We start from the raw sequence: 72,089 nt of genomic DNA on the forward strand, positions 1-72,089 counted from the left end.
TCATCTGCCAATTATTCTCTTTTAGTCTTATCATTGTTGTAACACATGGATTATAGGATTTTATGTCTTTTTTCTTCAGATTTTTTGCAAGTTTTTGTTTCTCTCTCTCTCATTTTTGTTTGTGTATGAATAAAAGATACAAGTGGTGATTCTGCCATCCATTTCCAACCACTATGGGCACATCCCAGATGATTTAAAAATTGTTATTCTTATAAATTCAATAAAATATAAAAAGAAGCTAATGTAAGAGATTTATATTGTAGCCTTTTCAAAGGCTACGATATAAATCTCTTACATTCATAATTTTTAATCAGAAATGGTTGTGGCTATCTGTTTTATGTGAGTTTTCAGTTATATAAGGTAGAACTGGTATACATTTCACATAATTAGTGGTTATACTGTATATTTTTAATGCATTTTATCATACAATTGCAAATTATTTGCCTATTAATCCTACTTGCATAAAGAAGAAGCCGCAATTGGAGGAAAGCAACCAAAAGACTGTGCAACTCTTTTAATGGCTATAAAACTAGACAACACATCTTTACCACAACACCGGAGAATAGTAATATAACTCTTTCTAACCTGTTACCAGTGCATCTACTAACTCTTAACGATCCAAAACGAACCAAAACTAACGTTTTCGAACCCCTATAGATACAGGTTAGAAAGAGTTATATTAAAACTAGACAAAGTGATAAGGTCAATGTAACTTGTTATTGGAAAATTCAAACAGTTAATGTATTAAGAATATGAAGAAACTTCCTCTGATTTACAAAGCAAACAGAAAGACCATATCATGGCTGTACCAGTTGATTGTGATAGTCAATTAATGACTCAAGGTCATAAGTAGCCATAATTACTGTCAACTCTCTTAAGCAACCAGACTGATTTTTCTTCCAACTTGACTTTAACTCAACCTACAAATCAAGGAATTATCTGTGATTTCAAATTTTGCTATTGCAAACCACTCACAAGGAAAAAAATCTGTTGTCTCAAAGCTGGCAAGCATCACAGATGTCATGCAATTGCTTAAACAAGCTTGGATATGGTTAATCTGATGCATGATTTGGTTTCTGATCTTGGAAAAACACATTTGAAAATAGCTGTTGTTGCTATAAAATAGATAAATATTTGAAGTGGTGTGTACTGTTGATAGCTGAAATTGTATGTTACTTCTTTATTTAAATTTATTTTTCTTTTCTTCAGAATTAAGGCACCAATATAGCCAGGCATTTGATGGTAGCTATCATTGCAAGGTAGCCTTTTCTATTATATGCATAACTAATTTAAATCTTTATTTCTGCTTTAAAGGCTCTGAGAACAGCAACAGTTAAGATTTCCTACTATAATCTTATATTTGCTATTGTGGCAGTGTCCCTTTATGAGCAGTTAATCGCACTGCATACTGTAGTATTCAGAAAATAAAGTTCAATTGTTATAGAACTGAGCTGTGTTTCTGTGTAATCTTTAGGTTGTGTGTGTTGGGCCAACCTATTGGGCCATGCTAAACCTAAGTTTTGATAGATATCAAAATTCCTTCAGTAAATTAATATTTCAGTACATCAATATCACATATCAATATACAAATATATCAAAATATCAATATTAATATCCTAGATAAATACTAAATACCAATATTGGAAATACAAATCAATTTCAGTTCAATGTATTAGTTATTGACATAGCACTAGAAGGCTTTAAATGCCTTTAAAATTTTTTAAATGTCTTGTAAAATGGCATTGAACATATTCTTGGCCATATTGATATTGTCCGAAATACAACTGAAAAGAAACAAAAAACAAGGATGTCAAAAATAGAACAGTTATGTTATGTCAACAACTGTTTATGTCAATATAAATAATTCAGTCCTGCCAATGTCAAGATAAACAAGCTCTACTGTGTGTGTGTGTGTGTGTGTGCGCACGCACATATGGGGTGTATCAAGATATTACAGTTGAGGAATTAATGGTCTGACCTTACTACACACTTTTACCATATGTTATTATATACCTTATCCACATTTCAGTTTTAGACTAACAAATGTTTAGGGTTGACTAAAACAACAGATATAGGTGTAAACCCAAGGTTGAGCTGAAGCTCTTAAAGTTGACTTATACACTGGCATATTCAGTATAGAATCTATCATCTATACTGATTTAAAAGCATTCAAGAATGTTAAGCCCAAATAACTAACATTCTAGAATGCTTTAAATTTCATTTTGAATTTATTTATACTTTTAGTTATTTGTCGAAACCGTGTCTTCTTTTTCTTGTTTCTTCTGATTCTATGTCACGACTTGGTGCATTTATAGACACTTGGCAAATAATTCCATCACCTACATTTACTTCTTACAGAAACGCGTTTCGGGCTTTCGCCCCTCTTCAGTCTGTTACGTCGATAGTTGTGACTTGTGTGTCCGTACTTCCCGCTCCCTTCCCCTCCCCTCTTTTCCCGACTTGACGGACTCCCCCGCATGCCTCGTAATTTGTAACATTACCCTTCTCCGAGTGTTGCACACAGCCTCGCCTGCGACTGTATAAACATTCTATTTTATTTTAATAATTGAAGCCAGTTTTTATGGATGTCGATGCTAAGGTTCTTGTTAATATTATTTTTGTCTATAGTAATTTCGTAGTTATTTATACTCTCTGAGGAGGAATATAAAAATCCAGAAATATTAACTTGTTTGCAAAGTTGTGTACCACTACCAGCACATTTGTATCTTTTGTTTCAGCAACTATGCTCCACTAATGACAAATTATCACAGTAAAATACAATGCTAGTTAGCTGGACTACATTTTTATATTCAGGATTTATCTTTGTGTAGTCATATATACAGAAATTTACCATTGTATACCACTTTTGGAGCAATATTTCTTTTGGTGATACAAATGATATCTGAAGTTAAGTGTAAAAAGTCATTTACTGTATTTATTTAAACAATCCACATCCTCGAGTAATCCATGCATCAATTTTTTGACATGGTATAGAAAGAAACTCTGCCAATTTAATTTATTACATATTAAATGAAATTTCACAAATTTATAGCATTAACACACTATAGCTGTCTGCAATATAGTAAGGAAGCTGCAGCATTGAGAGTGAATGTGGTACTCATGAATGACTAATTGTCTTCTTGTCTTCATTGTAACTCATATATGAATCAAGGTCTGCATGTATGTTATCTGAGTACAGTTGAAATGCTGTACTTCTGAAAGCTTTTCACGATCCACTTTGATAAAATTCCTGGCAGATCATCTCAGTCTCTGGCTGCTTTATCTTTCCCAAAGATGTGCACAAATGTTCACTATCTACTGAGTGAATTGATCATTCACAACAGTGTTGAATGGCTTATTTATAAAAAAACTATCGAGAACCGGCATATGCTGTTTGCATCTACATTACTCCATATCAATTTTCCCACATTTGCAAAATCAAATCCAGAATTAGAGAATTGTCCATGCAACACTTCTCTTGGGCTTCAATAACTATTCTGGATATTTTAATTTTTGGCATAATTTTACATTTGAAAACAACATATGGTAATTTTCTACTGTTCACCACAATATACAGCATCACAGTGCACCTGTTTCTTACAGTCACTCATTCCTACAACATTTTTTTCCATCTTTCATTTTTTTTTTTGTTGATTGTAATATCTTGAAGCATTTCAAAATGCATGGGTATTTGATCCTCAATTTAAGACAAAGTACACTTACTCTTTGTACACATCATCCCTGCATAGTAGTTGTTTGTCTGTGCATGGATAATGAATTTCTTTTAAACAGTGCATTAAACCCCTCCATCTAGCCTTGAAATATTCAATGAAAACTTCTTTTATGATTCCTACAACTTTCAGTTGACACATTTTAGTTAAAATCAAAAAGTCATACTCCTTCTACTTATTGATGTATTTGAAAAGTTTCTCTTCTATTTGTAGAAACTGCTTCTTTTGTTTTTTGCACAAAATTCTTGCTGACATCATACTTACAACAGTCCTATTTCCATTTTCTTCGATCTCAGCTATTTTCTTCCACTTTTCACTCACTGTATACAAAAGTTGTAACATACTCATAATAATTTATAAAAAGCAACAATCTTCAAGAAACTAGGTACATTTTACTTACTGGTTTACACATTACTACAGCAAGTGATGTCATTTCATGCACACACATATACATAAACATGATGAATAATGAAATGGAAAGGGATATCATAAAAACAGAGTAATTTTGATTGCTCGTCTGCAAAGTAAGCAGATCATCTAATTGGTCAATACGAATGGAAATGATGTCATTGCAGACTTCACTCACTATTTTGTAGCATTCAGTCTGACAGCATCCAGTTAAAAATCCATATGATATTAAGAGAGACAAATATCCCAAGAAAGTAAATTATTTGTTTATTCTAAGATACATTATTATATTTCATAATGAATTAACTTACTAATTAAATGAAAGATTTGTTTATGTTGTTTAATTCAAACTGAAGGTGAAAACTAGGTACGAAGATTATGTACTGTCAGTATATTTAATTTATCAACTCTTAAATACCTCGTAACTATCAACTATAGGTGGCATTTCAAAGTCATCCAGCTGATAAGCAAAATTTATCACTAGTAAAGTAAGCAAAGTGCTCAATAACTGGAAACAGCCCGAGCTTTGCTGGTTGCATCACTAAATTTGCTTTAAATAAACTGTGTACCAACTTTTTGTCATAATTTTCTTTAATACTAGATACTGCTGTATTCCTATTTCCTATTGGTCTTGACATATATCATCCATGTGTTTACAATGCTTACCAAGAACAAGTTCAAAAAAATGTTTTTAGAGCAAATCACAGGTAGTACAGAAGTAAAATTTAAAGGATATTATAAATCATGAACCATCTGTGGACACACAAAAAAGTAAACATTACAAACTAATTCACCATAAATAATGTCCTAATATTCTAAAATCAATTTTAAATGCATCAAATCTAACAGAAGATATAAATTTTAGGAAGAAAAATAAAGAAACTATGTTCTGAACATGTTTTAACCATTTTAATTCCATTACAGTAGTACTTTATACTTTAACTGTGTTTATATCATTAACAATATCCAATTACAAAATGTAATTGGACATTATATAAATCAAAATAACAACTAAAAATAAAGTATTATAACAAAAATATAAAAAAACAAAACTGAATAAAGATTTAATAATTATAAATAATTCTAATTTACTGTTAAGCATTACAGAATGATTGTGGTATTAGCATGATACAAATGTAAAAAGTTAAATAATGGATATTTATAATCTTACAAATATATCACTACATTACAATTGACCCTAATAATTTATTAAAAATAAAATAACCTTTTTTGATAAATTCAGAGAAACAAAACAAAGTTTTACTGTATGGCAGGATTAAAAATAAACTGAACTTAATATAACTTATTAATACTACAAGTATTTACAGAAGAGCATCTTTAAAATAATCACCTTCTGCAGCAATACCTGCCAATGTTTGTACCTTACTAAACAGTCTTATGGCCCGTTCTGTTACCTCAAGTGCAACTGCCAAATCATCACAGTATTTATCTCTTCTCCAGCTAATTTAAATTAGCAACCCTTCAGTAGAACTTTCATTTTGTGAAGACAAGAAAGTCTGGTGAATAATGGAAGTTATAGAGGTACATGTATCCTGTGTTTTGCCATTCACTAATTAGGAGAGTGCAATATACCAAGTTATTGTCGTGATTAAAAACCCAGTTTTTTATTCCCAAGAGATAAAACTATTTTTGTCTTATTGTATCGAAAAGACAACCAAGAATGTCTATGCAGGTAAGGCTCCTTGTTAATGAATCTATGTTGCAAACAAACACGGGTATCAGAAATTTCTTTGAAAAGTGCCAAAAAGTACTGCATCATACTTGGAAATAACACAGAATGGGCTACAAGATAATTAGTAAGTGGTATGAACATTGGTAGAAGTGTGCAGCTAAAAGAGATTCTTATTTTGAACATGATCTATAAATAAATTACTATTAACATAATAAAAGTTATAATAAAAGGAGTTTATTTCTGTATCATGTATTAAACTCAAAATCTTAGCTTATTTTCTGCTTTAAAATAAATAAAACATTCAGATTTTCCATCTGAAAATATGGCAAACACAATATCTATTTCACATTTGTAATATTCATATTGTGCCATGCACAATGACTGTAAATGTGTAAATGAATGGCAGTTATTAAATTAATATAGAAAAGTACCATTTGACAAATATTTACAGTACAGAAATGAACAAATTACATCAACTTTCTATGGCAATATAGATTCCAATATAACTGTAAACCAGTCACGAGCAACCATTGCCTCTAGGCCACAAGCAGCGAATAAGGTCCTAATATACACTCCTGAATGGTTTTGGCATGCAATTTTTTCTCGTCTTTTTTCTGCCTTATGCCATTATGCAACCCTATTACTCCAGCTGATATTCACAATGAAGAACATAAACTTGACCAGTAAAAAGATGAGAATAAACTACATATTAATTTGCATACCATCAGAATGTATTATTTCACTACATAGTGTACTGACAATTATACAGTAAGTTCATACTCAGCAGATTCAAAGACTGAAACTAAAAAATATTGCATATGGCCTATCAGAAGCCTATGTTCACCTGTGGTCTACATCCAGAAAAGGTTGCTCATCACTGCTCTAAACTATACTGTTCAAAATGAATAAATTTTACAATCATTCAGAAAATTCAAGGTTAACACCACTCTCTTTGCAAGGTTGATATATATGTAAAATTAATAATTTATTTGAGATTCGTTACCAAAAATGTTTCAAATTGCTACTATAGTATGCCAATTTTTAATGCTGATCCAGTATGAAATTATTCAAAAATTTTTCATTCTTAATACAGCTAACAGAAAATTCATTGGTGATATTTTAATTATCATTTCTTCATTACTAAGGAAATATCTAATTTTGCAATACAGCAATTCTTCACAGGAATATTTTAAAAACAGTATTTCAGTTTATTTATTATTTAAACACTCAAGAAATTTTTGTAAGCAGCAAAAACAATTTAGTTACATACATTTTTGGTCATTTTTAAGAAAATTCATAAATAAATTGGTTTTTGCTGCTTACAAAGGTTTCTGGAGTGTCTGAACATCAACACTTGCAGTTTATTTAAAAAAACAATATATACAGTTTAAATTTCTACTGAATATTTTAGAATTTCTCAATGTTAGACTTCCTTATACAAATTGTATCAAAATTGTAAGGAACTTATGATAAAGTGTGTGGCACAAATGATTGTTCTTAAAACAGAATGTAATAATTGAAAAACAAAGCAGCTTGTAATGCAACTAGTAAGTGTAATCTCGTAAGTGCATAAATTCAGAAACACATGAACTCTGCAGCTTAGAGATTCATTATTATATTTTAATTTAATAGTTTAAATGCTTACTAATTTTATGAAGACACTGAAATGAATTTTTAACAAAAACTGCAGAAATTTATGTTTGGGTAACACAACAGGAAGCTTCAAACTCATTTTACATAATTATGAAAGACAACAATGAAACTACAACAGATTACAAATTAAGCATTAGTACTAGCAACTAAACATTGAAGGAGCAGACTTATAATAAATAGCTAAGGATATGAATCAAAAGCAACAGGTCCTAGAATAAAATTCAAACTGAAAACATCCATAATTAACTCTCTTTTTATAGAGTCAAACACTATATTAATTTAACTAATCCTCAGCACGTCCCATTCATAGATGTCTACAGAAAATTTTCCAGGAGCAAATTTTCCTTTTGTTAAAATTCAGTTAATTTTAACAAAAGCATTTATTTAACATTATTGGAAAGAACTACTTTGGAATTTCTGAACGTAGCATGCAGCATATATCAAAGTAACTTTTTCCTTGTTCTATTTATCCCTATCAAAAGTTATAAGTGAGAACTGAAATAAGTCAGCTTTTCACGTCATCAAACTTATAAAATATGGAGGTGTAATCAATCTGAAATTCAATTCTTAAAATTTAATACATAAGGATATATATGAAACAAAGTTATATGCAAAAAAAAATTGACAATGACCATAGCAATGTAAGGTGTAAAGGATGTTAATTTTTATAACAGTCAGAAAATCAATAAGTGGTTTTAACAGAGAAATTTAATTGAAAAATCTCTGTTATAAGAATAAGCCTTTCAAACACAATAAATCTATAATTTTGGATCAATGAAAAAGAATAAAATATTTGTTTCATTACTGTCAACTTCAGCTGAGGTAACAATATCTTTATATATATATATATAAATTGATCATGAAGGAATTAGGCAGAAATTCACCAAAATACCTACCCAATTAATAGAGTAACTATAAAAAAAAATAAAGTTATATTCTTGTAATAGTCAAAATTAAAAAATAAAACTTTGCTCTCATGCAAACCAATCACAGAGTTTAATATAATAAAATTATTAATGTAAAGTATCACTTTATCCGAAAATATTATGAATCTGTATTGAAGATAAAAATAAATTACCGTTTTAAAATACAAGGCCACATAATACATATATAAATATAAAATATAGCTAAATAGGATATACAATACAAAAGAGAAGAGACAACAAGATCATCAAAAGATAAAAGGAAGCAAAAAATGACCTAAAAGGAAATGGCCTGATGAAATAAAATATATATAACTAGCAGAAAATGGACGAAAGCACAATTTTTGGCAATTATTCATTCAACAAGAAATCAAAGGTGAAAAATGAAATAGAAATTTAACACTTATGAACACATTAATAACACTCAATAAATGGAATTTATATACAATATTAATATGTATACATTTTCTAAATAAAAAATAAATTACTATATATTTATAAAATTAAAATTAAGTCTTTCATCATAATTTTAATTAATACAAATTTTAAAATTTAACTACTATTTCAATATCAATAATACTATCAAATTATTTTTAATTTAGGAATTCCAATTATTCGAGTACAAAAGTTACAAAATAATTTTATTTACAAGAATTCTTCAAATTCAGTAAATGGATCCATTACAAGATAAAGAATGCAGTGTAAGATGTATAAACTGAATATCAACCTGCAATTCAATAAAAAAAAAAAAGAAGCCCAATTTCAATTACATCACTACCATAAATTATCAGTACATATCATCTAGCAAAGTATAACAAATGAAATAAATGCATCCCATAACAAAATATTGTATAAGCTAAAGCAGTATCTATCACTTCAAGCAAAATTTGATGAAATTAGTGGAATTTTCATACCAATAAAGTATTAATAAGTACATCTGTAATTCTACCTTTATAAATCAACCCACACTCTAATAATGAGAAATGAATCATTAAACAAAATTAAGCCCTGTTATGTAAGGTAAAGCAGAACACATCACCACTCCAATCAAAACTGTTGTATTCGTGTTCACTACACTCAGGTTTTCTTTTAGACCCTTCAGAGGACTACGGCCTTGCAACCTAAAAACTGCACACCAACATCATACATAGAGGGTACCGTAGTCTTAGTTACGCCGTTCGCAGGGATCATACCTTTCTCTACCGTCTATCACCTCCCCCTCCTTCTTCCCCTCTTTTCTGCCGGCTAAACACTTCGCATACAGCCGACGTCTCTCGTATGTATGCATGCATGTATGTATTTCATCCGTTTTCGAACAAATCATCAGATATGTCCTACGGCTCCGAAGCCACCATAACAAAATCGAGCACCGGTGCATAATACGAAGCAAAATACACACCTTAAATTAATAATTAAAAACGGAACGGTTTAAACCCAAATTCGAATGGAAGAATTGTAAAAACGAATTCGACACCCTTTAATTAGTAAAATTAAACAGAAAATAGCATGGAATTAAAAATAAACCGATCGTCTTACACATATTAAACTCGGTTTAACTGTTTTTGTGTTCGTGTAATCTTTATTCTAAGCACGTTTTAAGGGACGGTGTGACGTACCACATTATGCCACTAGCATACACATTTTAATATCAGATCATTCCATAAAGCGTCGGCATTGCGAGCCAGACGATTTTGGTAACTAAGCATGGCATTCTGTGACGTCTACCGACCCGTAATATTACGATTATACGTTAAAATACGACGATCCTTTTAATAAATTACGTCCCCGTCGACGTTTATAACATTTAATCGAAGTCTTATTTAACGTATAAACGGCAATTCTAATCGAAAACAACGATTTTTAAATTTGTCACTTAAGCCTAACCATTGGGTTGTTTAATCGTCTGCCACACAAAAATGGGGTTCGGTTATTTTAATTGATTTACTACGTATTACTCGCTCCTTTAACTTACATTGTAGTCTGGATCTAATGCACTCAATAATTTATCCTTAATGTCGTGAAGAGTGTTCGGCATGAGGAGAATTAACACTCTTTGCCGAGCTTCGCATACGACGCACCACAACTACTATGGCGGACATAGGCTCCCAATGCTCGACGGGTAGACGTGACGTCGAGCAAAAGCACGGTGACGTCATCCGCCGTGACGTTGACCTCTCCAACCTAAATACAAAACTAAAATAAAAAATAAAAAAAAAAAAAAACGAAAGAGAGAGAGAAAAGTTTTTTCTTTTATTTTTAATTTTTTAAAAATTAATAAAAATCTAAGCTTAGTGGAGAATTTTTTTTTTAAATTTAATTTTGAATTTTGTAAAATATTCGACTGGCTTTATATTACTGTATTATATTTCGCAGCGTCGTCTGCTTTAAGTGACGTAATTTAATTGATTTAATAACTAAATAAAAGAATTTTATTGTGTAAATTCGTAAATTTTCTGTATTTTAATATTTTTTTTCACTTTTTGAGAGGGATTTTCGAGTCTTCTACGCTTGAAATAGGAAGTCACCTGTAGTCACGTGACTTCCAATGGTCGCTGAATTTTGTTTTTTAATTTATTTTAATGCTCTTATATCATTTATGACTAATTTCGATTAAAAAATGGAAAACTTTTCTCCATAAACAACCTGCAAAAGCGCATTTATTCTTGGCAGAATTCTTTTATCGATCTGACCAAACTTCCTCTAGACATGTAATTCACATTAGACCTATTTTTTTCCATAAATTCGATAATTATACAAAGAAAAAATAATTTCCGAACTTTTTTAACCATAATCCACATATTTTTCCTTATAAATTAGCCATTTTTTTATTATTTATTTACTAACAGAACTTATAAAAATGGCGCACTGTTCTCAAAGTTTATGGGAAATTAAGCGTGTACGTATCATCAAAAAAATAAATTTGTGGTTAATATTCTCATTTAAACTGTTTCTAATTAATTTTTAAGTCTTAAACGAGATTTAAAAAGGAAAAAACAATACAATTTTTTGACTCAAAATGTCTTCCGCATACTTAAACATTAAACAGTTAGGCCTAGTTAAACTTAGCCGCGCATCGCAATAATTTTAAAAAATGCATATTAAAACACTTTATTACTAAATTGTATAGAAAATTCGGTTTTATAAGCAACTTTACAGCAGTTGTAATAGATTTAAAGCCTCAGATGAGATACAATTTCGAGAGACAAATGGATGTTTATATAGAGCAACTAAGCCTAATTTTGTGGGCCTTCAAAATCTAATTTTAAAATATATATATTTCATAACAGTTTTCTTGAATTCTGTAGAAAAATAAGCTTTTTAAGATGCTTTGTAGCACTTTAAAGTAGTTTTGAACTACGAAAGACACAAAACAATAGCAAAACTTCTCGCTTTAGCCTATGCCAATGACCATAAAAGTGCATACATCATCCATAAACATTTCAGAATGACTAAGTTATAAATGAGTTTATAATAAGCTGTAACCCACCAATAAATAAACAATAAATATTTTGAATATCAATGTACAGTCCCTTATAACACTGTTGATTTTTCCGTTTTATATGAATACCATGTTGTACGAGTCACTTAGATCTTACAAATACGTGAGCCGGGCTGTGAATGGCTCGCGTATTTGTAAAATCTAAGTGACTCGTACAACATGGAATTCATATAAAACGGAATTATCAACAGTGTTGTATTTAGTCTGAATCTTCGGGATCAACTGGCGATCATCTACAGACTGTCTTCTATTGAAGCTCAATGTTTCAGTGGTGAAATTTATAGCATAGTTTCAGTTGAACGAGTTCAAAGTAATCGATGATCGATCGATGAGCTACAAGTAGAAAAAGATCGATAGGTAGAGCAATAAAGAGATTCAATAGATGAGCTTGACTTAAATGAGCTGCAATAGATAAAGATCAACAGATTGCATTGATAAATATTGTATTATTTTGTTTAAATATAGCGATTCTGTATATTATATTTTGAATTTTTCTACTTATTCTTACATTCTTGTGAAATACCGGCTTGATCTTTAGAACACCTAAACTTTATTTACAGTACTTACAACGCTAATTTACACGTGTTTACTTGAAAATCCGGCCTCAATTAATCCGGATTTTTGACGCTTCACTGTGTATATGAAAATTTCTTAAAGGGACCCCTTACAAAGCTCAGATTTGATAGAGTTTATAGATGAGTTTTTAAGTCTGGATCAGTTTTAACGCCTATGGAAATACAGATTAAGTAGTAGATCGAGCATCATATTCCTTACAACAAAGACTATAAAAAGGGGCATAAAACATTATGCAAGAAGCTTCAAACTACGAATCAACTCCTGATCGGCACTCCAACAAGAGCGCCGATCAATTACATGCCGATGCCTTACAATATATTCTTCTTATCCCTTTACATTCTTCAATACCTTTTACAATATATTCCTTATTTATAATAAGGCATAGAAGAATATATTATAAGGGCATGATACACGGAAGATTGGAGAAAGAAAGAAGTGAGAGTAAAATAATTTAGAAGGAAAAAGAGTAGAACATTTTTATATCGCGGAACATGCAAATGTACTTAATTTGAATGCTGGGATGATTGTAGATGCATGCTGGGAACAGCATGGTTTTTACATCGTAGAGAATTTAATTGTAATATAAATAGAAAAAATACAAACATATTGTATAAAATAGAAAATAATTTAGAAGGAAAAATTGTAGAACATTTTTATATCGCGGAACATGCAAATGTACTTAATTTGAATGCTGGGATGANTATAATTGATTTAATACTTAACGATATTTAAGGTTAATTATCTTGTCTAAATAATTTAATTATAATCTACTTTGTTCTTAGTTATAAGAAGATTTTTTGAAGGTCACCACACTCGTATTTAATCTAATTCATCCAATTAGACGAGCCTATTCATTACCCTTCCACTGTATGAAAGAATTATACGTAAAGTAGATATAAATATTAATCATAAATCAATTTTCTATCAATCTTTAAGCCAGAAAATTTACAATACTTTTTATAAATTCATTATTTTCAGAAAATATTATTATTGTACGGCCGAACAAGATTCAGAAATGCTCGATGACGATGGATTCTATTAACTTTGCAAATGGCACCCGTTACTTAATGTCTTATCAATCATGAGAAATTCTGAATATTTAATGAAGCTAAATAATCATTATAAATTGAAAAATCTATATAGAATTTTCATCTGTAATTTGAGAGGAGAGTAAAGAAGAGTTCGTTAGAGTTCATTGTATGATATGAATGGGGAAAGCCTCATAATATGGAAGAGAAGTTGAAAAATATATAAGAGCAATATAAATTTTTTATGATATAAATATGAATGTTTGCCTTATAAAATCTTTGCAATCTTTTTTACGATTACGAGTCTCTAGATCAAGATGTCTGCCATCTAAATAAGGGCCAGTTTTCTTTACGTTTTCTTTAAATAGGACCTATTTTCCCGTAGAAACCCCTCCCGGGAGGCACCCTGTTTGTCAGATCGCCCACGTGTTACATTTCTTCGACCATCAAACCTAATCCTAAAAATAATTTAAATACTTTCGGGAGTATGTTTAAAGCTTAACGTTTCATTTATGGCAAGTTTATTGTGTATAGGGCCCCCTTGTCTTCAAATACCTTTATCTCCACTTGCCTTCCATCTCTTCCTTGAGTCTTCGACCTCTCTCGAGAGGCGGTAGGGCCCACTTTGAAAATCACACAAAGCCTCTATACCGTACCAAAAACAAACGTATATATTTATATTATAAAAATATGTAATATAATCTTTCTAACGTAAAGAATATTGTGTGAAATTTTAATTTCAAACACAATAAACGTTAACACCTTTAACACTTATTGTAGCGGAAAACTGACACGCGGTTCCATAGAGAGGACTCAGATTTTAATCTCATTTGGAGTAAGCTTTACTCTTTGACCTTACTGTAATGTCTTTTACAACTCAAGGATAAGGACGATTACTTTATATTTTCCTTATTAGCCGAATAAGGTAGTTATTGAATGGTACATAATGGTATAAGGTAGCTAAAGAATTTATACAGCTGTAAAAGTTAAGAAAATGGGTTATTCATTAAAGGACAACCAATTTTCTTAGTTTAGAATCTCACTTGGAGAAGGGAATGTCTCTTATACTTACAATCACAAGTTTAAATCCTATCTCTTCTAATTACAACACATTTCACATTATTATTATCACGTACTGTACAGTCCTGTATATAATATCGATTAAAAATATATAATTTGAAACCTAATCTTTGATAATTCCCATAAATTAAATAAAACTACTTGCTATACGAGTCAATTGATTTAATTCGAAAAATAATATTGTATAATTTATTTATTTATGTTAATTAGAAAGAGTTACAAAGTTGTATTACAACTCTTCGAAGGACGATAAGTACAGCTGGATTTCGACTTATTGTGAAGCTATAACGTAAAAGAGGCCCTTCCTCGTAGCCTCTTATACGCACGAAATTCCTCAGTTACGTTTCTCAATTACGATACGTGTAAAATTACGAGGCCCTAAGCCGTAGAGGGCCAAATCTATAGAGTTATAACGCTGGGCCCTAAGCTGCAGCTTGTTTAACTCAGGTGCAAATTCGACCCTAACAATAAGAACTCGTGTTAATTTAATTTAGTTATTAGTCCCTCCCAATACTACTTATATAACACAAGAAAATCGATGTAAATATCCTCCGTAAGCGTCACTACATAAATATAAGACTAGATCAATAATCTGACCACAAAAAAGAAGCACCCGAAACAAAAATTAATTAAGAAAATTCGCAAAATTTCCTCACACAAGAGCAAAGTAAGTGTAACTTAACGCCAAAGGATTTTCAATGACGTGCATTTATAAAAATGCTGCTGAAAAATAACCTTTCTTTCTTATGTTACCAGGTAGATGCGGCTCGTGTTACGCTCTAATCCAATATTTTATTTAATAAATGTTATAATTTTATTTTATTTTATTCCTCTGAAAGTACGTTAAAAAAAAGGTTTTCTTTGTGGGAATAATATGAAGTATCTTCTCCCCATCTTGTCCCATTGATATTTTATCCATTGCACGGTAACCTTGATACTAATGAATAGCAATCAATACTGGCGTGTTTATAGACTATCAAAGGTAAACGGGTGTAGTGTAAACAATAAGCAAGTAGCAATTATTTTAACTGAATGCAGGAAAAAAGAAATCGTTATATTCTCTTGATGAATTATTTTACTTGTTTAGCCTACTTTTATGTAGGAAAGTGGAAACTTGAAAGCATTTCTTGTGGTATTGTTTGTACGGCTTGAGGCATTTTTCTTGTGATTTGCGGCTGTTGTGTAAAACAAAGAGAAAGTATGGCGATCGATCAAAAAACTGACTCCCCAAGATGGACTTTGAAACGTCGAAAAATGCAAAAAAAAAAAAAAAAAAAAAAAAACTTTGGGGGTTTTTCTGTATGTTTGTAAGGGGCACGATTTCGTTTACCCAATTTGAAGCTTAATAACTCCCATGCCTTTTGTCAAAAATTTCTGAAATTTTGCAGGGAGGTTTGTATATTCAGTGGTTTGGTGCTGTTAAATTTTGGTGGTTAAAGGTTAAGCGGGTGAGGAGATAGAGGCGGTCATGTGTCACATCTCGAGTGGGGTAGGACTTAACGTAGATTTTACACGTGATTAGCACTTATAACTTTTCTTTTATGAAAGTCGTCCCTACCCTCAAGATTAAACTTTTTGCCATTTCATAATAATTAATTGGATATAAAGTTTTTAAATAAAATATCGGAATAGATGGCGGGCGCCACACACAGTTTTAAAGGTTTTTGCCGGAAAGTTACGTTACTGTATTTATTACTGTATTATTCAAAGTTTATTATTGCTAAATTACGGGGGAAATTTTTTGTATAAAAGACTAAATACTCTTCATTCTCACTGAAGAGTAAGAGGCCTTTGAAATTGTACCTATTTTGGTCCACCAGTGGCCCTGTGGATAAAACCACTAAACACTGGTTGTGGTTTTTTTTAAGTCTTTTTGTCCTGTGGGCACTAAGAGGGCCTCTTTTAGCAAGCCCATTATGGGTTCGGCCAGGCCCACAATGGGGAGACCGGGTAGTGAGAGACAGCGGCCGACATTGTTATAATAAATAACAATATAACAATGAAAAACTCGTATACTGTAATCAATTTAAAGAGGTTTTAATTTTGACATGTACATCTATCGTTCTTCGGGCTTCTTTCGAAAATAATTTATTTAATAACTTTCAACTAACCTTAAAGTGACATTGTAGTGTGTTATTTTAAACATTGTGAATAAAGTTGGCTGTTCATTGCCTTCAAATTTTATACGTGAACAGTGGGACACACGTTAAGTAGCATTCCTTGCATGCACACAGCCTCTGCAGAAAACATGCCCCTTGCTGAATGAATAAATACATTTTCGTTGATTTTCTTGACACTAAACACTATAAACACAATAAGAGTCCTCCCATAAGAGTCCTCACGGGGATCCTGAAAGGACTCTTATGGGAAACTGGCCTCCATTTAGGTGTTACAAACATAATCCTGTGATCCTGTTAATGCATTGTTTACAGAATTTCTAGTCCGCAATTTATAGAAACTGGTTGTCAAGTTATATATAAAGTAGACCCCTATAACACGGGTTCATATAACACGGATTCGTATAACACGGCGAAAAAATTGCGATCGTGTTTGTATAACTCGCTAAAAGAGACTCGTATAACACGATAAAAGAATGAGACAGATTGTCGTGTCGCGACAGGATTGGTCGAATCTGGACCAATAGCGGACGAACAGCCGAAATACTTTTCGCCGTCCAGAGCCACGCGTATATACGGAGAGTTTAGACGGGAAAGTTGAGTTTACGATCGTCTGTTCAGTATATAAATTAGGTAATGTAAGTCTAATACTGTAATTTTATAATTTTTACGTTATCTAAAATTTTGTCTTTAGTCATCAGAATAACTTACCATAAAACACGTCCGCCGTTCGATGAGCTGCTCCGCGACGGAAACAAGCTTAAGCAATGGTGTCTTCGAACCAGTGCCGGCCCGAGGTAAGTTTTAGGATGGAGCGAGATCCTATTATGGCGCCCCCCCTTGTTGCCCCTAATTTATACCAGTGATGCATGCAAGTAGGGCCGTGCCGTAGATTTCCTCAGTGTGATGCAAGTCTTCGAAATGCCGCCCCTTAAATGTNAAATTTTCTTCTTTTATATCTAAAAGTTTGTTTTTCCCTTTATTCTTTATGAGCGCTGATGTCAAAGTCGGGTATCGCCGATTCGATACTTATATAATTTGCTTTCTTGACGATTTAACTTAACAAACTGTTTTTTTTCTTATATCTTTCCCTTTTGCGGGGGCTATTTCCGGGGCCTCACAGATCGTGCCGACGCTTCGAAGTGGACTCGCCAACTAAAACAGCGGTGCCTGCGGTGCCAACAGAGTTGTCACCGCAGGTGGCACCCCTGCTTGAGGTAGACGGGGTTGGAACCCCGCCCACGCGCGTCTCAACAGATAAGGCCATTCATATACTGGCCACACGCTTGCAATTAAAATATCGAAAAGTGAAAAAAATATTTTTTTCTTTAATTTTCTTTACCACTGAGGCGCCCCCTAGGACTTAGCGCCTGGAGCGGCTGCTCAGTTCGCCCTATGGTAGGGCCGGCTCTGCTTCGAACGGTGCGCACTCGGTAAGTATTCTTACAATTTTTTGTTTATAGCATAATTTATATGGATTATTCCCAAAAAAAAATTATACGTGGTTTGGAAATGTTGAGTCAAATTGGTCTAGAATCGATTCATTTTATGGAAGAAAACCTTTCAAACAGACGTAGCCGCTAACTGCACGAGTGCCGGGCTGTGATTGGCTCATATATTCAAGTGACTCGTACAATACGGAATTCATATAACACGAAAGTTCTGTGTACACTAGACTCCCTATAACGTGTTATAGGGAGTCTAGTGTACACAGAACAGATTAGGGTAGAAATGTCTCCAATCTTTCTCTCGGCCATTTTGATTAGTTGCTTGTAAAGCGATCTCTAATAATTAATTTAACATTACGATTATTTCGTAACATAAACAATATTCTTTTTGTTGATTCGTTTGCCTATTTCGTATGCAAATTTTCTCGGATTGCTTGTCAAGTTGCGGTTCTGGATTCCCCAGAGCGGTAGGATGGCTCCTTAACTGCCTCCGCCTTCCGACCATCCAAGCAATTACGTTATTTAAATTTTCACTGCTTTGGAAGATGAACTAACGTTTTATATTTTGATTTTATTTCTTTATTACGATAGCGTTTGACTTTTTATGTGTTGTGGCTAGGGCAGTATACATATTTAAAAAAGAAAATACAATAAAGATTTACATATAAGAAAATTGGATTGTTTGTGGTACGTTTGATGGAATACGGCAACACAACACGTGTGATATCTGCCAAAGAGGAATGCCCTCCGAGAGGACTTTCTGTGGGAAAATGGTTCTCTCTAACTGTGAGACCAATGAAGAAAACCCACAAAACTCGATACTGCTGGCTTGTTGATCAGACGCGAATCCACGGCCTGTTCAGTGGCGTTATCTGTTCCGCTACTGATGGGTTAAGTAGTGTCTCTTGGCTCACCAGTGGCCAAGTGGATAAAACCGGTGAACACTGGTAGTTGATCATGTGTTCGCGCCAAGCCAAAGAGCTGGCCACGTGGAGTTTTCCGAGTTTTCTTCTTAAAACTCAGAACACATAAATAAGAGCCAGTTTGCCATACAAAATCCTCTTGGGAGGCACCTCTCGGCAGTTCTCCCATGTGTCGCGTTGCCGTATACAAACAAAAGAAAAAGCAAAACAAGTGTCTCTTGCCTGCTCTTCGCTTGTGATTGGTGCCTCTCTTCTAAGAATTTTTTGATATTTCTGCCACTTCAAGAACTCTCTTCAAGATTTCCTTTCGACCTTCTTAAGAGATTTGTTATAATCTTTCAGGGATTTTTAGTAAACCTGCCATTTACCTGCTATCTTAGCTTCCCTAAAATCTTTCTTTTCTACCTTCCTATGCTTTGCAAGTTCCTGTGTCCACCAGAAACAATTACTCCTGTGCTTCCTTGCCAGCAATGGGCAGTTATTATGACATGACTATACTGTCGACCTGTTTTCATTCCAGTGATGATAAATGTATTACAAACGTAAAAAATATAACTGCGAACAATTCAATCTCGGGTTCTCCAGAGCGTTTTTCCTTCCCGATGTGTCGGGCTGCCGTTCCTCACCATCCAACCTCCTCCGCATTTGGCCTGGCCGAATCCATATTGAGCTTGCTAAAAGGCTCTTTTAGTGCAAAAAAAGTTTTCAACAATTTTTAAAACGTTCTACACTCATTTATAATACCACATTTTTTAAAAAATCAATAAAATATTTTCTTTTTTCTTTAAAGTTTACTTCAACAAATCATAGATTAATTACAAAAATGTTGTTCTGATAAACCGAAACCGAAACCACCAGGTGTTCTGATAAAATTTCACAACACCTGGTGGTTCGGTTTCGTTAGGTAGAGGCAAAGTTTCAGTTTTGGTTTAGGTTAATTTGTTATTGGTCGGTTGCTTCCCTTCTCTTCGGCGATTTGCCGAGGGGCAGATGCTTCCTGGAAGAACTTTCTAAGGAAAACTGGCACCTATTTATGTGTTGTAAACATGAAGAAAACCCAGAAACTCCAAGTGACCAGCTCGTTAACCAGACACGAATCCAAGACCAACCCGTGTTCAGTGGTTTAATCCACTGAACATGGGTTGGTCTTGTTGGCCGACAGTAGACAGTTTTAATTTCAATTTTACGCTACTCTTATGCTGTGTATACCACTTATTTTATATATTCTTCATACCCACATTAAAACCAATCCGTTTTATCTCGATCAATTTTACAGAAAGGTAAGTTCTAGACTAGTTTTGCTTTTAATTTTTATACTATTACTTTTGTGTTCCAAAATAAATTTCGTAATAAAAATAACGTGTACCGTACACGCTACAAGGTTAACTTAACAATTTTTTAACCTCTTTCCGCACTAAAGGGGTCTTTTAGCAAGTCCATTATTAGTAATGCAGCCTAACACATCCAGATGGACCACCGTCCGAAAAATTTTCAGACTTCTTTGATTCATCGGGATTCGATCCCGGACCCCTCAGAATGGTAAGCAGCTACCTTAACTACTTTGCCATCGATAAGACCCTGTTATTTTTATAATATAATACAAGTAAAATCACACGAATTATTTCACTGCGTAATTAATTACCGCGAATTTAATGAAAAGTATCGAAAACAATTACGATTTTTACGGTAACATAAATAAAATTTACATCACTAATTTTAAATTTTACATAATTCAAATTAAATTTACGTACTTTAATAATTTAAAATAAATTTATAATATTAATATTTAAAAAAAGTATTTTTATTAATAAGGAAAAATTAATTTCGATTAAATTTTACAATATGTTTTACCACACGTTCGTTTTCTTGTTCGGAACCGTTCCGAATCCGTTTCCCCGGTAATTAAATGCGCAATCAATAAACACGGAGTAAGTTCGGTGCAGGTTTTAGAATGCTATGAAAGTAAATTTGTCAATTTGTATTTACTCAATTTAATCATACCATTTTCTTCGAATCGATAGCAAACGTGATGGATCATGCGAAAGGTATCGTATTTATTGAATATTATACGAATTAATTTATTAAAACGAAGGAAATGATCGAATTTACAACAAATTTCATCAGTGAAGTTAGGCCTAATTATGCCTGCTATATTCTATGACACAATTTTCTAATAGTAATTGCTGTATTTAGAGAATTTCAAGTTTATTGCTTATTTTATGGCCTCTAATTCCATTTATATTCTAAAATATGATGTTTTTAATGTCTTACAGAGTAGATTTTACTTCCAGGTCAATGCGTATACAAGGATCTTCTGAGAAGAATGCTACCATTTTAAATGATTATCTAATAGCATTGCAATGTACATAAAAACATGGTAAATGGTCTGAAGTTTCGCATCTGTCCGTTACGGTTTCTCGATGCGTGCATCACGTGTCTGACCGATACTGGTATTCTTCCCGAGATCGATGTGGCATATCTGTTGCCGCTCCTTCTACGGCTCCTGCAGATTACGACCGTTGCATGATGATAGACTGTAGACGGTGCCTTCGGTGTGGGAAGTTGTCGTTTTCGTTCACGGTTCTTCTTAGAGGTAATATACGATGAGCGGTGGCATGTTATGGCTCTGTGGAGCCTTGCGTACAGACATTTTTCTTCGGGGAAATATTTTCTTATAAAAGATTGGTTTGGGGCACCGGCAATCTCCCGTTTCTTGGTAGGATAACGTGCCAACGAGGATGGGAGGCTAAACGTGGATGGTTAGTCTGTTGATCGGTGTTTGTTTCATACTTCTCGGATAATAACCGATATAATGTAGTTACGGTAATTTAAAATGGTAGCATTCTTTTTTGAAGATGCAGTATTTATATATGAATTATGTAAAAGTAAGTTCTATCTGTTAGTAGCTGTAATCTATATATTTAAAAATATATATAGAAGATATTAAATGCATTTAGTTGCTATTTTCATTCCAAATATAAGTCCTGTTTTGCAATTATTTACTGTTTTCAATAGACTAGATCTAAATTTATTGTTTCACTAATTAAATTTCAAAAATCACACATTAAATGAATAATAACATCATAAAATATATATAGTCTACATATATATCACATATAATGGACATTTAAACATTCTTTTTTGAATTTATTGCATTTATTAGGTCTATATTAGGTCTTTGATGGGCCTCTCAATCTCTTATTATACTGAACTTGTTTATTGAAACTAAAATGATCCGGATAGAGAGAAGAGCAGTAATAATTTTAACAAAGAGAACAAAGAGTTTTACCCAAGTTTTCATAGAAACAGTAGCTTGCGCTTGATAGTTATAATACAAATGTTATATTAGTGACTAAATCTTACACTATTAACCCAGCTTTTTAACTGGACTTGCCTATTTAAATGTCTGGATTACAGCCAACGTGAAATTTGTATTATTGGTCATTGGATTGGTGCTACTTGGTGTAGGTCAGGGGTGTCCAACCTTTTTGTTTCTCTGGGCCACATTGGAAGAAGTCAAAGAATTTCGAGCCAGAAGTATATATAATATATATTTGTGGCCCAATATGCAAGTATATTTAAGGATTAACATGTCTAGATTATAAATATAAGTATTAAATCTTTATCACGAAAAAGGATATTTTAAAAAATTACTTCTTCGGACACTTTCAATTTTTACTTAGAAATAAATAAATTTATTATAGAAATATTATAAGAGAGACAAACGAAAATTTATTTCAAAAACACAAATATTTGTTCTATTTGGGTCTCTAATTAATAAAAAGAGACAAAACACCATTTTAAAGTGCATTTTTATTCAACTAATATATTTATAAATAATATGTAGTCCAAAAAGTAGCCAAAGCAACAAATGATGTTTTTTACGTCAAATTAAAAAATAGTAGGCACATTTGGCGCAATGTAGCCAAATCTTGCAACGCTGGAAGAAATACTAAATAAAGCTGGAGTTATGATTCAAAGGATTATAGACCCAAATGCTGGGAAAAGAGAGAAAGAACAAAAGATAAAGAAGTGAGAAAGGTTGGAAAGTTAAGGGTCAATATTTGCAAAATAAATCTATTTAACCTTTCGTCCTTTTCCTCCTTTTTCCAAATTTGGGTCTATAATCCTTTGAGTCACAACTCCAGCTTTATTTAGTAATCCTTCCTCATTCACACATCTCCAAGTATTTGAAAATATCAATATTTCCTTTCCACTGAAAAATAAAATATAAACAAATATTTACGGCTTTGTGAAACTTCTTTTTTGAGTTTATGCCGTTGAAATAAATAAATAATAAAAAAATTAAAACATTTGTCGGTTTTGTTTACACGTTTATTGGGCCTGCAGGCCATGGGTTGGACACCCCTGATGTAGGTTCAGGTAAAACAGTCATTGTCAAAATAATTATTGTCTCTCTTCCTCTTTTGATTATTTTTAGTTATTGTAAATAAATGCAATGCACAGATAGATTAAAAGGTCCTACTATGAGATGACTTTGCCACATGCACATATACTCAAAAAGAAGACATCGAGACTAGCTGTTGTTAAAGCAAAAACATTAATTTCTGATGTTTTGCACGAATTCCTTGTGAGTGCTAGTTGGATTGGATTAAAAGAATAAGGCAGTGTAACATATCAGAAATCTGCAAGGGGGATGTGCCTCCTCAAAGGACTATTATGGGAAATTGACCTTTGTTTAGGTGTTAGATATTTAGAAATACCAGAAAACTCCACGTGACCAGCTCGTCGGTCAGATGTATTCTGTGATTTTACTCACTTGGCCTGCTAGTTAGAAGTCACCTGTACATTTCCCTATATTTTTTGTGCACGTTTTAATTATTTTTTGTTTTGCTAGGTGTCATATTAACAATTATAAATCATTAAAACAGTCTCCAATAGCTCTTTTTCAGACAACTTTGAGAGATTTTCTCTTCTAATTCTTCAGAGTGAATGGTCATATATTATGTGCTATGAGATATCATTGAATTTACTTCTAATCCATTGTCTGCCAAATTCATTATCAAAATAATTCTATAATTGGGGATCTAGGACATAGTCTCATGCATTTTACAGCCATTTAAATAACACTTTTTTGTACTGAATGATTCTCAATTTAGAATGAATTGCAGACTAATGAATTTTTTACCGGGGACCAGTAAAAATGAAATAAGTCCTTTTATATATATCTTTTATTACATTTAAAATTATTAAGTAAAAGAATTAATTAACCAAAATTAAAAACAGAGCGTAATCCAACCATCAGCCAAATTAATTGGGCAGAAATTATGCTACATATATTAATTAGAAATTACACAATAAGAACAACTTGAGGTAGACATTGGGTGCCATCTCTTAAGAAAAGTAATAATTATAATTTAATTTTAAATTTAGAATAGTCTGTAAGATAAGAAACGGCCCAGAGCGGGGGTCAAACCTGCAACCTCCGCTTATTATGAAGCATGTTTTTTTGCAAATCTCGATGTTTTGAGACCTCTGATCCCAAAAGAGTAAAAATTCCGTCTGTTAATACCTCTATTACCTCTTGTTCAAGTGCTTAGAAAGTCAAGCGAGAGCCCTTGCCGGCTTTTTATACGCTATGTCACAAAAGGATCCGGACACCTATAACATGTAAGAGTTTTTTAGTTATAACTCATTTCTCGTGTGAAATAGGAAAAAAATAACAACAGATCTGAATTCCTCGGACTTTTTTACACTAGAAAAATTATTTAAATACGCATAGAAGTTAATCAAAAAGAGAAATATAATTTTATTTCAGACTGAAAATTTCACATCAAAAAAGTATCCGGACAGAGGAAATAAATAAATGATAGAAAGTGTTCAGTCATTTTCATAAAAATGTGTCTCCAACTATTCTCATCAGCAAGTTAGTTAAAGTATTCATTCGATACTCCTTTTCTCGTTGTAAACAATGGAAATGAAAGAGTTACCCAGTCTTCTTAAAGAACTCATTATTAAGGAGTGGCAAAAGGGAAAAATCTGTACAAAATCTTTTAGAACGGTTCCCCATTCCAAAGTCCACAATACAAGATACAATTACAGAACTCAGAACGACAAACAGTGTAGTAAAAGTATGGAGAAAATCTGGAGAATCTCTGAAAATGAAAAACCTGAATCCTACAGTGAAATATGGAGGCATTTTGCTGCTAGTTTGGGGTTGTATGTCTGAAAATGGTGCTGGAATTCATTAATAGAATACTAAATCAACAAAACAGATGTATAAACAGATTTTAAGTGAAAATGTTCAGAAATTGGTAAGAAAATTAAAGATAGGGCAAGGGTTTGTTTATCAGAGTGACAGTGATTCGAAGAGTACTGCGAAATCTGTCGAAGTGTTTCTTGGTGCATGCCGTATAAAAGTGCTTCCCTGTCCTCCACAATCGCCCGAACTCAACCCAATTGAACATTTATGGAATCACATTGAATAGACTATCAGAACAGAAATAAAACTGATCTTAAAAACATTGTCACCAGAGTTTCAAATTTAAAAGACAAAAGTATTATAAAAAAAACTTGAAGCTTTGTTGAATTAATGCTTAGTTGTTTACAAGCTGTAATTAGGGAAAAAAAAGAGGTCAAACTCATTATTAAAGGTATAAAATTTTGTTTTTTCATTATTTATTTCCTCTGTCTGGATACTTCCGTGATGTAGCGTATTAGGGGGTCCAAATTAGAATATGCAAACCTATATTTACCTCTGTACCACTATGGATGTAGACACTAACTCTATAGATAAAAAGTAAACTTTTAGATACTATATATATAAATGTGTTTGCAATTTATTTGACTTTTTCTAATTGATTTATTTACAAAGGTAACAAGGATAATGGGGCCTAAGCCTGCTAGGTCCTCTTATTATACTATCGTTCATGAGTAGGCTACTTTGATTTGGACATGTTCCCATCCCTCGTCACTTGGCTCTATTGAGAGTATGGCCAAAGCCATAGTGAGGCACGGGACAAACACAGTAAATAACGAAGACCAATCTTAAAGTGGCCCACCAGTGAGCAAGTGGATAAAACCACTGAACACTGGTAGTTTGCCACCTTGCCAATGGGCTGACCACATGGTGTTTTCCAGGTTTATTCACATTTGTAACATCTAAATAGGGACCAGTTTTCGATAAAAGTCCTCCCAGGAGCCATCCTTCCTCTGCAGATCACCCACATGTTGCATTGCTGTAATCAAATAAACTAATTAACTAACATTAAAGTGACACTGTAGTGTTTTTTTCCTCTTTTTATTTTTTGTTTTACTCTTTCTGCCCTAGGGATGTAAGAGAACCTTTTTAATCATACCCATCAAGGGTTCATCTAGGTCCGCAATAGGGGTGGTCAGATGGTGAGGGATAGAGCCTAACATATCTGGGACAGATCACTCCCAGAAAAAATTGCTGGAGTTTTTCGACTGCTCAGATTTGGTCCATTTTCCTGGAGTGGTAGGCCAACATCTTAATTGCCTCAGCCTATGGGTATCAATATATAATTGATAACTTTGATTAAATTGCTTATCTAGAAGTCTTCATGGTATATTTGCATAAGAAAAGTGATCAGAAGGAGCATATTCAGAGCAAAATTTTTGAAGGATAAATTATGTTTGTCTAATGACAGTTTTATTATAAATGAAAACTATTTAAATATGATAAAGATACGTAAAGCATCTTAAATTAATTTTAATAAGAAATAGAATTAAAATATGCATTTGCTTTATTATTTTATTATTATACACTCGATGAACAAAATTTTTATTTCTGTCTTGTTACAGATGATGACGTACTGGAATCTCAGAATAGGTATCTAACGGAACAACTCTCGCAGAAAGTTTCTAAACTCAGAAGTGTAAGTATTGTACTGATTTTATATTTAATAATTACTTTGAAGATATTTAAAAACTTTTTTTTGTTCAGGTTGCATATGACATTGAAGTGGAGACAAAAGAACATAATAAACTTTTAGATTCTATGGTATGTTATTTACGTTACATTTTATCATTTACTTCTGAAATAATAATGTTATAAGTTAATAATTGCTTCCAAAATAAATAAAAGTACAGATGTGCCTTATACTTTGAATTTAAATTGTTTCGTGAGGTCATTTGAACTCTGAATTCCACGATGTCCAAATCAGTTTTCCCTATTAGAACTAATGGAGAGTGAATTAATCCGTTTTCTAGATCTTAAACAATTTTGATAAACTTAAACAGTGAATACACAATTTATTTCAATTAAATATCAGACAGTATTTTTTTTTAAATTTTAAAAATTGAAGAAACTAAGTTGTTTTCAGTTCCATCAAATCCGATCATTAGGTCTTTCTTCACAGAGACTACTTTTTATTAGAGGCTACATCTCTGCAAAATTATGGAAACATAAAATATTTACTGATGACAAGCCAAGATTAATCTAGTTCCGCACCATGACTGTAAACATGGCCATCAGATCTGCCACATGAGAGTACTGCTTTCATGCTTTGCAATAAGTTACTTTTTCGTCTCAATCATTGAACCTTCTTATATTTCATTGCTTTTACACTCTTCTTAGATGCCACAGTTAATAGATAGGAAAAATATATAACCAAACACACCAAAAATAAAGCAAAAAGAGCACCGAAAAGACACGAGTGTAACACAAGACACTTTCAAAGTGTCTTGTGTTACACTCGTGTCTTTTTGGTGCTTTTTTGTTCTTGCTTTGAAAGCAAGAACAAAAGATGAGTTTGATGTACAACAGACGGTGTTTACATGTCAAGTGCAATTTTTTCCCTGCATGCAATTCGAATGTTGAAATGTTGTTCATGTTCTGGATTGAATTATTCTCAAATTCAGCATTCAAATTCTTGAATGTTTGAAGTTATTATCATTCAAAGTATGAGGTATCACTGTATATGTCAAATATGTAATCAAATGTTTAAGCTGATTTAAATCTTGATTCTCTTCAGTTTTTTTCCTCAAAACAGTTCTAAATTACTTAATAAGAGAAATTAATTTTTAAAGTACAAAATGGTAATACTGTCTCTCTGGTCAAAACAGCTTGTAGCTTTATACTAGACCAAATAATCAGACAAGACTTGAAATGGATAAGACTAAAAGGAATGGACTGAATCTTTATTTAGTCCATTTCTTCTTGTCTAAAATTCTTGTCAGATTATCAGAATGGTTATATAATCAGATGTAGACAAGAAGGGATGGAGGAAGTTAATGGGCATTATTTTGTGCAAATCCAGAGTGTCTCCATGGGCTCCCCTCTTTCTGCAATCTTGGTCAATATGGTCGTAGAAAATATTGAATTTAGTCTTCTCTTTCCCCCTTGAAATATGCTATCCCATTTTATATCTTAGATACACAGATGATATCTTAATAGAATTGTTAACATTTGTTAAATTTCTATCTGATGTTTATCTGTCCATCTCATTCTCTCTTGAGAAAGAGCAAGACAGAAAAATTACATTTTTAGACAGCCAGACAGAACTATCACTTGTATATCATATACACTACAAGTTCAATTTATCCCCATATATCATACCAGCTTCTTCCTCCTTCCAGCCATTTGAATACATAAACACAGCTATATCCACACTTATTTGCAGGGCATACTTATATCCATCATCTCCATCTTTGATACAGGATGAACTGCATTTAGCAGCTACCACAATTTGCAATGCTGAGTATACACTCTTCAAGTTTAATTAAATATATCAACAACTTGGTTTGCAGTTCTTCCTTTCCACCTACCATTATCCATTCCAATGACAAAAACAAAAAGCTAATGTTTGGACAATCTCGTATTCCATACTAGGACCTGTTACTTTATGAATCATTTGTGCGTACATAAAAACACAGGGTCATAATTATCATCAAACTTCAGCTGTGGCTCCATAGAATTCTATGTTATGATTGGGACTGTCTTATCCTTTCGGAGAAGTCTGGCATTTACATAATCCTGTTATGGCAACCACAAATGGGAAGAAAGTTCTTTTACATAGATGCCACAACTAAAAAGTTATTAAGCCATTTAAATTAACACCAGGACAATGTTAAAAATAGCACAACCTCTACTGATTTTGCAAAAAATATATTAGAAAATAATTTTATATCACTATGGACCCAAGTTTCCATTTTTAAATGGTGTTTTGATTGCACAACCCTGTATCTGGGTGTCTGTATATATAATCTTTGTTAAAACCTTGCAACTCCTCACTCTCAAACTCTCTAATAGACGGATAAAACTTCATAAAAATTCAGGCGTTAACTTTTTTTATTCTTATTAATTTATTAATTGATATCTTTACCTTTGTTTCAGTTTTATTTTGTTGTTCTTATATCATTTTACTTAACTTTACACTGTATTTTATTTAACCACACTTCATGTATGTTGTGAATATCCTCCATATTTGTTTTAAACTTAAATCAAAACTTTATTGCACACCTTCAAATTCTAGCACTTACTATGCATTTAGGTTTAGAACACTCTCTTAAGTTTGGTCAATGTAAAAAATAACACTTTTTAAAATCACTACTTGAATTTTGTATATTCTTTGTTCGTCTGAGGATGACTTTTTGAAATATTGAATAATTGCATGTATTCAGTTTATCAAGTAAATAAATTTAACACTGAAAGACCTCCGTATCCTATATTTGGCATCGTACATTAGTATATAACTTTTTTTTAATCAGTTAACCCCGCAGAAAACCAGGACCAGTAAGAAGACAAGGAAATGACTAAATAATGCAATATCTTTTAGTGGCTATTTCTTTATAGGCATATACATAGTGGAGGGAAAAATAGACTAAACTTACGGCACGTATTTTATTACATAAAATGTAGGAACTCATACCTCATCACTTTCAAAATATAAGCTTTTACTGTGGCTACACCTTCTGTTTAGATCCATACCACTTGTTAAAGCAATCCCGGAAGCTATTTTTGGTGATATCTTTATGGGCTCTTGTCATTGCAATTTCCTCCTGCTGCTGAATGAATCTATAACCCTTCATCTTTTGATTCATTTTAGAGAACAGATAAAAGTCTGAAATGATAAGATAGAGGTTGAGAAAACATTATATTTTTGTTATATTATTTACCGAGAACAGTCAGTGGAACAGCAGCAACAAAATCCCTTAAAAATAGTAAAAAAAAAAAGGGCTTCCAGAACTATGACAAGCATTATGGATGCTGGCAGAAATGTTTTTTTTTTAATATTTATGATTTAATTTGAGGAAATTGATCTACAAGAAATTGGCATCTTGTAACTAAACCTGTTTAAATATTAAATAATTTTGACTATTAAGATATAGGATTAGATTTCTGTTATTCAACTTGTGCTGATAATTTATAAGTTTTTAAGAAATAATGAATTTAACAAGCGTTATAATTAAACAAACAAGTATAACTTTTCTAAAGTAATTATTGTTTGGCTCGACAGGGATGGTGAACTTATGGCACACTGTCCACAATGGCACATTGGGAGAAATCGTGGCGCTAGACATCATATGATTTCATATTGCAAAAATCAATTTTTTATTACATTTATTCTTATTAAAGCACATTTATTTCATTTCTTTAAATATCATTATTCAAAGTTTAAAACTTTGGTGCGCATAAACGTTTTTAAACATAATTATGTTCACTATGTGGCATGCAGACTTAATAAGCAAGAATTATTATACAATTTTGTACCCATTCTTATGAGTGATTCATAAAGAAATTTAAATACTGCATGTAAGTGGAAGTTAAAAACGAAAGAATTGACGTGATAATATATATTTAAATACGGTAATTTTAACTAAAAAGCAAAAATCAAACAAACAATAGAACACCAATTATTCAAATTGATTTGTTCTGCGGGCAATTCGGATAATTGAAAACTTGGTTCAACGTGTAAAGAATGAAATTATAAGGTAGCGTCGTAGTATCGTACGTGTACTGTATTTATTTATTCATCAATGCGTGAGTAGCATTCTACCAATCATTTGGATCCATCACGGCAAATAAGAATCACTGATCGTGACGTAAGAGTGATGTCAATGGGAGGCAGGAAGGAGAACAGTCGGTGGTTCATATAAATGGATATTTGGATAATTAGAGTTTTACTGTAGTTAAAAATTCATTATTTGAATGTACACTTAATTTATCTTGAGTAGTATACTATAGTGTCATAAATGTATTGAGATTTAGGTGGATAATTCGAACACCCATGAACTGTCTGCAAGTGTACTTAAAACAATACTCTTTCCTTATTGTACTACCCATCATCTACAGCCTGTTTGCATGGTCTCATAGCTTCTAAACTATGCATCAGGGAATGTGGGTTGCACTAAAACATTTCTGCATGATCTATCATGCTGCAGAATTTTGTTACAGAGGTTCTAAATCACCCCATATATTAAATACAATATTCGGTTAAATTTGAAATTTACATTTACATATTTTTTTCTCGTTTAGGGAGACGACTTTGAAGGCACGACGGGCTTCTTGCATGGAAGTTTCGGGAGAGTGCACAAGGTTTTGAATTCCGGGAGAGGAAACAGAAAAATCACTTGCTACATCAGCTTGTTTCTAGTCGGAGCATTCATAATCATGTATTATTTGATATCGAGAGTCACCAGATGATCGTTTGATCCGGATTATTTATGTTAACCTACACATTAATCTTTATATAAGTATATGTATTTAAATTTATTAATGTAATAATTCATATATTCTAAATTTTCAAAGAATTTTGTAATTAGTTTCGTATCGGTATTGTTTTTTCCATGTCGTCATTATAAATAAAAAAAAAGATTGAAATATTTATTTATTTTAAATATAGCTTACAAAATATTCTTTCGGCCAAAATTTAGTTACAAAATACGTATTATTTAATTTGATAATTTTTACAAATCTTTGCTTTTCTAGGAGGAAAACCTTTTTATAAAACTCAAGCACTTTCGAATTATATACCCATCATCAGGAATCAACAAGATAAATTATCTTGTTGATTCCTGATGATGGGAATATGGCTCGAAAGCATTTTTCTAAACAGTTTTTGCTTCTTAAAATATATATGAATTAGATTTATGTTCAAGGGTTCGATTCAACAGATTCGAGACAATCTGTTTATCGGATGGGCATTAATACCTGTTTTTCAAATCTGTAGTAAGATTTCTTATTACAGCTGTTCCCATCAAATTTGATGCTTCCTACATGTTTATGGATAATACGGGGTGTCCCAAAAGTCACAATACATTAAAAATTTAACACTATATTAGAAAAAGGCAACTTTATTTATAAAAACAATCTTTCTGAACACACTAGGATGTCTCTCTTTTTCACTTGTGTTAACACAGGTGTTGTGAGCCTGATTTATGCTTCCAATACAATTTGATCTTTACGTGATCCACATATTGAATATTTCTCTAAACCAGGGATGGCAAACCTCTTTGAGCCTATGTGCCATATAGTAAACATACTTAGCTTTAAACATGTTTATGCTTGCCTATATTTCAAATAATATATTTAAAGAAATTAAACGAATATGCTTTAATCAGAATAAATATAAAAGGATGATTGAAAAACACAGATGATAAATTAAAATCATATGATACTACATGTCACTTTCGGCACACATGCCACAAGTTTGCCGCCCCTACTCTACACCAAATCCTTGAGTGTCCCCACAGATAAAAACCAACAGCTCGATCTTCACAGTGCTTTTTCTTCAACTCTGCCCGTGGACACTAAAAGTACCTATTTTTAGTAAGCTTGTTACAGGTTGTGTCAGACCCATGGTGGGGCAGTTGGGTTGCAAAGGATGGGGCCCAGCATATCCAGGTGTACCAGTCTCCAAAAAAGTTCCCAGAGGTTTATGACCTGTTTAGATTCAATCCTACAAACCATATATCTAACTAGTAGACTGTCACATGAACTGCTTGGCTGTTCAGCTGTCATCTTTACCAAAAAATACACAGTAGTAGGGATCAGTGTATTTACTTAGTGAAGGGAATGGACTGTTGACAAATCTTTGACAAGATCACTGTGTTACCAAAAAAGAGGCTCACAAACATTTTAAAACTTTCAGAGTCCTGAGTAGTACCTTGCATTGCCCGTCAAGATAGATGAAACAATCCATAAGGCCGGGACCACTGGTTACCCCATGGAATGACGACAACCAGTCCTCCAACCCAGAAACTGACAATCCAATTTTTCTATGTATTGTAACTTTGGGACCCCCATAGATCAAATTAATTAAAAAGAATACTTCTTTTATTTCTTTTATTATTTAAAATGCCTCAGTAAGGATTATTGTAAACATAACTGTGCAATGAAGTGAATATTATGTATATATAAAATTTTTAATTGTGTAAAAATTCTTATAAAGGACTTTTTTATATATATAAAAAAAAAATCTGTTTTATTAACTGCTCTATTTGATTTTAGAAAATAAATTTTGTAATTTTTTTTTCAATATTTATGAAGTTTCTGATATTTTTGATAATTTTAGAGTATTTGTAATAGTGTCGCAGCTACCAATATTCAGTAAGTTGTTAGCGTACTGTTGTGGGAATCCGAATTGAAATCCAATGCAGACTCGCAAATTGTCACAGGGGACATTGTTTTCCATCCCTCACCCATGCCAGCTAATACTAGTTTTAGTTGAGATAGGATTGATGGGATAAGACAATGCAATACAAGTGATTTGCAAGGAGTGACGTCTCACGTGAGGACAGTTTATGGGAAACTGGCCCCTATTTAAGTGTTAGGCCTGAGGAAAATCTGTAAAATTCTTTGCAGCCAACCCATTGATCAGTGTGGCTGCAAAGAATTTTTCAGGTTTGGGACACGTGGGCTCCCTATCCCTCGCCATCCAAGCAGCATTCTTAACATGTTACTTGGATGGCGAGGGATAGAACCCTACATATCTGGATGGACCACTCCCTGAAAATTTCCTGGGGCGTTTCTTCCCATCTGAATTTGACTACTTACCAGTGGCCAAGTGGATAAAACCACTGAATACTGAAATTTGGTCATGGATTCATGTGTTGCTAATGGGCTGGCCATGTGGAGTTTGCTATATTTTCTTCACATTTGTACACCTAAATAGTGGCCAGTTTCCCTTAATAAGTCCTCCCAGGAGGCACTGCCATTTGGAAGATGTCCCACATGTATTACCATATAAAAATAAACGTGAATTCAAAATGGTAGGCTGCTCCCTTTGTGAATTGACCATTGGTCATCAAAATATGTTTAATGGTACAGTACAGTACTTACTTATAGGTAGACTCATATACTATTTACGGAGGGTACAAATTTACTTGGTAATAGACCAAGTCTATTACCAAGTAAATTTGCAAGCAAATAACATTGCAAGCAGGCTAAATACTCACTGCACATATTGCAGAGAGTATTTAGCCTGCTTGCAACGTTATATTGATTTGATTGGATTGATGGGATATGGCACCATAATACATGGGTGCCTCATAGGAGGACTTCTGTTGGTAACTGGCCCCCATTTACATGTTACACGCCACGTGGCCAGCCTTTTGGCAAAACATAACACATGACTGACTACTACCACTTGGCTACTGGTGTGCCCACCAGTAGCCAAGTGGTAGTAGTCAGTCATGGCTTTCTTACCGTGGTCACGCCCAGAATAGGGTATCTAGGAGGAGGGATAAGATCGTTATAACAAGGTAATCATATGCTATGCCACAGGTAGTCAGACGATACAAATTTTCCGAGATATTCTGGATGTTGGGCCAGATTATTGCTGAAAATTTTCGATTATTCGATATTAACTCGAACCTGGCCCTCAGAATAGCAGACATCTTAGCAACTTAAGCCATACTTAGCTATTAGTTTGAATGCTTAGTGTTAGGATTATATGCATAAGAAAATTATCAAAGCAGTATGAAATTTATATGCAAGAAAAAACTGATTTATTAGATATTTTTCATGTTAAAAGTTATCATTTTTTCTGTTTATATTCTCCTTGTGGGTTCCTACTCTTCGCGCAGTTATCGCACGGCGCTCTTCAGAGATTTTAACATTAAAATGTTTAAAAAGAAAACTTTCCGCGTTTAAATATAGAAATTATTCATGTCAGTTGTATGAAGCATTAAATGACCTTTAAACATGCTCCTACATATTTACAAAAAAAAAAAAATGATATACGAGTCTCAAGATAACATCTGTAATCTAAAGATCGATATCGATCGTTCATACGCGTCGTATTAAAGAACACTTGTATGGATTTGTCTCGTGTACATATAGCATGCATTTTTTTTTTTAATAGAAAAATTTTATTTTTAGTGGACTTATATTGATGTGGTTGGTTTCTGATTGCGATAATATCAAGGTGTGGAGATAGTAAATCGTTCTAGAAACTTACCCTTTTGAATCTCTAGAACGGTGTAAGCAGACACAATACTAAAACTATACGAAACTATTCTCTAAAAATTGTTTTTAAATAAGATCTTGCGTGCTCAATGAACAAAATAAAACTCAATTTTGGGAGTGCGGGTCGCTATCCGAGTGCTGTTGAGGTGTCAACCTGGTGGACTCGTTCGAATTCCGACGAGTCCAGAAACTCCCGGAATTTTTGTGGTGATTTTTCCGGAAATATCGGGTCTCATCCCTCGCTACCCAGATGTGGGCCTGCCAGGACTCATAACGAGCTTGATAAAATAGCTCTCCTTATTTCCCACAAGGCTGGGAGAGTTTTCGAAAAAGCGATAGATTACCGCTCTGGAAGACACGGAAATCATATCCGGGAAAAAACCCTAGAAATTTTTAATGGGAGAGCTGCCCTAGATACGTCAGATCCCAACCCTCATCGTTCCCCATTGTGGGCCTGGCCGAATCCACGATGGATTGAAAATACCCCTGTTAGTACCCACAGGACGGAGGGTTTTAAGAATTTTAAACGAAAAATGAAATTTATAGCTTTTTTTATTTATGGTCATGTTAAATGGATTGATGCGCAATAAAATTGGCCGCTGATATTAGAGAGTTATTCATGTCCCGGCCCGAACTATTCGTGAAAGGATTTCGAACCCGAATCTTCCCGGCGATAAAGGAAGCCCTTATTGTACAGAAATTCGGTTGGTCGATTTTAAAAAATATCAAGTATTTAACTAAATATTGTACAAATTATATTTATTCGTGACATTTTAACCATTAATTTTGTGTTAATATTTATATAAAAAGAAGGCGGCCGGATGGCCGAACGGTTAAGATGGCAGCTTACGTAAACTCTACTAAAACTCGGGATCGATTCCGGATCGGTCGAAAAAAACCCAGAAATTATTCGGGAGAATTGTTCAACCGAATATGTCAGCCCCGACTCTCAAAACCCAGGAATTTTTCGGGAGTGGTCAGATTGAATAAGTCGGGTCCCGTCCCTCGAAAACCGGCCGTATTGTTGAAAGGTATGATCAAACTCATAATGGGCTTGATAGAAAAAAAAACAAAGCCCTCAGAACGGAAACGGTTAAACAAAAAAATATATACATATATAAAATAAAGGGGGAAAGAAAAGAAGTTTCATCCCGCTTGAGAACTTAAACCCGGTTCCTCTTTATGGAAACACGAACAAATCTCTATACCACCATTTTTAATCCCGAAATATAATAAAATCGCCTTCTGTGAAATTTTTAAAAAATATATTAATAATCGGTAAAAAATAAAAAAATTTTTACAATTAATCAAACTAATTAACTAATCAGATAAAAAAAAATATTACAGTTTTATATTTATTACTTTGGCGACATTTTGGCTATAGCTTGAAGCTCCCCTCTACGGCAGCCGCAAGTACTGTACGCGTTCGTCTGGCAGTTAAGCCGAATCATCGTTTGGAAAAATCGGAAGAGAGGAAAATTTAAAGATAAACGCCGAAAAGTAAAATAAAAAGGTAAAAGACATTCGATAATTGAGAATAAATATAAAGATAAAGGAGTTTATTATACTTTAACAGTAGTCTCGTGCAGTGTTAAAGTATAATATATTGCATAATGTCATAAGTTGGCAGAAGATAATGTAAATTTCTAAGTCATTTAATTCGTTAAAATGTCGGCTGGAACATAAAAAAAAACACGATTGTGTGATGTTTCAACGAGTTTTAAAGGTAATTTCCTGTGTAGAAAGGTAATACATTGACTTAATTAGGCAGAAATCATCAGGAGGTTCGGCCACTTATCCGTATAACAACAGCAAAAGTAGATGTGTGTACAGCGCCATCTTTCGTTAAAGTAAGGCTATTTCACATCTGCATTCTTCTAAGCAGATGTAAAGTGTTAAAAAAGTGCGAGTTAAAATGCCGAAAAGCGTGTTGTTACGCATTAATGTGCGTAAAATGCAGGGCTGTGGAGTCGCGTAAAGATCTACCAACTCCAACTCCACAGCCCTGCCAGGGCTGTAGAGTTGCGTAAAAATCTACCGACTCCGACTCCGACTTTTCCTTACCATCCGACTCCGGCTAAAACACCAAAACTCCACGACTCTGACTCCACAGCCCTGGTAAAATGTGAATGCTAAATCGAGCGATTCCCCCGCTCACCCCAGAATTTAGACCCCCCCATATGAGAGAAAAAGCCAAAGGAGACGTACCCGTATACTGTGAGATATTTGCCACCAGAGGTCTGTTTTTATTTTATCGCGTACTGGTGTACTGCCCGTTCTCCGTGCTCTGCGGGTAGTTGCGCCGATTCTCGATTGCGTGCGATCTGGAAGACGTATCTTGCCGAGGGTCGCGCGGTTTCTTTGACTTTTTTTTGCTCCTACGTGTACGGTCTGCGGCTCTGATGAGGTGCCGACTGTCTCGTTTGGGGGTGTAATTGTGCCTAATAACGTCACTTGTAAAATGGGTATGCCATAAAGAATTGTTTACTAAAGCAAAAATTGCGTCTTTATGCATTTTGTGTGTAAAAGTGAAATAATGTTTGGTTTGATGCTGTTAAGTAATTCTTTTGCTTGGAATGCAGGAAATTTCTTTAAAATTGTCTTTTGGAACCAAATGTTATGAAGTGTTGGTGTTTCCTATACTGACAATTCTCCGAATTATTCAATTTGTGGATTGCTTAAACGTACAAACCACAGATCGTCGGTACTTGCTGTCCACTTCTGTTCTTGTTGGGTGCATGTCGTAATATTTTGTTTATCCTGTAATCTAACGTAAGAGATGTGCGGTGCATAAAAATGTTCACTTCTCTGACTAAACAGCGTAGAATTGCATTTTTGAAGTTGGCTATCTGGCACGTGCTTGTGGATCGTCGGTGGTCCACAGATTATACTTTGAGACCACTGCTCTATGCTATTTGCATTTCTGGTCATCTTGTCCCATTTGGGCATTCAGGAAGCTATAGATTATAAAAGATTGTTCCTGGATGCATTGTACAGAGATGGACTACAATTCTCAAACGATACCTATGGTTTCTTGTAGTGATAAAATAGTACTTTCTCATAAACAGTTGAAGCAAGAATGCCAAGGACATCTGCACTATTATTTTCCATTCATCTTGCCTTTCTTAGTCAAGGCTTTGTTAAGCACTAAGGCTACGATCCAATTTCTTTACACACACTATACAGATACAGAACAAATATATTAGGAATGAACGGTGAGATTAGGCTCCTAAAATGGAGAATTATTGAAATATGTTGCAATATTCTTGAGACACATCTCAAGATGTGATACCGATACATTTGTGTACTGTGTGATACTGTGATACATTTTAATTTTTCTGAACAAATAGCTTGGCATTCTGTAATTTCAAAACAACTTCTTTTTGAAGTAGAGTCACTTTACTGAATTACACTGGTCAACAAGTAAATTACATCTGAGAAAATATTAAAAAATTCTTACTGTTTCTGGTGTGCTAGATGTAAATTTGATATTTAAAATTGTTATTTAGTTAGTTTCTTCGTTAAATGGATAATTTTGGACTTATAATGTGAAAACTTCCGTGTCTTTTGTCATACGTTTTTTCTACTAAAGCTATTATCATGAAACTTTTCCTGTTTTAAACTAGAAACATTCAGCTTATACAACAGTGTTTGTTTTGTGATTTTCTAACAATTTAAAATTCTCCACAAATTTTTAAATGTCGTGAACTTTCATCTTTTTGTTTTTTCATTAATTACAAAAAATTATATAACTTGTATTTTTAAAAAGTCTGATGTAGAAGTATTCCTTTGGAATAATACATACCTCCAACAATTAGTTATCTCTCTTAATTATTTTACAAATGAATTTTATGTCCATCCAACTGATAAAAAGAACTTTACATGAGGCAATTTTGAATTATGTTTCCCAATTTAGTGGATCTAGATTTAGGTCTAGATATGATCTTAGAGGTTTCCATAGGTACTTTGATTTCTAGTCAGCCAGTTTGCCCCATTGTTGACCTGGCTATATCCATGATGACATAAAAAACGATCTCTTAAATTTACAATACAAACAGAATTTTGAAAAATGTTAATATCAGAAACATTAAGAAATAAATTATATATTAAAAAATTTTTGATATTACAAAATGATTTCTACACACACAAAATTTAGTTTTTGCAATCAGCTGAATAATTTCTGTAATGTTGGTTTTCTCTTATAAGAAAACTTTTCCCTCTTGTCTTTCTTTTAAACACATCATATATTTAATCAATAATTTGTAATAAAAGGTTAAAAAATTACGATTAATAAATATTTTATCATTATCATCAATTAGTAGAAGCAAAAATTGCCTATTAATTATTGATAATATACAGATTAAATTATGAATTATCTTGTACTATAAATATAAAATTATCTGTATTTAAATAATACTGACTACCTGTATGTTTGTTTATAATATTTCTTTAAAATTTTCCCCCTAATTATTTACATTAAATAAACAAAATATTTCAGAATTTCACTGTACAAAATACATATAAGCTGATAGTAAATTATGACAAAGGAAATTTTACATCATGCAATTGCTATTGAAGTTTTTCATTTAATAAAAAAGTACAATTAAGTTTCAGTTTGAGTTAGCATATTTGAATGTGTGTTTGTTGATTAAGCTGGTTAATGTTTCTACATATAAGTAATATTTGATGATATTAAAACAATATCAGGTGATCAAACAAGAAGAGAACTTGTGAGAATGTTTGGCAGTGCTGAATCAGACTTGGTGATGCCATGAGAATGTATTGTGTTCACAACATTGCCAAATTCATCATGATATTTCTCACAAGTTCTTTTGTTTGATCACCTGGTACATTTATAATGTTGAGATTTGAAGATCTCATGTGAATTGATTCTATTTATATCCATTAATGTGTATTGAACACTTTTGTGAAAGATTTTTATGTTCGGACAACAAACACATGTTCAGATAATGAACATCTCACAGAACAAACACGAGAAGTGGCGCTGTGTTTAAGATTTATAAAACTATATTTTACTGGCATCTATGAATGGTTTATGGAATAAGACTTTCACAGTTGTATACATAACCTTTTTTGCACTAGTTGATTTCTGTTCTCTGAATTTTTGTAATGTTTTTTCTAGATTTTTTATTTTAAAAAAACTGATTGATAATATGGGGCCTAAAAGAGTTGAATGTTAAGAACTGTGTTCACTATAGAAACTAAGCAAGATATAATAGCCAAGGTAAAGAATGGGTAGATGTGTGATGTTGCTAGGCAGTATGGCTTCAACAGGTCTACAGTAGATACAGTAGACCCCTCTATAATAATTATAATTCCATGTTGTACAAGTCACTTAGATTTTACAAATACATGAGCCATTCACAGCCCAGCATACGTATTTGTAAAATCTGAGTGACTCGTACAACATGGAATTCATATAACACGGAATTATCAACAGTGTTATGGGGGGTCTACTGTACAATCTTACCTAATAATCAAAAAGACTCAAGCAGATAAAGAGTAACAAAAATCACATCTGAGAAACAAAGATGTGCCATCCATGAAAAAATAGAGAGATTGCTTTTAGTTTGTTATTACATGTAAATAAACATAGTAAGAAATTATATAATTTTTTATTTATTTTTGGCGTCTCCACAACAAATTAATTAAATTCCCATAAAAATCTACGATAAATCGATAATCGGTTAATGAACAATTCATTGCCTTTGAACAGATTATGTTCATTAACCAATTATTCACTGTATATATGCCAAAAATATATATGTATGTTTGTTAGGTAAAGAGTTCTTCTATACCGTTCAATGTATCTGCAAAAAATTTGGCATGAATATTCTTCAACGCTGTAGAAAACTACTCTGGGGGGTCCCCAGCCCAATTACCCATAAAGTCCAAGCAAGCATTAACATAGCAGTACAGTTTTATTATTGTAAATGCTCAGATTAATTAATAAATGTACATTTATGTTACTAAGACCTTTATTTTTATCACTCTCTCCTAACCCGATCTCATCAATCCTCCACTCAGTTAATTAAAGCTCGAGCATTATTAGGCACATGCGGCTATTCTTCAACTCCTTAACAAACACTTGTACAAAGTACAGCCAGGGCCCTTAGTCTCGAGTTTTTCGTGTTGTACTCGAACTGACGTCATCGAACTCACTCATGTTACTATGACTCACAATCGGTAGTCTCAAGTTAGACACATCAAGTCGAACTTTTCGAAAAATTTGTTGCCTTCTCAATCGTCTTTCGGCTCTTTCTAACTGTTCAATAGCGATAAGAATTGCGTATTTGTCAACCATTTTCACTTTCACTTAGCGATCTCACATGCTCAACTCAACGTGAGTAGCAACTCGCATGGTGAGATGGGAAAACACGTGAGTTAGAACTCGAGATTACCAATTTGACTTCAGAGTGTGAGATGGTACCACATGACACCATCAACGCATTGGGAGTTGTAACATGAAAAACTTGAGACTAAGGGCCCAGTCCTTATTCGCCTGAAGTCCACCTCCCTTAATTAAAAGCTTGAGAAATGCCAGGCATATGCAGCTAATAATTGATAAAAGTTAACTCTGCCATGTAACTGTTTTGTTTTCAAGGTGTGTGAAAAGGACAAATTATGAAGCCGCCTCTCATATCTTTTTGAGTTTTTCTTCTTCTATACTAGTGAATTTTTGTGTATTTGTCCTGGATATTTTATTAATATACCAATTAATAAAGGTATTTTATCTTTATAATTATATTTGAATCTATGGCTTTGTAAACAAATGTTTAAAAAAATTTTGATATAGTAGCCCTCTAGACTATTTTTTAATTTTAACTTCTGTAACTTAATAAAAATGGCATTTGTGGTTGAATCAATAGATATTTTTAGTAGTTGACAGTAGAATTGTTTTGAAGTATATCCAAAAATATGGCTGTATTTATCTTGTCCTAATTAGATTGAATATGCACTGATTCAAGGATTTTTAATGAAAGAAAATTTAGATGTTTATGCAATAAATGAATGAATAACTTTTGAATGAAATGTTAAACTGTGTTAGAAGCTGCCACGCTAACTACAATTATTGTTAAGTTTTACAGATTTTTAAATAATTTTTTGAAAGATTTCAAGTATTAATTGCGTTGTTTTATTCAATTAAGATAGATCTCTGCTTTTCACGTATTAAGTAAATGCATTATAAAAGAATATATGGTTATAAAATTCAAATATTAGAATTTGGAATTTTAATCTGTTACATATTTTGTTTATTTTTTAGTGAGATTTATTTCATTATAAAATGAAAATTGGTGTATTGAAACTTGATACAAAAGTGTCTGTCGGCAAAAATTTTTTAATGAAAAACAATAACACTTGTTTAACGAGACATTTATATTCTATGCAGTTAACTCAAAGATAAGTGTAGAGTAGTTTTATTGAAAGTTGTTTATGAATTAATTGCTATGTGATAATTTTTACTATGTAAAATTGTCTTGGTTATTCCATCGTATTTTTTATATATTTTATTCATAATCATGTTTAAATGTTTGAATGCATTTTACCTGTTTAACCAGGCATTTACTTCATTTAAAATGTTTTCTGGATGGTGCTATTTTAGCAAAAGTATTCTCTCCATGGCAGGTGGCTAAAGTGGTATCCTAACACGGGGAACCCAGGATCAAATCCGGATGGATTGCAAAACAACGGGAATTTTTTGGGGGTGGTTTATCTGGATATGTTGATTCTTGTCTTTCATCACCCTACTGTCCCGTTGAGGGTCTGGCTAAACTCATAACAGGGCTTGCTATAAAGAGGCCCTCTGTTCACAGGGATTTTTTTAAAGCGATTTCTATAATAATAAAATAATACAGTTAGATTTTAATTGGGCATAATATGATAATTAACTAACCTGATTAAAATCTGACTGTATCATTTGATTGATAATACTTGTTGGGCTAGGTTTTATATGTAGTTATATTTTTATAATTTTCTTCTTCTCCTCCTCTTAATGCACTGATTTTAATTGATATTAATATTAATGTATGAAAGTAATGTTTAGATCAGTTGAGTTTAAGAAAGAATGCTATAAGAGTATTGTTGCATACAAATGAGCATTGAAACAAACAACTTGAACATGAGGAACGATCCTTTGTTAATTGTATTATTTAATGCTGTTACAGAATTTTTATGTGATTAAAATAAGTATAACCATTTTTCTAGCATCACCTATATAATAAATCGTTTTTAATTTTTGTAAGAGGAAATGTCATAGTTGTTTTCGTAAATATGGCCTTACGGACACAATATTCTATTACAGATTTATATGCCATATTTTTGCCACATAATTGCTTTATTAGTCTTTTATCTAAGTATTTCTTTTACTAGTAAATAATTATCTCCAATTCATATTTTAGAGTCTAAAATATGAATTGGATTATTTACTACTTAAAAGAAATTTAAGTAATCTAATTGTACAGTAGTCATAATTTATTTGTAAGCCAGTTAGTAAGCATCCATCAAAGAAGTAATGGATGATTCAAAATCTATTATTTTTGATAATTTATAAATCATCATCAGAATTTATTCGGGTTACAACAGACACATTGGAACATTTTCTGATTTTCGAATATATCTGATCCTGATGATAGTCTATAACAGATGACCAAACCTTGTTGCAGTAGGAGCTGTATATCACTTATCAGAAACACATGAGAGCCTCATCCTGTATTTTAACAATATTTTATACATAATGTACAGTACACCGTTTATATAGGTTATATATCTTACATTTATATTAGGGGTGGGGGTCCAACACATAGAAGCCACAATAAGGATCTAGAAGAGCCACCGTAGGTCTATAAATAGTCCAGAAATGTTAGATTTGGCGTTGCTTGTTTGATGTCAAGTTTTTTTAAGTGCAGAAAAGTGATTGTTTAAACATGATATAAAAATGTATTTTGTAATATTAAAATTATACATGCCTATTATAGAAATGATATTTTGAATCTTATCAAAATTCATTACACTCTCCCATAAAAATTCAGTAATAAATTTAATTCATATTATAATAATAATAATAATGGATAATGTTTGACTTAATGATTACAGTATATTAGTTGATAATACATGCTACTTATGTTAAGGTATCTGCGTGTTTGAAGAGTAGACACCCACCTAGAATACAGTGTTAAATATAGTGGAATGCAAAAGTATGCATACACTTCATTAACATTTAATTATTCATTATTACAAATCAGTTATTACTTGGAATGCAGAATAAATGTTACATTATTGAACTGGTAATGCTAATCCCTTGGGTATTCAAACAACTGAAGCTTTCCACACCAAGATGTACTGCTTTTACTCCATACTACATAATATAGTTATTTATATTTGTTTTAATGCATGCAATTTACATGTAATTGAATAGATTTACTGTAATATTGTCTTTACATGTAAGAGATTTATTACTATAATATTAAGGGAGAAAAAGTCTTGCACTTATAAAGGAAATTATTGAGATAGATAAAGGGGTAAATTTTAACTTAAAATGTTGCATTCAGTCCCAAAGTATTATTTATAAATAAAACAATAATTTTGCTAAAATATTTATCTTGCAAGAAATGTCATACTGCTAGAACTATTAACGACATACGAGAAAAATATTAATAAGCTTTCCAAACTTTAATTAGTGATTATGGTATTCAACAAGTCGTGATATAATTCATATTTACTTGAAGCTAGAATGATGGTTAAATTTTTTATTGGATGCCAACATTCCATTTACAAGTTGAAAATACCAAATTATTTTCCCTTGCACTTAAATCATCTTTTGAATGGAAGCATTGTTTGGCCAGTTTCCAAATTCAGTAATCTGTTACATATTTTGTTTATTTTTTAGTGAGATTTATTTCATTACAATGAACAAAATAAAACTCAATTTTGGGAGTGCGGGTCGCTATCCGAGTGCTGTTGAGGTGTCAGCCTGGTGGACTCGTCCGAATTCCGACGAGTCCAGAAACTCCGGGAATTTTTGTGGTTGTTTTTCCGGAAATATTGGGTCTCGTCCCTCGCTACCCAGATGTGGGCCTGCCAGGGCTCATAACGAGCTTGATAAAATAGGTCTCCTTATTTCCCACGAGGCTGGGAGAGTTTTCGANTTATCATGAAAAAACTAATAAATAAATTTATACATAATTTATTGCGTTTATTGCTACAAATGCTCTGCAGTGCTTAAGTGCGGTGATGCTCTTTGGTTTATCTGAATTACAATTTAGATGCAATTATTGTCATTTAAAAGCAGTGGAATTTTTATCTAATATTGATTTTTTTCCTCACTTAATCAAAGAAAGCTTCTGTGGTTCTTTGGTGGTAAATATAGCAAGAATTATCCGGTAGCCGCGAGTTATAAGATTCCATTTGGAACATTTCCAATTATGCCAGTGAAGATAAACAGAATCGATATTTGGAACGATATTCACTCGGTAGTCATTAATGGAGAAAATATAGTTGGTCGTAACTCTATATACAGTATAAAGTTATTGCTGTTGTGGATTTGTGTCAATGTTTGTTTTTCTATATGAGAGATTAGAAATATTAATATAATCTTATATACATTGATAATATACAGTAATGTACATGGAACTTGTATAACTCATAAAATCATATAAAAATGTGTTTTTTTCTAAATCAAAGTATCATTTTGATTAACTGTAAGAAACTACAAAGACTGCATCATTGAAGACATCATAAGTATAAGGATGTTTTTCACTGGCTGACAAAGTATACTGCAGCAATATTTCCAGTAATTATATCATTTCTTGTTATAAGAATCCATGCAGAGGTGGTGTGTCTTCATAAACAAAATATGAGGCGTCTGAAAAGTGCAATAGTCTTCACATACTAAAGTAGATTTGTTCTTGCTGCTGTTTTTCACATTACTCTGGCTAAAATTAATTGTAGACTGTAGACTAGTTTTGTAGAAGTACTTTTCAACACAGGTAATGTTGAAAAGACTGTGTGTTTTTAGTACATTTGATAACAAGTACAAAGATGATGTAATAGCCATTGTGGTAACCAGGGCTGTGGAGTTGTAAAATTCTACCAACTCCAACTTTGCCTTATCATCTGATTCCAATTCCACCCAGAAGCGGACTTATTACAAAATAGGCCCAGAAATTCTTATGTCATCATGTGACCTCAGAATAAAAGCTTCAATAAATAGAGTTCTAATAACGTTAGAATGTAGAAACTTTTTTATTCCAAAGCTAAAAGACTCCTCTAAAGTAATGACATTCAATATATAAATATGTACTCATATTTGATAATTTTTACTTTCCCAGCTGCTGTATATAACAGAGGGAAAGTTTAGCAATCAGTCAAAAAATACTTTTCCCCAAATATTTACATTTTTGGAATCAGGACACCTTGAAATGTCAAGATATGCAAAAGATTCAAGGTTTTTTTTTCTGTATGTATGTATGCTTATTAACCTCTGTGGTTTTTGAATCGGAGTCAGATGGTTTAACACAAAAGTTATTAAGCTTCAAAGTGGTTGAACTAAATCATGCCCCCACACATGTTCTAACATCTCAGGCGAGAACATCTTAATCAACTTTTATTGTACTGTTATAAAATGACAAAATGATTAATTTTGAGGATATAAACGAGTCTTATAAAAATTGCAAATGCTAATAACAAGTAAAATATTAAGTCCGACCACACTGGAGATATGACACATGACCCCTTCTATATCTCCACCCTGTCAACTTTTAATTAAGAACCAAAATTTAACAGCATTAATGCCCCTTTATACACAAGTTACCATGTCAAATTTTGTTTCTTAAACTTTACCCATTCTGAGATATTATTTAATCTCTCAGTCAGAGAATCAAGAAATTAAATGAATTAGATGCCAACACACACATGAATTTTTCATCTTTATTTGACATTTTGGGGTTCGAGAGGTCTCCAAACATCCAAACATGTAGATTTGCAAATAACCTCTGAGGGTCTAATTTTCATTTTATATACATAAGTTGGGAAAGTAAAAAGGAGTCGGAGTTGTCAAAAATTTGCCGACCAACTAAATCACCAAAACTCTACGACTCTGCAGCCGTGGTGGTAACTTAGCCAATTTACTTAAACACCATTAACCAGTAGCACTATCTTTTGACCATCCAGATCCAGGCCAGGGATGTTGTGCATGTGTCGAAAACATTAGTGCTCTCTTTTTAACACTCCCACTATTAAAGATGGACTAAGTAATTTGGCTGTTAACAAAAATAGACCCAGTAGAGCTTTAAGTGCACAATCTCCTCTCTCCTCACCTCTTTCTTTTAACAAAGAGCAACTGCCGTAAATCATTGGGCTATAATTTGGAAATAATAATTATAAATTACTAATGAATTTGACTCTAGAGGGAGTTGTTAGGCACCATTTTGTATTTTAAATTTAATAATTATAATTTTAATTAAATAATTTTAGATTAAACTGGAAGAAAATTTACGGCAGTTGTTGGCGTGTTATTGCTATGTATCGGGTTTTAGTAAAGTTGTTTATATTTAACATAGTTAATAAGATTTTCTATCTGTAGGCATCGGAATATGCAAGCTTATTTCAAACTGATATGTTAGCTATACACAACGTTTTCAAATTGTCTTTAGAACTTGCACTAGTTATTAATATTTCCTACATTTTTAGAACAGGAAGAATGGAATTTACTCCAATTATTTGAATCGGTAGAGGGAAACTCCTGCTTGGAAGCATTATCAAAATTGTTCACTCGGCAAAGAACTAACTTTTAATAAAAATAACTCTTAATTTCCAGTTAGTGCTGTTACAGTTCTTAGTTTTCTTAAACACGTTCTTCTTTTTTGCGACTATGCTGAAAAACTTCTTTGTCTTCCAATTACAACATTATGCTCTTTTGTCATTTTATTTTTAGGAAGATCCTACACGAGAATTTGGCATTACTGTGGTATTCACAGTGAATTTTTAAGTCTGAGGAAGTTTTAATTTCATTATACATAAATATTTTTCCTCTTAATCAAATCAATTACATGCCTTTTGATCTAAACAGATCTGTTTGTTGTTAGGTAACTGCCAAACAGTAGCTACTTTTATAAACAAACATTTAAAATACTTCTAATAATAAGCTAGTTTGACAATTAAGATGTCATTTTATTAATAATTTGGAACTAAAAGTTATTTTAAATAACATTATATAAAATAAGTACTGTATTTTCTCAATTGAAGCCTATGGGGGTTTATTTTTAAAACATATTTCCGGGTGTTTTTGAGGCTAATGTTTATTATGTTGCAGTGGGAGAAGTATTTTAAAACTTTCTCATCTTTATCTTCTTTATATTTAACCAAGGAATTTTAATTTTTTAAATCAACTTGTGTATAATGCAACTAATTATGTATGACAAACTATTGTTTAGTTTCTTTAATATATCAATTATTACAGGGAGGAATGCACTAGCAAGAATATTTTTTGTATACTTCCAGAATTTATCTAAATTCAATAAAAATAACAAAAATAAAGATCAGAATATCACCCAGGCTATTCTTTTTTTTCCAAAATTATAAATTATAAAATATCAAAAGCTAAATGCACGTATCTCTATTAACAACTTGGTAAAATTTATTAGTGAGATCACTCCCGAAGTACAAAAGAAACGTGCATAATCCAGCACAATTTTGTTTGTGAATATTTAAAATTATCAGTAAAATGTGTTTAGGAAAATATTGAATTATTGTGCAAAATGCTTTATTATAAATTCATTTGCATTTCATATTTTGTTGCCCACCTGGTAAAGTGTCAGTTACTGTTGCAAGAGTACCAGGTTCAAATTCAATCTGTCCCCTCAATTTATCGTGATTAATACGTCGGGTGCAGCCAGGTAGCAAGTGGCTAAGTAAGCAAACCAATGACATAGTTTGCGTTATACAAATTGTGCCCACAGTCAAAATATTCTTCATTTCTAGCTTGTTACAAATCAGCCTGTCCGCAATGAGCAAAATTGTAGCCAGTCATATTCCTTTAACATATTATCATCTCCCATGAGAATTTAAGTGATCAAATGATGATTTAATTTGTTTTATTTTGGATGTCCGATTGTGATCCGATGCAATGTTGATCAGAATTGAACCAGACTGTTTTAGTGCATTTATGTGAATAAGAAGTGTTTCATTAAATTTTTATTATGGAACATGTTCCTGGAAAACTTAAAGCTGCCATAAATCAAACTAATTTCTTGTAGGACCAACTGATAAATTGAAGTTAATTTCCCAGAAGTAACTTTGAATTATATAATATACCAAAATTACGAAAAACAAATACATGCAGTACTTAAGTAAATATACTACTGTGATAGAATATTAATAAAAGTCAGAATTCGTATAACAACTGTAAAGTGAGAATTCACTATATAACAAACTCAAATGCAGTATTGAATGAATGAAGCCCCACATACTGTGTATAGTTTATAGTGTGCTATAAGTTATGTAAATAAAAAGATATTAGACAATTAGATATATTTATAGTGCAACTAGCACATGCAGGTATGTACATTCCTCTTATCTCTCCCACTTGTACTGTCACAGTTCTGCCAGACACCAATGCTAACTGCTCCATATGTTTTTGATAGTGCTGTTTATTCCCTTTGATGACTTTCATACCAATTATGGAAGCTCTGACAGAAGTGAAGGGTTCTCTACATCTTTAAATGAGTAAATATATCATGCAACCAACCCTCTTTTTTCATTTTAACACCATAGTTAACAAAAGAAGAGACATCTTGGTATGACTGATCCACTATAAGTTTTACCTTTGATTTGTGGGGGTGTACAGTACATCTATTGTTGCCACAATATCGCAATGGAATTTATAATGCATATATACAGTATACTGTTAGTGGCTGGTGTTTGCTTCACTGTAACTTTTATATTAGCCTCTACATTCTGTAATGGTTTTACTGGTTTGATTACTCATAAAATTTTATAGTTATGCTTGTTTAAAAATTTAAAGACAAGGAACAATTATAAATTAAATTTAAAAACTTGATGTATTTAATACCACTTTTTATTTTAACAGGAAAAACAAAATGTCAGATGTTAAACGATTAGTAGCCTCTTTCGTTCAGTTTCTCGGCGACCAACTGCGGAACGCCGATCTCACATTGGATGCCAAAGAAAGCATAGAAGGTAAAAATGATCTCTTAAAATGGCATTTAAAAATTTTTGTCCGTGACTTCGGATTATATTTTATTTGCAGTTGCAATTCAGTGTTTGGAGTCTGCATTTGGAGTCAGTGCAGAAAACGAGGCCTCGAGTTCTCATTCTCTACTGCAGATATTTACTGAAGCGACAAAAGATAGTGTAGTAAGTAAGATTGGCTTTATGCTTGGTGCATCATCAATTCAATTCATGTAACTCTTCTGTTGTTGTTGTTCTGTTATACAGGATGAGAACGCAAAAGCATCAGAACATGTTGAAGTATCTGAAGCATCCAAGGCCGAGGCTGAAAATTTAAAGGTCTTGGGTAGGTGGCTAATTATGGAGTTTATCATCATCCTTATTACAGAAATTTTGCACAAGTTCTATTCTAAGATATTGTCATGTTTTTATAGGTAATAATCACATGAAATCTGAAAATTTTAATGCAGCAATAGATTGTTATACAAAAGCTATACATCTGGATCCAAACAATTCAGTATTTTACTGCAATAGGTAAATACAAAATTTCATAATCTTGTATAATTGATAATTTATAGAATAACCATAGAGTATTGATTTATGTTTTTATAGAGCAGCTGCTTACAGCAAACTGAATAATCACAAGGCTGCCATCCAAGATTGCGAGGCTGCAATTAAGATAGATCCCAGTTACAGTAAAGCCTATGGGAGAATGGGGTAAGTTACCAAATGAGAAATAAATCTGGTATTAAACAAGCAAGAAATTTTATATCTTGTTTTTGGAACATCAGTCTAGCTCATGCCAGTTTGGACCAATATCAGCAAGCAAAGGAATGCTTCCAGCATGCAATTAGCTTGGATCCACAGAATGAAAGTTACATCAACAACCTCAAAGTTGCCGAAGAGAAAATCAAGTCTGGAAGCTCCGCTTCAGTATGTTTTGGCATTGTTACACGATATCTTTTGACGCATGTTGGTATTAATTAATAAATACATAAATTCTAGGGCAACAGACCAGACGACAGCAGGAATTTGGGAGCAGGTTTTAATGTACCTTTTGATTTTTCGTCAATTTTAAGTAACCCGTTACTTATGAACATGGTAAGTTTATCGCTCTTGCTTTGAATACCGTCGATTTAATAGCATTTAAACATTAAAATTATGTTTTCAGGCCACTCAAATCATGCAAGATCCGAATATGCAGAATTTGTAAGTTTCCGCTTCCTTTCTTCGTATTACAATTTCAGTAAAGATATAAAAAAAATATACACGCGTTAATCTAACTGGCATAAAAACAAGTAGTTTATTTTATTTTTAATATTGGTAGGTGTTTTTTTCATTTGTAATACAGTTTTTGAATGTTCTTTAGGCTGACAGGATTAATGTCTGGGTCCGTGCGTGATGGAAGGGATGGTATGGACGCCTTGCTTCAAGCGTAAGCAATTTTACATTTATGAAAAATTGTACTTGTCACGCAGAACTAAAGTTTCCTACTGACGTTGAATGGTTCGACACGTCAGTACCTTAAGATTTTCGTGCACCGCGCCAAGAAAATGTCGTTCCGCGTGACAAGTCGGTGTCGAATAATGCACATTACACAGAATTATAGTAGAATAATTAATGATAAGACAAACTTTGCATCGGAATATCTATTCCCCTAAACAGATTGATGTCAGGTAGGGGTTTTTAGTAGGGTGTTTTTTTAATTACACAATGATAACACTTAACAAAATTTTGTTTTATGAAAGTACCGCACGTTATTTCCGATGCAGAGTTCTAGATAGCCGAACACTTGAAACAAGGTGCCATCCGCCAAATTGGCATTTCTCAAACTCGCTCAGCATCCCATTTAACAGCTCTGAGTTTGAGAAATGACTCCATAGTATTAGAAAAAGACTGACTAACTTTTAAAACCAGAGTGACCCTCCCCCTTTTAATTTCAGGGGACAACAACTAGCAGCTCAAATGCAAGCTTCCAATCCGGAGCTAGTGGAACAGTTTAGACGGCAGATGGAATCCTCTTCCAGACAAAATCCTCCCGAGAATAACAACTAGACGAACCCGGCCCGAAAAAGTTGCAAACCTCTGTCGACTTTGGATACAAAATAAATATTTTGGAATGGGAATATGGTAGGGGAAACGTGGTCGCCGTCATCGTCGTAATTACTATCCTAGAAGAGCGAACATTCCCGGCACGTCACTGGCCACCCTCTTCTACTAAAAAAAAAAAAATTCTTCACAAGATCGAATTTAAAAACTAGAAACAAATGTTAGGACAAAAAATATATATATTTTGATATGATTGGGGAAGCACGCCGTCGTATAATGATTCACTCTTGCCGAGTACAAATTTGACTAAATTAAGAACATTAATTATTTATATAACCTTTAAATCTGTAGAAAGCTGTATCCGACATTTAAACAGAAACTTATGTACATACTTGAGTTTATCAAAATCCTATTCCCGTTCTTGTATGTCAGTTCTGTTCAACCGAAATTACAAAGAATAAATCTGTTTTGAATGACTTTAGTAGGAATAAGTGATATTTTTGGAGTTTATGGTAAAAACTGAATAAAACTGCTAATAGCCAAAATGTAATTGAATTACATTTTGGTTAAAAGTAGAAGTTTACTCGACAATTTCATTAACAATCCAATTTGTTGCATGTCTAGAACAATACGTATCATTTACAAACAATTCTCTTTGGCAGTGTGAACGCAGTCTTAGAAGACAATGACAAAAGCCAATTTTTTTTTTAATCATCCATCTTTGTGTGGGTCATTTTAAAGTTAGCCGAGATTTGGCATTTGTTGCTGTCGTGATGGTATTGACCAATCAACGCGACCTTCCCACAATTCTCTCAAGTTGTCCCTCTGTCTTGTTAAAGAAAGATCTTGGCTCTACACATTCACAAGTGCCAAGAAATTAACATTTTACTTTGTCTATTCAGTTTTAAAACAGAGATGAGTCTTGTCTAAAAGTGCAGAAATCTACAGAATAGTGCCAACCCTAATGTAGTTCTCACATTGAATTATTCTTTAAATTGTGCATGCTGCAAACACTTTGGCAACAAATGAATACAAGATAAATAAAATATACCCAGCCCTTGGTTTACACAACAGATTATACAAACTAAAACTGGAAATTTTGTGTAATTTCAGTTTTGGTTCCAGTATTTGTGCAGGAAACAAGGCTGCGGAACTTCGGAATATATTTCTCACACAAACGTCAATCTTGGTTTACGTAACTTCTATTTAGATGAAACTTTTGTCGAACGAGCAACTACGTAAATCAAGGATTAAGTGTAGTGCCATTTGGCGGGGTTCAGATAAATTAACCGAGTCGAGGTTACTTTGATTTAAAACGTTTTTGTGTACTTTTATCTTATGACCTTTTGAAGTGGAACATATATGATACTGCACAAGCTGTGACGTAAGACAATTTGGTCCATGGCCTGTGAACAAAATTTTTCCCACTATCCTCATCAGTGACCTTACAATTATTGGGTGAAAAGAAAATATTTTACTAGTAGTTTTCTTATTTGTATATTTTTAAAAGTTACAAACCATTGTCACCTTCATTAAAGATATTACAGCGGATCAATTTAAATGGACCACCACGTAACTCGAAATATATGCATCCTATGAAACCGACTTCGAGACGAGACTATCTGTTCTGTTGAGTGGGGCTACAGAACGTGTAAAACATGGGGTAGATTTCATTTTTGTAAACAGAAACCCCATTTTCTGTTGCATTTTACAATTCTGCGTCAAAGCAAGGGTTTCTGTCACAGTTACTAGATAAACTGGTTGGGGAGCTGCTGCTGTTCTCGCGATAGGTGCGACTGCTCCTGATAGGACAGCGTTCCGGTCATCTGGTAGGTTAAATTGGTCTGAGTTGCGTTAGCAAACACGTATTTTTGATTAAAGGGACTTTTGTAGTGTTTTGTTTTTGGTAACTTACAATTATTAGTTTTTTCGAAGAGGCATGCAAATTTAAAATTGGATTTCTAGCAAGTGGGATGTGAAAATGTTGGGCAGTGTTGCTACATCAGCACATTTTTACATCACTTGTAGACAGCAGGTGATGCAACAATGTACAACAGCGAGATGGAGGAACAAGATATTTAGCAAGTTCCTAGTGAACAAACGTGGTTCTGCTCCCCAATCAGTTTATCTAGTAACTGTGGTTTCCCATCTCCACTGATCGTAGTGCCACTTGTGACAAAACCAGTAACTCCATCTCTTGGTCCCGTCAGTCTAACATATTTGGTTCCGCGACATTTTTCCTAGGATTGTATCTTTGGCTATTTTTTTATACATATAGGGGTACTCTAAGTGCCAATGAATTATTGATACTACAGGTTGAACCTATAATCTGGTTTCTATAGTATATATATACTGGTGTATATATATGTAGCATTCTCACTACAAGAGTTATCGTTAATGCATTATTTTTGGTACAGCAATTTCCAAAAATTTGGAATTGCTGTACTTCTAGAAAGATCTAGAAGTACAGCAATTCCAATGTCTTTGCTGTTCGGTCAAAAGGGTAAAAATGAGGCAGTCACCTGCCCTTGATTACCTGGAGCATTCTTTTATATAAAGGGCAAACGTGTAAATTAGCCATGTGATGAACTCGGAATTTTCATTCTGTAAAAGTAACTTGAGACAAGTAGAAAAAGTGAATGTGCCCATTTTCTGCATTACAGTCAAAACTGCACCAACATGCCAAGTGCATAAGGTTTAAGGAACTTATCCACTGCAGAAAATTGATGTTGGAAGGAGAGTCCGCAAAGAGAAATGAACGAAAAGAAACAAATCGAGATGTTGCAATTCCGAATTTTGATTTATGGGCAGCACTCGAATGTCTCGACGAAAAGGCTGTGCTGATATTTTATGAGATGGCTTTTGGTTAAATCTGCAATCTGATAAGCCACCCTCACAATATTTGGGAGGATCAAAAGCGGACCTGGTTCCATCGAGATTGCGACACGTCTTTTTAAATATGCCGAGAACTACGAACCGAAGAAAGTATCCTTATTTGGCGGGCAAAGTAGAAATTGGTTCTTTGCCGGGGCTGTTCCGTCCAAATAGGCCACAATTTGTTAGATGTCTTGCACAGTCATTATCCTTCCAATGTACAATTTCCTCAATTGGAAAAAAAGTGATTAGAATTTGAAGATCACGCAGAGGCTGCAAGTACATTGGTTGAATTATTCTTTTAGTATTTCAATCACCTTCAAATGTAACTATGACAATGAATTCCAAAAAATCAACGTTCAAGACTGGTTTGGCAAATGTGATGTTGCACTGTGATTACTTATGAGAAACTGCTTTGTATCTGAAACATGATAAGCAGGAGCACAAAGAACAATCGCACATCTTGTTCAATCTGTAAGTAGATGTAATAGGGCAACTGTTTATATACTTGCAATAATGGCAAACGTGCACTCTTTTCTTTGAAATTTTGAATATGACACTAATACATTCGAGCAGGAAGCATGCTGCAATGGTTAAATAATACCGTGGAAACTATTTGGCTCTCCCGTAAAGCTTGGTGTTTTAAATGCTGTACCGACATCAAAACACAAAACTATTGGAATCACTACCATGTCATATTTGCAAACAAAGTAATTTGTCCAGCAACAGTACCAACAAAAATATAGCAAAATGTGTCAAACAATAATGAATTTTTAATTCAACAAAAAACATAATTTTTTTTCTTTCTTTTTTTTTACAAACTTTATAGATAACACGGACGTACAGAGTGCCTCCGAACAGATGGCAGAATGGACCCCGAGCGGCAAATAATGTACTTAATGCGGATTAACGAGATAGAACATTTACATCCGTTTATTGATATGATAAATATACATTACAAATATTCCTCCCGGTCCGCCGGAACCTAAATTCGGTAACGGACACCTCAAAAATGTGGCGACGAAGAAAGAAAAGGGTGCAGACGTACGTCGACGCTGGAAATACGTTACGGTTGCGAGTGACGGAGAAACTATCGGAAGGAACGGTCACGGAGCACCGGGACTTCTAGCGGCGTGTCCGTCTCGAGGTCGAAGGCAAGAGGGTCTGCTCTCTCTCTCGTTTCTTTACTGTCAGAGAACGGTACACTATAAAATAAAATTGATAAGTTACTTGGATGGCATTAAGCACAATGTAAATTTGATACGGTTTGTAAATGCATTATATAATTGTTATTTGTGCAGCTGCCCGTGGCGCATCGGATTACTCCGGGAACTATCAAAGCATCCACTTTTCAGAATTTATGGAGTTTTGCTTAAATATGTATTCACACCATACCATTAACTTGCATTAGGCACCCTTTGTCAGACGACGGCATAGGGTGCATGCTCTATCAATGATTTTGTTTAAACATTTATAGAATGACCAGCCCAGTCAGACCCTTTTAGATTTTATAAAAATTACTCCACTCATATGCAAATATGCATGGTCTGGTGCATATATTTAGCTACAAATGAAAGGGAGCAATTGTAGCATTAAGCAAAACGTTCTTTGTGTGTTCGACTGTCAAATTCCAACACCAGACTCAAAATATTCCTGCCCTAGTAATTATTTTGGAATCAATCTAGTAGAGAATCGTAGGGACATTTATGTCACAAAGGGTCAAAATTCAATCCAAGATGCATGAACTGCATGCTATATATCAAGAAAAGCTAAATAAAATATCAATAAGTATTGTATTGTATTGTATGTTGACATAAACAGGCTGTTCTGTGTTTTAACATTTTGTAGAGAATGATGATAAATATAAGCTTTATACAGCTAGGAAAGAATGCTTTCCTCTCACATTTCAAAACTTACGTGAGATAAACAGTAAATTACTTGTAACTTTCCACCGCTTTAAAAATATTTTTGTATTATTTTCTTCACGGAGTTGAAAATAGACATATTTAGCAATATTTTTTTGCAACATTACAATTGAATTTGGCTAAGCAGGATGCTGTTAGGACTCTCTCAACATACACTAATAGGGTTAATAGAACAAGACAAAGGCAAACATGTAACTAACACCTAGTGTAAGTATAATATGTTGCTTGAATGAAAAATAATTCACTTAAATACATCATTTGTTAAAGTATATAAAAAAATTTTGCCCCTTGTCTTATTGGTATTTAAAAATACAATACTGAACCCTCCTAGAAACAGAGATGCACCGGTAGGTATTAGTGAATGAAAATTACTTAACTCTTTCCTTACCTTGCGACAAGATAAGGAGACTTTCCGTTATGGATTAAACTTTGGCAGGAATCTGTCCTAACCCGTTCAAAGAAAATTTTCCGGCCGTTCCGTTAAAGATATAGTCATGCAGGGAATTAAAACTACTTGCCACTCTGCGTGTCGACCGCACAACAGTTGGCGTGCAAACTTAAACGAGTCACGGAAAGTCATTGTCTTTAGTATCTTACATCTCTATTCTTACTCCTGCTGCTGGAATTCCCTTCGGCCGCTCTTGGTCTTGTCGACGACTGCGGGTTCTGCTGTCTCTCCCGACCTGCGGCGTTTGCATAGCGGTTTTCTTCCTCCTGGAGACGACGTGCTAGTTCTTCGCTACAAAGGAATTTGGTTAGAAATCTTATTATCGAAATAGTTTGCAAGCTACCGTTAAAATTGTTAAAATGTTTCAGAATTTGCTTACTCTGTCAATGGTTCCGTAACTCCGAGACTCTTCTCTTTAAATTGTTCCCATTCCCAATCCTTTTGTTGTAATTTTTGATTTTCTTCTTGGAGTGTCAGTGCTACCATGTAGCTGCATGAGAATTCTTTATGTAGTAACCAAATTAAGAAAAAAACAAAACATTTCTATAGCAATGGCACTTACTCTTGATCTATCTGTTGTGCAGTCGTGACACTGGATGGCAGGGGTGGAGGTTTTGGAGGCACTGTGAGAAAATTGCTATCTACAAACTCTCCATCTCCTTCGATATTGTTGAGTGTTTCCCAGACGACGTTGCTCTCTGTCAGAAATCCTTGATCTGTCACCAGCTGAAATAACTCATTCTGAAAAAGAAAACAAGCAAATTAATGTGCACAAGTGCCTGACTTAAAAAATACGCAAGACACCAAAATTTAAGCTTACCTTGTGTTTATACATGGTAATGAAATGATTGTTGCGGAAAAGTACGGCCAGTTCCTCATCTTTCAGAGTGGCAATAAGTTCGCACAGTCCATGGTACGTCAGTTGCGAGGCAGATTTTTGCAGGTACGCTTCTGCTATGAGTGCTAAAATTACAAAATAAAAATTACGATCGACACACAATTAAAACTTAGAATCGAGTGTAGTGGAATTTACTTTTATTTACACACAAAATTCAGCTTGCAATTTATTCTTGGTACCTTAAATACAGAATACTCCCAATTATCTGGGCCAATCACGAGTAATGGAGGCACAGAAACACGGATAAGCCACAAATCGATTTTAACGAAAGCTAGTCAATTTATCTTTTACTTAGTTTTTAATTTGATATTAAATTTAACATAATAGTTTATATATCATGAATAAAATACACACTTTGAGAACAATAATTAATTAATTATTAAGCTTTAGATGTAATCAGAGTTGAATCAAATATTGGATAATTCAGAGAAATTTACTGAACTAATTTTCCTTGCTATGAATTTCTTTCATTATTAACCAAGAATGACAGATGTTGCCAGCTAGAAATCGTAGTAAAACGTCATTAATTTTGTATTATTAATTATTTATTGATAAGAAAATTCAAAACATTTTCTTCAAACAATTTTATAACTTATTTGTACACTAATTTTATTTCATGAAATAAGTAAAGCTATATTGTTCAAGAATCAACTGCACTTGTTAGGCCATTTGATTTATATGCCTAGGAGTTCTGGAAGTGGTTAAAAGTGAATTTTTACATAAAATACTGCTGTTTCTCCTACAGCAGATGCTGGGAATGTCCCCGGGGACCCAAAATCAATGGAGCTAGTCTCCTACAGAATATATGCAATCGGCAAAGAAGTTTCCAAAACCTGGAAGACCTGTGAGTGGTAATGCCATCTATCACAAAGTGGTAATTTGTGGTGTATGACTTAATTAATTAATTAAGAGTCTCGTATGCAATGCTGTACGTATAGCTTTAATCTCATTATAAATTTCTCAGTCCACATTAACTTTTCAAACATCCTGTTTAGTTATAAACTGCATCAAACAATTCTGAGCTTCTTTACTGTTTTGGCAATATGCACAGATTCTAATAATTCTACGTTTATAATAACATTTTACACAAGTTTAATAAATTATTATGCCTTATAATAAATTCCTGCAACAGTAATTTACCTTCTCTTTCTAATTCCGGGTGAGAAGAGCTTTTATTGTTGATGATCTTCTCGACCAACTGGTTGTAGCTGTGATTTCCCACCGCAGCCTGGATATCCGGGCTCTGAGGATCCACTAACCATCCATGATACAGAGGTATGTGCAATAAATCAAAAATAATACATTCCGGAGTGTATTCGAAATCGCTAACTCTGTAAAACAAAATTGAATCCTTTATTTATTTTTAGAAAAATTAAATATCAACGATAAAAACAGTTCATTACCAAATTAATTTTATAAGTATAAAGCTACTTCAACTTGCAACAGTGTCATACGTGTCAGATTGACGCAAAATGTTTGGAAAGCAAATGCATATGTGCCGCATAATATCTAAATATCTCCATCTCAGCATAAGACAACACACAATAGATTCTATACCACATTTTAAATCAATTCTCTGAACAAGATTCTACTGTGTATATAATTCTTATTAATATATATAACAATACATACCCAGTGAATTTTATATTTACATCTAACCCAGTTTGTAATTTTGGCAGTATGGCCATCGCATCGTGCATATTCTGTTCGTAATTCAGCTGAGCTCCTTCTGGAATATTCTTAATAAAAGATATACGTTTATGAGTTAACATAAAATCATATAAAATGAACCGTTTAAAATATAACTTACCTTTGGAATGTTGTCCAATATACAGTCACCAAGATATTCCATAAGCTGCTCTGCAGTGATGATTTCCATCATCGGAGGTAAACTTATTCTGTTTTTAAGAATTAGGAAATTCATTATGGCTATCAGTGGACATGGACCATTCTCATTCTGGGGAAAAAAAAAAATTGATTAAAATTACTAAAAATTATTTACATGTTCTCTTATTAGAAAGACAAATATTATCATACTTGTGTTATGATAGGAGTTTTTTGATCTTTCCATTGAACCCATTTGATATGATAAGCCGAATTAGGAGGAACACTAGACGAATTCGCTTGCTGACTCTTGGGACTTTCCGTCTGCAACACAGTCGATTCCTGTTTCTCGGCTGCGGGAATAGACTGTGGTCGAACGACGCCGACCGATCTGTCGGTAGAGCCATCGGCCACGTCGACCTCGGCAGAGGCATCCAGCAAGACAGTCTGTTCGTTCACATTGCCGACATCACACACAACAGAATTTTTTGATTGGTTACTATTCACAGTTTGAACTATTTCAAAGTCTGTAGTCTCGATTTGATCAGGCACTTTTTCGACTTCGGAACCCTTGCATCTCTTAACGGGCATAATGGTATTATCTAACATGTTACTATCACTCAATTCCTCACAGTTTTCCAAACCCATCTTCTCACTTCTTAAGTCACTATTCTGTTGAGAACACGTATCTATGAGCTCGCTCTTCAATATTTCGCCCTCCTTATTCACCGTGCCCTCCTCATTCTCCATCAGCGTCACGCTCAACTGCTGGGATTGGATTTCGTGCTCTGTCGCCGTGCTCGTCATTTCTACTAAAAAAAAACTGAAAAACAATCAAGGAGTTTTAAAAAAATCTCAAACATTACATACAAAAAGCATTGTTAATCAATTTCTATAAATCAAATCAAACAAAACATAATTTCTTTGATTTATAAATAGAATTTGATAAATAGAATTTTCTGAATAACTTTTATATTACTAGATGCACTCTAAGCTAAATTTTTGTAACATATCTGACCTCTAAAGTCAAATTCTATAATACAAAAATTATTATTAAAACATTACTGTCATTTGTACTGGTGGTGGTAACACAGTATAAAATGTTAAAAAGGTTACGGAAATCATTTCTGTCACACTAGTAGCCCGGGACGCTCCCTAGTGGGCGTTCTTTACAAATTTCCATGAGGCATGTTTGAGGTTCCTTTGACTTTTTTGTTTCTATCAATATGTTCTATAGCTCCGTTAAAGTCCCAATGGTAAGATTTACCCTCCAAATGAAGGGGTGGTGATCCCCCAAACTGTAGTCCCCCTGTGCGAACAATAAAGTCAAAGGAACCATACCCCTACTCACAACCCTTCGCAAGATATAAGCTCCTGAAAATTCGCCTACGTCATATCCAGTCACATGACACCGTGGTCAAAAGTAAGCCTACCAGGCAAAAAAAACTAACATGTGCTTGTGCACACTTGGGGGTTCGCCGACCCGCTCATTCACAGGGTAAATTGTGGCAAACAGGCGGTCACATGACACGTAGAATAATTTTCAGAGCGCTATATCTCGGGAAGGGTCACGCGTAGGGGTATGGTTCATTACACATTTATTGTTTGCACAGAGGGGGGTTGCCACCTATTCATTCAGAGGATAAATCTTACCGTCCCAATAGCATCATACGGATCTATATTTCTACCTATTAAACATTCTATAAATACTTTAAAATAGTTTAATTTGTTTATTTACCTTCGCCTGTAAACCTCGATTTTAAATGTATCCGCCATTTTTCAACAAATTTCCTGTGAGTCAATGCGCGATGTTCACCGAGTCATGGGATGTCGTAAATGTGCGGCGCAAGGTTAATCGAGGCATATAATAAGGCAAGGCATATAATAATTATTTATACCATTCCATGGTATAAATAATAAATTTGTATCAATAATAAATTCCTATTACAAATAAAAATAATTGTTAATTTAAAATCTTCGCTAGGGTGCCTCTAGTGTCCATTATCATATCATTACGCGGACAGATGGATACCCATTGAATGGGTTATATATATAGATTACATATGAAGTGTGATAAAAATACAAAAATTCTGGATCGAACACACAAAAATACAACAAAACCATATGCAAATAGCCAACATTTATAAGTGTTACATAAAAGAAAAACTAGCATTTACCATTGTAATAAAGATTACTTTTACCAAGTGGAGGAGACAGAAGAGGAAAGCGTCTGACAAATAATTCAACTGCCAATCTGATATTTTCTGGTCGAACAATTCAAATTAGCAGCTGCCTACAAATCCACTAATTTAAGAGGAGATAAATTAAAGGTGTAAAGCTCCAATGCCGTTTCACATTAAATTATTATAAGATATTAATAGCCAATTATTTAAAAAAACGTTGTATGTTTTATAACCTTTTATATTTGCAAATAATGCAGAAATTACGGGAAGGAAGAAAATTACACACTTATGGCCGAAGAGCTGTTTAAACTACTCAAAACAACATTAACTGGTGTGGTCTCCTTACAAATTTAAAATTCTATAAATGATAATTACTCTTAAACATTTTAAATTTACAAAATTTCCTAGACAATGTTAATAAATTTAAACTCTTGCATTATAAATTCTTTGTACTGTCACTAAATATTGCTATTAAGTAGTAAATCTGTCCTTTGGACAGGATTTGTTAACACGTTTTTTTAATAAACTGCACGCATTAAAAAAAGTTTATATCTACGCTTGTACTTAATTCCCAAATTTACAAACAACAAAAATAAACAATTCAAATTGTTTTCACTAAGATACAAACATGTCGGAACATCCTGTACGAAACGAAACAAACCAAATTAATTAATATCAATACAAATTTAGTTAGTGCTTTGTCGTCTTCATCGACGGAAGTCAATTATCTAATATGGATTAATTAAACAAATAATTAGGCCACTTATTTCAGCTAGCATATTTGCTATACATTGTTAATAGTTAACAATATTAATTACACACAAATTAATAGTTAAAAATGAAATGTTGGAATGGATTCGGAGCGTAACAGTCACATCGAATGCTCACAAGGGAGCAAAAAATCTTGTTTATTGTTCCTTTATTGCCTATGAGATGGAAATGTTTCTTTACAAAAGTAGATAAATATATAATAAAGTTTTGTATCCTTTTAAAGCAATAAAAACATCCAGTTTCCTGACATTGTACACTTAACAATGCCACATGACACTAACAATTCTCTTATTGTCATCCTTACTTGTCCTTTAATTAAATGGAAGACAATGAACGATTAAAAAAAAAGAAAAGGACATTCTTGGTTCTTAAATAAATCCTTTCCTCCTTTTGAAAAATAGCTTATTCTCTTCAATATACAAAAGTGAGGATGAAGATGATGACGATGACGAATAATCAATTGCGACAATAAACATATACATAATAAATAAAGAAATTTGTTTTCGAAGAGTAACTTAATTATTAAAATTGGGCGCTCTCTACATTAATTCTATTATAAGAGCTTTGACATTTTCCTAATTGATTTTACATTAGTTAGAATTAATTAACCTGGTTTATCGTCTTCTGAATACTCGACAGTCGTGCACGAATCAATAAAGATTAAAAAGTCAAACATTTTTCTACGACGGCAGATGACGTTTGTCATAAGAAAATTTATCGTAAAAACTTGATTAGGAACGATGGAAATATATCAGCCGTTTATTGTCTACTTTCCACACATTAACGTTTTGATGTGATAGCAGTTTATTATAGCATCTAATGACATTAAAGAGAATTAATCATTTTGTTTGTTTATATAGAAAGCTTTGGGTCAAGGACGTGCCTGTTGGAAACTCAAAACTTCTAATTGTCGTCAAATTTCTTGTTAGAATTCAGTTTAATGCTACTTCAATATTTCGCTCTATTGTATTGAAACTGGCAATATGGAAACACTTTTTAGCACATACCTATGCAAACAACTATATAAAAAAAAATTACATTTGTTGACAAACCATCCCGACCACCGAGTAAAAGCAAATTCAGCTCCTTGATTAATGGATTTTTGGCATGCGATTAAAATTTCCGCATTTTTACATTTACAAGATTGTATAATACTCTAGACCAGGATTAAATTTATGCTTTAAACTACTTCAAATGTGGATAAAAACAAGCTACGCGGGCCAGATAAATATGCTTTGGGAAAATATTTGACACGTGGGTTGTAGGTTGGAGACCCCCCTGCTCCAGACAAGGGTGAAGTACAAATACATTATGATTTTTCTACGTTAATTAAACTGCTTGATTAAAGAAGCATTAGAATAAATTATCTTGCTGTTTGGTAGCAAGGTTTTTGTTTATACAATTTTAAACTTAATTCGCGAAAATCGAAATCTTATTGCATAATAAATAACAGAATTACTAAATAAATAGTAGATTACAGTAAAAATAAATGCCTCTACGACTAGAAACTTTTTCAACAGAGAAAACAAAGCTGAAAACAAAACAAGAATTTCCTGTAGGACAAACAAAGGCATAACATAACAATAAAATAATACCTTTTCTTAGCAACTGACATCTAAAAAATTTCAATTTTTAACTTCATAATTGGTAGGTTGTTCCGGCAGAGTGTTAAAACTGAAATTCCATAGGATTTTCTATTTACATATTCACAAAACAAATTACACGCATAACACTCAAACAACCAGCTACCAAAAAGAAAATACTCGAAAAATATGGGAACAAATAAAATCCCTACATATACAATAATCTAATTTAAATGGAAACTTGTTGCTAATGAATTCGAATAATCTATTCTTGCCACAAATCTTGACCGTTTGCACTGTTAAGAATTCAGATCATTGTTTCCATCTTTTGGGTGTGCATCTTTCCCAAGGATTTCAGTCTTTTAGTTTTTCACATTGTATCAACCGATCAATTATACGTGGGTTTTTTCAACCTCCAATGGCCCATAAAACAGACAAGTGTAAATAACAAAATGAATTTATTACCAAAAGTTAGGTACAAATATGGTTACTTTTCAACATAATCACTACGAAGTTTCAGGCATTTGTCTATCTGTGGATGAGCTTTGAAATTCCCTCTTAATAGCACGTCATAGAAAGGTGTGAAGACTATCACCTTTCAGACTTCCACCTAACTTGGAACTTTTTAAACACCCAGCATACAGCCCGAGCGACTTCCACCTCTTTCCTGAACTAAAAATGTGACTAGGAGGGCAGAGGTTCAAGACTAATGACAATTTTCAAAACAACATTAAGGCTCATCTCAAGTCATTGGCGGCAACATTCTATGAAGAGGGGATTTCAAAGCACAGATGGACAAATGCCTTGATCTTCGCGGTAATTATGTCAAAAAGTAACCATGTTTGTACCTAACTTTTGGTAATAAATTCATTTTGTTATTTACACTTGTCTTTGTTTTATGGACCATCAGACATCGAAAAAAAAAAAAAAAACAGCCTACATATATTAAGTACAAAAATACCTAGGTTTACAACCCATCGACATATGACTATCAAAAGTAATGGTCATCCCATTAAGCATAGTAGTAACTATTGGGAAACACGACGCGCACACAGTTGAAACAGAAAGCAACAATGCCGCCAACCACGTAACTGTACTGTACATAACCTTGTTTTCTATAATACAAGTTATAATAGCTATAATAAGTGGTTTTATTTAACATAATGTATGCTTTGTTTTTGTCATTATTGACATTGATTAATGTTTATAATCACCTTAGCATTAAAATGTCTTAGGGTACTTGTAATGTCTTTTGAAATGATCGAATGGCCTCTCTTCCACTATCTGACACATTTTCATTTGCGTATACTATGCTGGATTTACGTTAGGGACTAGACTGATCGTAAGGCAAGGCGTAACCATAATTTAAAGCTTTCCTTATTGAACAAGAAAAAAATCACTCTACTTGACATATTAGCAAAATAATTCACAAATGAAAACTTAAATCTGATCATGATCAGCATAAGGCATAATATATGTTAAATTCCAGCCAAAGAAAGTTTTCTCTAGTCGCTCAAAACGCAAGACTTATACTTATTTTTCATATAATTTTTAGCAAATATCATCCAAATTTACCTGACAATTTGGTTACTTTATACATCAAAGCTTTAACTAAAACAAAAAATGCTGCTTCAAAAACTTAAATTATAAAAATTCCTTAAAATTTACGACAACATTTCAGAGTCAGAAAAAAAATCTCATCCGAAATCAAAGGGCAATTACACAAACCAACCGTATTTGACTAAAGATCTATATTCGTATCAAACAGAAACTGAATTTGTTTTATCAGGTAAGATTAATCAAATCGTAGATATTATGCTGCCTTCAGTGTTTATTTTGTTGTTATTATTATTAACATGCAGAATTTATATATATTATTACAGATAAGGGAGAAAATATTGCAACAAGAAAACACACGAAACAATAATTTTATCAAATTGTCGGAAACCTCGATTGAAAAATGGCACCAGGAACCAGAATAATACATAAAATACTTTCTTTTCTTCCCAACAGCGTTACAAATTAAATTCACACAAAGCCCGACACGTTGCCTAGTCAATGCTTTGACAAATTAACACAGCTATTAGATAATTTTTCCTCGAGAAACTGTAGAACAAGCAGCTTTTATGGATCCTTCCAAAAAAATCTCACACAGATAAGTTAGGAAATTATCATAAACAAAAAAAGATATTAAACCAATATTTAATTCTTTAGATAAATCAATTAAATTTTAAGATAATACTACTTCTGTTAACAAGTGACGTAATTTACTTTCTTATATAATTTCAAAACAAGTTTATAGCATTAAATGTTGTTGTTTTCCTTGAATTATCTCGGCTTGCTTATTGTTCTACTTTCGACATCTAATGGATGTGATGTCTACTCGTACAATCACACTTATGATTAGATAACTGTCGGATAGATTAGATAACTATCAGAAGAGATATGATAGCACTTAAAACAGTGATATAAGTTACCAATAAGAGAAACTATTAACAGATAAGTAAACATTCATTTTCTTATATGATTAAACTCAGTTAAACAGTAGTCTAGCAAGTTTATTTTTTTATTTATTTATAGCTCCAAACGTTCAGATATAATTTAATGAAGATAAACACAGCGGTGCCCGAAACTTTGAATTTAATTCCTTTTGGGAGGCCATTCGAAGTCCAAATCAATTTTCCCTGTTAGAAATAATAGAAAGTCAATTAATCTGTTCCCAAACCCTAAACAATACCCAAACTAAACAACAAATATATATAATTTAAGATAAAAATAACACAAATGTCCTAAATGATAAATTTAAACCCAAAAACAATAAACAAAATATATAAATGTTGTATAATAAAATAAACGTTGCATTTAGTGGTCGCCCAACTTTGGTATCTTAGACATAGTTGCCAGATCTGCCATGCAAGTATTGCTTTCGGCTTCAGAATCTCCTTGATCATCAATATCACAACCTTCTTTTTAGGCTTCGTTGCTTCCACACTATTCTTGGAAGGCATGGCTAATAAGTAGTGGTTATATAACTAAGCACACCAAAAATAAAGCATAAAAGCACCGAAAACACCAAGCATAATGTGGGGGAGTTGCTTTTATGGCCTCGAGAGAGATGAACTCGAGCACACAGCATTTATACAGCGAGTGCATTTATTCACTGAATGCATAATTTGAATATAAAAGCATTGTTTGAATCCAGATTCAATTTCTCAAATTTAGCAATTAAACTCTGGAATGTTCGAAGTTAGAATTGTTCGAAGAACAAGACATCAGTGTATATTTACAATTCTATTTATAGCTGTCATTTCCTGAAGATTTGATGTCCTCCTTATTAGACAAAAATGTAACTTTGATATCATTTAATACATTATCTAGTCTTATATGTGGAACCTATATACCAAAGAATATATTAAAATTTTATATCTTGTAAATTTTGAAGTCTAGGATATCAAAAACATTGGGTATCTAGAAAGATAAAATTATAGCTGATCTTATAGCTAAGGGCTAGTACACATTAGGCATTGGGCATTGCATTAAACGCATGTTAGCAGCGTACACACCGCACGTTTAGCTTGGCGTTCGACGACCGTTCACACTGGCTCGGTTTGGAAATGGACATGAAAGTAATTGCTTGTGTGTGCCTCCTACATTGTTGCTATAACAGACAATGGCAGAAGCAAAGAGAATTTTGAGTGCACCCAATATTACGAGATAGACTGATGCATGGAATGTTTGTGACGTTGTATCCAAAACTAAGACAATATGAACCCAAGTTTTTTAATTCTTTTAGAATATCTATAAAATCATTTGACAATGGCTGGTCTCTTTTAGATTTCATCAATCAATAGATCAGTATCAAAATGATCGTTCTCCATTTCAGCCAATGTGTGTCCACTCTATCCGAAAGCGCACAATCAAATGTACAACAACATGGAAGCACATGTATCTCAAAGCGCACGGCTGGCGCCCGCGAAATGCGCATTCTAACCAAAATCTATCAACGTGCGCTTGGCCAGAAGAACGCATTTGAGTATGTATATCTATGCGGAACTCTTGGTTCTTTAAAATGCGCGTTACCAAACGCCTAATGTGTACACAGCCTAAAGCAAAACTTACACTCTTCCCTAAATCAATCGAAAAAAACAATAACAATACACAAAATAACCAGTTATTTTTACGATTTTCACTAATACTTGATACCTTAAAGTCACTGGAATAGAAATGCCTGAAAATTGCAAAAAAAAAAAAAAATGCTGCCAAAACATATCAATAGTTTTGATTCATCATTAACCTGTTCAAAGTTTATCCAATAAATTCAAACAATTTCAAAAATGGCACAGTTATGCTTACTGAAATGTACATACTACTACTAACAATTGTTAAAGGTTGTGGTATAAATATTTCTAACCAGCCAAATAATAACTAACTTTTCTGGTAAAAGAATAAGCTAATGTCAAACATTGAAATGACCACAAAGATCTAGTTGAAATGGCTTTTCTCAAATTAAAGACATTTGAACTATTGCTGTCATCGGGGACCTTATTACCTTTTAGCAGTACCAGTTTTGTATCTAAAATAATAGATACAAAACCCTTATGCAATTGCCTAAGAAACTAACATCCAATATATTTAGAAACGGTGTAACTCGAAGCCAGTTTTGCCTACAAACACACTGCAAATAACTTCCAAAGATAAAACACATCTGTTGTTTATACTCAAATATGTATATCCACTTGCTATCTTGAAAACAACTGTCAATTTTAGTTTAGAAATGTCACTACTTAGATCTCAAGCTTCCTTGAAGTAAATTAAACTTTTCAAACTGCCTATCCATTATCCTATTCACTTATTAACATAACTGAAATTCTATCCCTTTAAAAGCAATAAACAAACTCCTGTTTCTTTTATAACAGCAGAGCCTAATTTACAACAACGGCAGTAAATATGTATCATTAATTAATGCATGTTTTCCTAATAATTTGAGTTACTTGACACTTAAATTTGTCTTAAATCAGTAATTACCATACTAATGCATTTTTTTTCTAGATTCTGTGGACTATCGAATTCGAGCCGATAAATTAATGGACTTTTCCTGCCTTACCGTTAATGCTAGAAAACGGTCTTTCCGTAAAATATATGCATAACCATGCTAACAACATAAAACTGTAAACATTCCATTGTTACATCATAAAGTTGTGTTAAAAAATTGCTTTTTAGCTTAAGAGAATCACACATTTACATGAAAATAGTTGACATCAGTGTAAAACGGCTTTAAAGAAGTGTCACACACCAAAACAATTATTAGTAAAAACAACTTCCGAGCATTATCTGCAGACAAAGTTCACGATACTGAAAAAGCCACCAGATACATGCTTTTATCTGCTCAACTTTCATTTGTAGACTTTAACGCTCACTCGATATTCTTATTGTCTGCGCTTTTCATATATTACATTACTACAAACGACTGGCTTATTATATTCAAACAATAATCTACATTAATAATTGCTAATCAGGAACATTCAAATCCAAAATAACATGCTTCTGAATTAAGAAAGTATTCTTTTACTAGACAAATTAATAAAAAGTAACAACGTGTAGATGAAGTGAATGGTATTTGCATGTATTAGCAGCTTTAATTTGCGAGGAATTCAAGTAACTTAAAAGGTACTTGAAGTCGATAGTTAATCTCGGAGTACCGAATAGAGAAGTTCACGTCAATTCAACAAAATTTAACTAAAATCCCGGTAAGTTAAAGGTAAAATTCCCATTTTTATATTGAGAAAAGTATTATTTAAACTGAAAACACTGAGAGATATTTTCAAATTAAGGAAATAGTCTTTCAAGATTTAATAATAATTCAAAACGAATGAAAGAGAAACACAGATAGTGAAATCTTTTCTACATTTACTAGTAGCCTTAGCAAAATTTTTATAGAAATTCTAATAAAACTGAGTGATAAATTGAATTTAAGCATGTATTTATACCAGTTGTCATCCTTCTCCCTAATTATTAAAAAATAATTAGAAAGGAGGATATGATAACGATAAATAGAAAAACCACAGTTGGTTTTTATATTAAGCAACAGCTTTAAACTTAACAGAATTTTAATAAGTGACGACAATGATATATTTATTAGTAAAACTGTACAGTTACAAAGAAGGGAGTGAAAGAAGTGAGCTCATTTCATCCAGAAAGCATAATCTCTATATCAATTTGATGTAACTTTTTAAACCCGTTCATATTATAAAACCGAAGAGATGTCAAATTGATTTTGAAGTGTACATTTTCTGGACTAAACTATGCTTAGATTTTTTGTTTATAAACAGCTTCAACATACCAGGATTTCATAAAAATCTTGATAATTTGTAAATCATAACCTGGCATTCAGGATGCATGACAATAATTTGAATTGAATTAGATTAATGGAATGTTTGGTTTGCATACGGCAACACGACACATGGGCAATCTGCCGAGGGAATGCCTTCTGAGAGGACTTTCCGTGGAAAACCGATCCCTATTTAGGTGTTAAAACTGTGAAGAAAGAACGGATAACGCCACTCAGCCAACCCACTAGCGAGGCACAAACCCACAACCAACTTTCGGCGGTTACATCCACTCAGCCAGTGGGGGAGACAAAATAAGGAATGCACAGACAACCTACCAACAGGGAGGACTATCAACAAGAAAATGGCCCCTATTTTAGTGTCTAAACAAAGAAAACCCAGAAATTTCTACACAGGCAAAGGCACAAACTTGTAAGATGCGAACTCCGAACCAGGGATTTGCCATCCTCTCCCCTCCGTACGAGCGAAAGAGTTCGGTTTTTTATCGTAAACCGGTATACTGCCCATT

At 33.0% G+C, this 72,089-nt stretch overlaps 4 protein-coding genes across 7 annotated transcripts in view; 2 read left to right on the forward strand and 2 right to left on the reverse strand.

Moving 5' to 3' along the window:
• Positions 1–10,549, reverse strand: part of LOC111619685 (mediator of RNA polymerase II transcription subunit 26-like) — a 39,324-nt gene extending 28,775 nt beyond the window's left edge. The window contains exon 1 of the mRNA XM_023361457.1: positions 10,381–10,549. Coding sequence (XP_023217225.1) covers positions 10,381–10,443 — 63 coding nt within the window. The 5' untranslated portion in view covers positions 10,444–10,549. The remainder of the gene's footprint in view (positions 1–10,380) is intronic.
• A 10,417-nt stretch (positions 10,550–20,966) lies between these two features.
• On the forward strand, positions 20,967–33,515 carry LOC111619709 (BET1-like protein). Its single transcript, XM_023361486.1, has 4 exons — positions 20,967–21,124; positions 26,865–26,938; positions 27,007–27,063; positions 31,540–33,515. The coding sequence occupies exons 1-4, from the start codon at positions 21,109–21,111 to the stop codon at positions 31,705–31,707; spliced, it is 315 nt and encodes a 104-aa protein (XP_023217254.1). The 5' UTR covers positions 20,967–21,108; the 3' UTR covers positions 31,708–33,515.
• Positions 33,516–36,855: 3,340 nt separating this feature from the next.
• LOC111619714 (small glutamine-rich tetratricopeptide repeat-containing protein alpha-like) lies at positions 36,856–53,209 on the forward strand. Of its 2 annotated transcripts, XM_023361498.1 has the most exons (11): positions 36,856–36,985; positions 50,579–50,688; positions 50,759–50,865; positions 50,947–51,025; positions 51,114–51,213; positions 51,292–51,396; positions 51,471–51,612; positions 51,685–51,780; positions 51,851–51,888; positions 52,049–52,114; positions 52,623–53,209. In XM_023361498.1, exons 2-11 carry the CDS (start codon positions 50,589–50,591, stop codon positions 52,732–52,734), a joined length of 945 nt encoding a protein of 314 aa, XP_023217266.1. In that variant the 5' UTR covers positions 36,856–36,985; positions 50,579–50,588; the 3' UTR covers positions 52,735–53,209. The 2 variants fall into 2 exon arrangements, with proteins under 2 accessions (XP_023217266.1, XP_023217273.1); XM_023361505.1 differs by lacking the exon at positions 52,049–52,114.
• A 3,299-nt stretch (positions 53,210–56,508) lies between these two features.
• The window catches only part of LOC111619724 (ubiquitin carboxyl-terminal hydrolase MINDY-2-like), a 20,150-nt gene continuing 4,569 nt past the window's right edge, over positions 56,509–72,089 (reverse strand). For 2 of the 3 annotated variants that reach the window (XM_023361528.1, XM_023361519.1), the window contains exons 2-10: positions 60,911–61,520; positions 60,684–60,830; positions 60,506–60,612; positions 60,014–60,204; positions 58,796–58,938; positions 58,538–58,716; positions 58,355–58,465; positions 58,125–58,266; positions 56,509–56,807 (exon numbers count right to left, since the gene is read on the reverse strand). In XM_023361528.1, the coding sequence (XP_023217296.1) occupies positions 56,793–56,807; positions 58,125–58,266; positions 58,355–58,465; positions 58,538–58,716; positions 58,796–58,938; positions 60,014–60,204; positions 60,506–60,612; positions 60,684–60,830; positions 60,911–61,504 (1,629 nt within the window). In that variant the 5' untranslated portion in view covers positions 61,505–61,520 and the 3' untranslated portion in view covers positions 56,509–56,792. The remainder of the gene's footprint in view (positions 56,808–58,124; positions 58,267–58,354; positions 58,466–58,537; positions 58,717–58,795; positions 58,939–60,013; positions 60,205–60,505; positions 60,613–60,683; positions 60,831–60,910; positions 61,521–72,089) is intronic. The other variant, XM_023361536.1, reaches the window with a different exon arrangement.

The sequence above is a fragment of the Centruroides sculpturatus genome, unplaced genomic scaffold (assembly GCF_000671375.1).
Source record: "Centruroides sculpturatus isolate CEXI.00-Female unplaced genomic scaffold, Cexi_2.0 scaffold44, whole genome shotgun sequence".
Lineage (NCBI taxonomy): Eukaryota > Metazoa > Arthropoda > Arachnida > Scorpiones > Buthidae > Centruroides > Centruroides sculpturatus.

Bases quoted from the DNA above. Each gene is read 5' to 3' on its own strand.
- LOC111619709 (XM_023361486.1), top strand. The intron at 26,939-27,006 runs GTAAGTATTGTA...TTTTTTGTTCAG, and splicing joins AAGTTTCTAAACTCAGAAGT to GTTGCATATGACATTGAAGT. The intron at 27,064-31,539 runs GTATGTTATTTA...TTTCTCGTTTAG, and splicing joins ATAAACTTTTAGATTCTATG to GGAGACGACTTTGAAGGCAC.
- LOC111619714 (XM_023361498.1), top strand. From the start codon at position 50,589: ATGTCAGATGTTAAACGATTAGTAGCCTCTTTCGTTCAGTTTCTCGGC. The intron at 51,214-51,291 runs GTAAATACAAAA...ATGTTTTTATAG, and splicing joins TCAGTATTTTACTGCAATAG to AGCAGCTGCTTACAGCAAAC. The intron at 51,781-51,850 runs GTAAGTTTATCG...TTATGTTTTCAG, and splicing joins ACCCGTTACTTATGAACATG to GCCACTCAAATCATGCAAGA.